At 38.3% G+C, this 72,089-nt stretch overlaps 3 protein-coding genes across 3 annotated transcripts; 2 read left to right on the top strand and 1 right to left on the bottom strand.

Annotated features, from left to right (window-relative positions):
* The first annotated feature begins 10,519 nt into the window (after positions 1 to 10,519).
* LOC149622114 (zinc finger BED domain-containing protein 4-like) lies at positions 10,520 to 12,967 on the top strand. The gene is made up of 3 exons (XM_089853549.1): positions 10,520 to 10,625; positions 10,793 to 12,405; positions 12,956 to 12,967. Exons 1-3 carry the CDS (start codon positions 10,520 to 10,522, stop codon positions 12,965 to 12,967), a joined length of 1,731 nt encoding a protein of 576 aa, XP_089709675.1.
* A 1,464-nt stretch (positions 12,968 to 14,431) lies between these two features.
* Positions 14,432 to 19,496, bottom strand: LOC149622115 (uncharacterized). Its single transcript, XM_089853550.1, has 2 exons — positions 18,340 to 19,496; positions 14,432 to 18,212 (listed from the first exon to the last, which is right to left on the bottom strand). The coding sequence occupies exons 1-2, from the start codon at positions 19,494 to 19,496 to the stop codon at positions 14,432 to 14,434; spliced, it is 4,938 nt and encodes a 1,645-aa protein (XP_089709676.1).
* A 15,569-nt stretch (positions 19,497 to 35,065) lies between these two features.
* Positions 35,066 to 38,547, top strand: LOC149622116 (uncharacterized). The gene is made up of 9 exons (XM_089853551.1): positions 35,066 to 35,082; positions 35,179 to 35,263; positions 35,349 to 35,693; positions 35,908 to 36,274; positions 36,318 to 36,638; positions 36,710 to 37,225; positions 37,308 to 37,429; positions 37,510 to 37,902; positions 38,395 to 38,547. Exons 1-9 carry the CDS (start codon positions 35,066 to 35,068, stop codon positions 38,545 to 38,547), a joined length of 2,319 nt encoding a protein of 772 aa, XP_089709677.1.
* The last annotated feature ends 33,542 nt before the right edge of the window (positions 38,548 to 72,089 follow it).

Here is a 72,089-nt window from a genome sequence, read left to right on the forward strand (position 1 = left end):
ATAGTTCGCAAAAACCCTTAAAAGTGCATTGAATCTGTAATTTGTCATATGTTCTGCGATACCCTATCTTACTATTAAATTCATGAAGTTGTAATTTCAAAACATTTTAAGAATATTGGTAAATCACTAAAGACTAATTCATAAGTTAGCAATATAAGAAACAGGCTTTATATGTTATCATTATGGGAAATAATAAAACTATTTTAACTTACTTTTTAAAACGGTTTTATCGATGTTTTCGTCTTTTAGGGATGCAAAATTCACTCAATCGGAAAGTCCACAATGGTATCAAACTCACGAGCTTCATTGTTAGTCTCGATGTTCGGTTTTCAGTTCGCTAGAACCCTATTTGCTGGAAGTCGGCCTTTAAGGAAGCTCCTAGAATCTTGCTTTCGGATGCTACCGAAATCGCCCAATGTATAGACTAATATCGGTAGAGAGGGGAATATACTGTGTATCCCCAGCGTTGTGGGAAGCTTTGAAATGGAGAAAAATATTCGCCCCCGGAAGCGGGGTAAGTATACATAGTTTACAGACTAAGAGGATTCATACCAAATGGTATGAATCCTCCTAGTCTTTAAAATATGTATAAGTGTTATGACGTTACCATATGTATGTAGTAGTGTAAGCGTTAAGTGTAGCAACGTCAAACCCTTCTATATGACAAGGGGGAAATGAGTAAAAAGGGATTGAGAATGGTTCCAAACCTCTTTAATAAAACTATCAGTATTAAGATTCGCCATTCTTAGGAATTTGTTCTAGTAACTGACTCGATTAGGAACTAAGTTCATAAAAAAATGGCGGAAAACGGACGTCCTCTTCCGAACAATCGTGGTCAAAAATGACGTCACCACTCAAGCTTATTTCTGATTGGTTCGTGCAGAGCCTTAACCTTGAACGCGGCCGAAAAAATAGAAAGCTAATTTCGCTAGACTCAACGCAATTTCTGTCCATCGTTACCATGTTTTTTTCGGTTGTGGCTTGACATCGGGCGAAAAGTCGTGATTTACGCCAAATAGGAAGCTAACAGTTCTTACTCTGAAACGTCACACCCTTCTATCTCATACTGGAGTTTCATCCCCCCTAACGGTTGGAAACAGTATTCTACCCGCAAAAATGCCAACCAGAGAGGGGCTGCGTGACGTCAGACTATATAAAAAAAATCTCTTCCCCCCAGGCAGTTGTTAGCTCCCTATGAAAACCACGCTTTAAACTGGGAACGTTGCCAAGTCTTCTGAACTTCTGAAGATCATCACATCCCATGCTATTTAGTTATAACTTATTTCTAGAAACTTATTCCTTTTGCTTTGTCCAGCAAAAAGAGAGATTGGCATTAGATTCAATTCCACAAAATAATAAGTAATCGGTTATTTCTTAACAATATTCTGGATATTAATACTATTTAGCGCGAGGGGTCCGTCATTGCCAAAAAATCCCGTACACTCGTGGAAAAATCCAAAAACAAATACAAAAAGGATTTTGCATTTTTTGAAAAATCCGATGATCTTTCAATAGTTTCAAAATATATAAAATTATGTAAAAAATCCAAAAATCCACCGAAAATCCAAAAAAAATCAAAAAATACCGAGTGTGTTCGTATTTTTTTAAAAATCCAAAATTTTGTGAAAATCCACAAAAAATCCTAAGTTTTGTGATAATCCACCAAAAAAATCCGAAATTTTGTGAAAATCCACCAAAAAGTCCAAAATTTTCAAATTCACAAATCCAGGAAGACGATACAAATTACAGTGAAAAATACAAAATCCTTAAAAATTACGAAATCCCAAAACAAATAACGATATTCCTAAAACAAATTAAGAAATCCCGAAAAAATACAAAATCCCGAGAAAAAAATACAAAATCCCGAAAAAAAATACGAAATCCCAAGAAAAAATTCAAAAACACAACGGTTTTTTTGAAAATCCTACTGGATTTTGGACTTTTATAAAAAATCAACAAATCCATTTAAAATAAAAAAATACGTAAAAATCCATAAAAATTCGAGGCATTTAAAAATCTCGTACGTTTTTTTTCGAATGACGGACCCCTCGATTTAGTGTACAACTTCTATGGATAATTGTCTATTAAGTTTTCTGATTGTAAAGAACCTATTGCCTTGTCCAATTTTGAAATAAAATATTTAGCCTTGGGCTCGGAACAATTTGATCGAATGTTTTTTCTAGCCAGCTCATGCGAAATTTGAAGTTCAGTTATATAGTGATGCATAAAATACATTTATACCTGCAAATTCTGTAAAATATATGAAATAACATGGAAAATGGATTGATAACTAGTGTTTGAAATGTCTTTACAAGAACGCATATTTGACCTGAGAAAGGTCAAAGTTAGACTGCAGTGTCTCCATCCCGGGTTACCCCGTCCCCCGCTATTCCCTATTCTTGCAGCTATATTGGTAAGCATGTAACGACTTGGAGCAAAAGTATAAGATCATGAAAACCTAAGATTGTATCTGTTGGGATTTCTCAGAACTGTTTAACATAATTCCTATTTCTTGTAAAAAATCAATAACTGTACAGCCGAATCTGGTCAAACTTAAACCTAGGTAAAACTTTAGAGTCCTACTGCAAAAAACAGTCTTTTCATGGTTGAAAAGTAAAATATTTGTCACGTTGTGGGGTCAAGCCCCTCCTAAAGAAACGAAATAAAGAAAGAGTTAGAAATTGAGCAGCGAGGCTAGCGTCGCGAGAGAGAGAGGACGCGAAGGTGATTGCAGCCCAGATCACTTCCTAGAACTAAGGCTGAATAGAAGTAGTCTCCTAATGACCTTGGTTGTTGCTCAGCAACCAGAACCACGATGAGTCCCTTTGCCCACATCTTTTCTTATACAAAGAAATTCACGGTTATCACAGTTAAACCATCTATTGTAAGTTTTCGCGCCAAACTCTAGCTAAAAATATTAGTAAAACGACTTAAGCCCTCAACACACGGGTCGATTTTTCGTCGCGAATTGAGAGGGAAAAAGAGTTGGTGAAACTAGATCTCACCCTCAACTGGCAGCGAAAAATCGGTCTGTGTGTTGAGAGCTTTATTGATAGATAGGAGTCCAGACCGCTTCACAATACATAGTTTACAAAGATTAAGGAGAATTCATACCATTCACACAAGGACGCCTGGTTAAAGACTCATCCAGTCAGTCAGGCATCCTTGTGTAACTCGTGTTACCTGAACTTGTAAATGGTATGAATCCTCCTAGTCTGTAAACTATGGTTTGGCTAAAAATTCTCATTTGAATCGCGTTTGTCAAAGGTAATTTTGTATAGGAACTTGGAAGAAACACATGGGTTTATGAAGAAAAAATAATATTTTAAATTTTATTTAAAAAAATAAAGAGAGTAAAGTAAGAGACCTTTCGGCCTCGAAAAACCTTTTTACATGGGGCCAGTCATTAAGCGTAATCGTTGTATACAGCTGTACTAAAGTGATTACCCAGAATCTCTAAAAGCCCTGCCCTTGACATTGCTAAAATAATTGTGCGCAACCCGTAATCGGTGTTTACGTAATCTGAGAGTCATTATCCCTTTGCCTTTGGGACCGTCCATAAACCACGTCAGTGACGTCACTCAAAAAAGAGCATTTTCTGACCCCCCTCCCGATCAAGATTTCTCAGAACACTCAACTAAAAACCATGTCAATTTTTTTTAACCCCACCCCCTTCCCTAGCACTATGATTTGTCTTAATTCAATCGGAAGGGGGATCAGATTCATCCTCGCTTATGCTAATGGCAAAGAAACCAACTGTCAAGGGGACGCCTCCATGGTGGCCATTTTCCCCTCACTCCAGTAGACACCGCTAGAGCTCACTACATGTGGGAGGTTAGCCAACTCGGGCATGCCTCTAGCGGTATCTACTGGCGTGAGAAGAAATTGTCCATCATGGAGTCATCCCCCTGAAAGCTTTTTTCTCTGCATGCTAAATTTGAAATGGTCTATAACATAACCACATGTACATAAAATGCATGCACGCATTAGTATTAAAGTGGTTAACCAGCCGTTTGGACACGGACGATCTTTTTCACAGTAAAAAAGCGAGAGACCGGGCAGCCCTTTTAATATTGCTAAATTAATAAGGATGAACTGATACGCCATCCGCAATGTATTCCTCGAATTCATTTTTTTAAATTTATACTATCATAACTATTAAAATATTTCATCGGTTATATTAAATTAAATTAGATTAAATTTTTTTATTTTAATAAGAATAATGAAAAAGTTTAATTTTATTAATTTCCATAGATAGGTACACGTCATTTAGCAGCGCCATTACGCTACTTATCACATATATAAATACTTTAATATAAACATCTAAACAAAGTAAAAAGACATCTTTAAGATGTCTTTCTGAATTGAATTTCTAGATATCCTGTATGTTTGCTCCCATAGACGTCCTTTACGGCCAGGGTTTAAAACCAAGAAATTAGTATTATTCTGGATGTCTGTAGAACTTCCATCAAAAAAGTACTTTTGGGAGAAACGGAGCAGTGATACTTGGATTAAGATCGTCTTTCTGAAAGATGTCTAACGAAATTGGACTTTTGGATCAGACATAAGATGGATATTTGGATTTATGTGGGACGTTTCATAGACCTAGTGCGTTTCCTGGGTATACAGTTACAGAAACATATATTGCACGTCGCGCTCAAGAATGGTCTAAGAAGCGTTCGAAAATCTATGCAACTTTGGTTTTATTCTATCAGAGGTGGTCCCGACTCGGACGCATTTTCAACTATTTCAGTTTTCAATGTAAATTGAACTTTTGCAAAACATTTAAATGTTATATAAAATTAAGAGGGTATGCAATATTGCACGTCGCACTCAAGAATGGTACAAGAAGCAATTTGGCTTATATATCGCCAAACGAAGTCAACGGTTTCTGGGCGAAACCGCTGCAAACGCCCCCTCGAAAAAGAAGAAACCATGAAAGAGAAAAGAAGGGGGGTAAAGGAAAAGAGAACGAAGGGTTCCATTTCGACCCGGTATAACGAATTTTGTTCAGTATATTTTTTTTTTTCAAAAAGCAATTCTTGCCGTTTTGCCAATCCTTCTGGATGAATTTACGCGGGCACAGGGATGAACGGTGTAGTCCTTCAGCATTACACGCGGTGCATTTGTAATGAAGGGGGGTCGCGGTATCACGGGAAATTCCTGGGAAGTGACTGGGTATAATCTTACGAGGTCGCCTTGGGAAATATTTTCCCAAGTGACTGGGTACAGTTCAATATTTCTGGGCGGAGCGCGTTGGTATGGTTGCTCTTGTAGAAAGAGCTTGGCATATTCATCTAATTCGTATAATTTTTCTTGGACGATGGTAATTTGTCCGTAGTCTAAGAAAATTGTTTCCAATTGGGAGACGGTGGGTCGAGGATGAACGATGCGGGGAACCGGAACAATGGCGGCGGCTTCGGGTTCGGCTGGGAGTTCGACTGGAACTTCTCGCCTGGCGACTGTTGATTCGGCTGGCTGTTCCCCTGCAACGTTTTCCTGGGCGACGGCTGGGTTTGTAGGGGTTTCCAAGGGGATTTCTTCTTGTATGACGGCTGTGGCGGCAGGGAGTTCTGGGGATTTTCCTCTTCGGCGGTGGCGAGGTTGGTCGGACGTTCTCTATGGACCTGTTCAGCGGCAACTGCGGTGTTGGCAGGACGTTCTAAGATTTCTTCAGCGGCGATGGTTGGGAGTTCCCGAGGGAGGTTTCCCGTTGCGGCGGCTTCGATGGTATTGGCAATTCGAATTTCAGTGGGGATTTTATTCATTTCTTCTTCAGGAAATTCCGCTACGGCGGCTCTTGCTCTCGTGTCTGGTCTATCCTCAGGGTCCGGGTGAAGTACCAAGACATCCTGAGGGTGAGGTTGGGGATTTCCAGCTGGGTTGTCGTTTGAATTGTCCCGGTGAAAAGTAATTGCGGCTGGCAAAGTTACTATCTCGAAATCGCCCAATAGGGGGTCCAGTAGGAAGTCTTCTGGAGCTGTTGTTTCCCTTCCCCCTCTGGTGAGTTGGGGTCCCGTGGCCCAGTATAGGGGTTTTTTCTGATTGGTTCTAAAATATACTATCATTAGAAACAAAAACATAAATAACAAATTCCCATAGGGATGAAGTTATGACTGTGTAAGGGTTGTGTGATATTAGACGGCCGTTAGCACGGTACGTCGTGGATGAGCCAACCGGACTCTTTCCCAAGGAGGTTTTGCTATAGGTACTCGTTTGAAGTTGAAGTCTTCTGGTACTAAATCGATGATTCCTTTTTCTTGTAAATAGTGGGATATCTCGTTTCGCGAGCGTAGCATGCAGCTATTTGGTCCTGGGGGATAGTAGTATACGTCCATATCTACCTTGCCAGGCTGGAAAGTGTGGCAGTAGAAAACTCGCGAACCCAGCCCTTCTTGAATGGTTTCTCGTAATTCGTCGGAATTTGTTCCTGCAAGGCTTCCAACTAGAGAATGTGATTTTGTTGGCGGTTTTTTTAAATTGTGGATTGCTTTGAAATACAATGGATGTTTCATTTGAAGTATAATTTTGGTAAAGTGAACTTTGTTTTTCACATTGGTCTACAAGAAATGCATAAATACGTGCTTTTTTGGTCGTTTTCTGTGAAATTCACACAATTCCAATGGTACCACAAATCGCATTCTTCACATTGCACCATGTTAATTTTCGTTGATACGGTAGGGCATTTTCCGCACTTCCATTCCGCTTTCTTACTTTTCAATACTTCACGTATTGCAAGCCAGCCATCCGGCGAAACGAATTCTTTGACGAACTCTACCGCTCTGTCTTTGATGTTTATTACGTCGTCGTCAACATTTTAAGGTATCATCTCTATGCCTTCTTCGTCTATTTGACGTGTCCTATTAATAGTTTCTTCAACCTTTTCTTTATTCACGAAGAACTCGAGGAACGGCTGAATCTGTTTCTTTTTTTCCTTTCCGAAAGATCTTGACAACTTAGAAATAGGTTTTGAACGGCAAGGCACATCTGCAGCATTTGAATCTGCAGAAAGAATGTTCAGATTCCGAATTTTTCCTGGTGTTGGCTCCGTTGTTAGGTTGTGACAAATAAAATACAAGTGAGGCCTTTTCATTTAAATCTGGTTTCGCGTATCGTATATTGTTTATCTTTCTTTTCTTCACTGTTAAAGAGAACCGTTTTTGTTTCTCTGCCAACTTATTATGGGGGACATTCTGCATTTTATTACGTTCTTCCCCAGAACTGTTTGTCATTTGTTTATCCGCTTGATTATTTTTTTTGGTTTTGGCAGTTTGAATTTCTAAGAGTGACTTAGATGACCTGGTCTGTTTGGTGACTAGGTCTAAAATTTCACTGTTTTCGCATTTTTTAATGGCACCAATCAATGACATGACTTCTGAAATAAGAGCTTCTTTTTTCAACTCGAGATTTTCTTTTCCATTTGATTCTGTCAAAATCTTCATCAGGAAAGTTTTGTCTGTAGGAACGCTTATTTCATCAATGTCTTCAGTTGGACCTTTTTCATTGTTCACATAATTTGACCCTTTTTCTGAGACTGCATTTCCGTAACTATAAACTTTAGGAGTGGAGTCTTTATCTTCAATGGTGTTTTATTAAGGTACCGAATACATAGGTGAATGTGCTTACATATCACTGTGTGTATTAATCGATCCGGACAAGAACACGTAAATTGGTGAATACACGTGTTGCACGCAACACATGGAGTTGCATTCTTCACACATTTCTTGCTGCTTAGTAACTATGTACTTCAGATCGTCATTAGCGTCCGTTTCATTGTCTTTCAAGGTGGCTTCGCTCGCGATGGACCAAGTGTATTGTGAGATTGGTTCGACGAGAGACAAAGGCAAATCCATGGCGTGTTTGTGTCTTTTGAAGTTCGCCGTGGACTTCCACGTTATTTTCCCCTTTTCAATTTTTATAAGGCGTTGTACTGATTAGTCACGGTCATAATTAAATAACGTGGATAGGCACTTGTCAACTCGATTGTTCTGCTTAACTTCCAAGTAATTATACTTTAGAACTTTGTGGAAAGCTTCCAAGAACATATTTGAGTTGATCTCGCTTCCTTTGCGATAGCAAGCAGCCCATTGTTCTTTACAAGAAACCCATTCGTTTTAGAAATAATTTCCAAACTCAACAGCTTTTTCCGTTTTCTTCCATTTCTTTAAGCATGAGCTCAAATTTTTTCGGATGCAACTCGTCTATATGTATGGCTATTCCTTTAAATATGTAAGAAGCCACTTCCTTGTCCCCAATTACAGATATTTTTTGATACACGTGCCATTTGCAAAGCAAATTTTTTTGGTTCCCCTCCATTTACTAATATATACGTCTTTGCCGTACAGTTCTAATTCATTTTTTACTTCTCCAAGGTAATCCCCTGTTGGGAGTATAGGGACGCCATCTGGGGAAAGATAGATCAGGCTGTCCGTATCTATATAGAAACAGAGATCACCTACCATCTCAAGATGTTTTAAGAGATGTAAGCGTGCCATAGTTGTTGTGTAACAGTCTATGAAGACTTTTGGGCTATCTCGTTTTCCGTAATTTCGGTTGATTTGACTAAGATGGTATTGTAGTTTAAATTCAAGAGACTTTTCACTAGTGATGCCGCGAATATTGATTTTGCCGAACACCGAATACCGAATATTCGGCCATGCTCTCGGCCGAAGCATCGAATATTCGGCCACCGAATATTCGGGCGTGAGATATGTGCAACTCGCGCGAAACCGGTTATGAGCTGTAACCCGTTCCGCGAAATACGTACATCCCCCGCACGGACCGCAATGGGACAGGTCAAGGCACCCTAGATAAAATAACGGCTGGAGCGCGCTTATTATTTTCAACCCAAAAGTGAAATTTTTGTTTGCCAATTTTCGCCAGTAGAGGTGCCCGTTTTCAATTGTATTTTCGCGCCAAAACGGGAATTTAAACGGGAGTCAGACCAACATGGTGGGCTGAAACGAGCAAACGAGGCCAGGATTTTCGAGGTAAGTTTTATTATTATTAATAAATTATACAAAACAACTATAAATATTTCTTTAGTTTTATGAGATACACTCACATTTCATATATACTAAAAACAATTTATAAGAAATAAAACTTTTTAACATAACTATAGTTTATTTAGGAAAGCATGCTGTTGTCAGGGCTAAAAGTAATTTGTTAACCGAAGATAGCCTTTTCTATTATTAATTACTACTAATTATATTGTTTTTCGATGTAGATATCGAATCACAAAACATAGTAAAGTTCCTATATCACACTTCAGAATGGTTATGTGCATTGTGCCAATTGTAAACAAAAGGAATACAACGGAAAGAAACACCTTCTAGACGAGCAGCATGCAATTAGCGTTCATTCTTTTCCTAAAGATGAGACTAGGAAGGCTAAATGGATAAGTGAAATATTTGGTGAAGACATAAGTCAATATCAAAAGTGGATAGAGTCTGAAGGTGTTGCTAAAGTTTGCAGTAAACACTTTAAGAAATCAGATTTTAGTATTTCTACTAAACACAAGCGATTTGTTACGTCTCGGCAATTCCAACAACAACTAGGACTAGCAGCGACAATTTAAAAACACTATTTTTCAAGAACATGAAAACAATGCCGAATTTCAAGAAGCAACTGCTGTGTTATTTCAAGAAGGAAAATCTGTGATATCCCAAGATATAACTTATCTAAAAGCAAAAAGAAAAGTATAAAATGATCTCTTGTGTTAAAATGTATAAAATGATCTCATGTTTTAAAATGTATAAAATGATCTCATGTTTTAAAATGTATAAAATGATCTCATGTTTTAAAATGTTTAAAATGATTTCGTGTTAAAATGTATAAAATTATCCCATGCGTTAAAACTGAAAGCATAAAATTATCTCATGTGTTAAAACTGAAAGCATAAAATTATCTCATGTGTTAAAACTGAAAGCATTAAATTGCCTCATGGGTTAAAAAATATATAAAGTTATTGATTATTATCACCTTTGAGCTGTTCGCTACTTGCTATGTTTCTACTGCTTCAAAAGTTCGCGCCTTTAAATTGATGATTTGTAACGCCATCTAGGTATGAGATGGCCCTTTTCTATACAAGCTCCTGCCGCCCCTTACCAGAGCAGCGTGCACCAGCCGTTATTTTATCTAGGGTGCCTTGGACAGGTCCGAATGGTGAGGTGAATAGGCAGACGGCTACGCGAAATGTAGGGTCACGTTTGGAAAACTCTCCTCTCCTCTCGGCACTAGCTGTAACGCGATTAATGCTCTGCCCAATATTGGCGCGCAAGCAGAGAGAGGGATACACTGTTTAGATTTAAATCCGCTCTCTACCGCCTCTGCTACAGCGCGCCTGCGCGGAAGCTTTCAACGTTGGTGATAAAATCGGGAAGGAGGGTATGAAAAGGGGGAAGTTACGATTTTTCAACGCGCTCTCTTTAACACTATAGGACCCGTCTATAGCGTCTTTAGGTTTTTGGTTCATAATTCATTTGCGAGTAGATCGTGTCACTAGTATATGCTTTACAAAATGTCATCGGCAAACAAAAAATCGCCTGTTTGGAAATATTATGAGATTTGCAATGAAGATAATAAGTTGGCTGTGTGTTTGCTGTGTAACAACAAGATCTCACGAGGTGGAGAAGGGAAGAAAGCAAATAAGGAAAAGCTTAAAACAATATTTTTATAATTTTCAAAATCTAATGTTCTTGAAATTCAATTAAGTTAGAAAGTTTTTAATTATTTATCATATTGTGTCTAATTTGTGAGCAAAGTCAGTTTAATTATTATTTTTTGCTTATAGCTACAACTTCTCTAAAGAACCACCTTAAAACCAAACATGCTGAGCAGTACGCTACATTTACTGCTGCTCCCTCGGCAAGTGGCAGTAACCTTGAGTCTACTGATTGCAAGAAACTGGTAGCGCCTGGTACATCGAAAAAACAACAGTTAACTCTAAAGGAAACTACTGAAAAGAATTTGTTGTGGGATATCAATGACCCGAAATCAATAAAATATCATTATTTAATCGGTGAAATGATTGCCATAGACAACGAACCGTTATCGCTTGTTGAACGAGTCGGCTTTAAAAGACTTATGGAAAAGGCAGTGCCTCAATACAAAATACCTGGTCGCACTTATATGACCGAGCATGTTATTCCCGATATATATCACAGAATTTACCCAAAAATTGAAGCTAGCATTTCGCGATCAACAGCAGTATCAGTGACATCTGATATGTGGACATGTCAACAAAACAACGAGTCTTTCTTGAGTTTCACTGCGCATTGGATATCTCCAGACTTTATTCTTGAACATGGCGTTTTGGCGATGAAGCCGTTTGCTGGCTCGCATACTGGTAACAATATTGCTGTAGAGCTGAATGCTATTGCAGAAAGATGGAATATTCCTCAGAGGAAGATCCATTTACTTGTCCATGATAGTGGAGCCAATATGATAAAAGGTGTTAGAGTTGCAGAATATGATTCTGCCAAATATTTTATTCATTCGCTGCAACGAGCTGTCGAGGAATCGATGAAGTCTCAGACGGAAGTTCTGGAAATGGTAGCCGCTGCGAGACGAATTGTTACCCATTTTAACCACTCTGGTGTAGCTCAACATAAGCTGAAATCCATTCGCGAAGAACTTAAATTGCCAAACCACAAACTAGTACAAGATGTTAGCACACGCTGGAATTCTACGTATTATTTAATGGTGCGATTATTGGAGCAAAAACGAGCTGTCTCTTTGTACATAACAGATCACGATTCTTTAAACTCTCAGTGGGATTTAATGGGGCAATGCATAAATCTCCTCAAACCATTTGAAGAGATTACTAAAATAACCAGCTCAGGACTTTTCTGCATCTCTGAAGTCATTCCACATGTAACATTGCTGAAATACCTGGGAAAGGAAGACACTGCAGACAGAACACCAAAATTATTGAAAATAAGATCTTCATTTATATCTGAGCTTGAAAAACGGTTTAAGTTTGATGAGAATGACAAATATCTAGTTGCCACTTTTCTAGACCCGCGATTCAAAACTAATTTCCTGGGATTAGTTCAAACGGAACGAGCAAAACAAAAAAATTTTTTACAAGCTCTGAAAAATAGTTGTGACGAATCTAGCGGTACCGAATTTACCGATGATGATTCTTCTCCCCGTCGTAAGAAAAGAAACACCAACGAAAATGCTTCAAATTCAGTTTATGCAACTATTGAAAATGAAATACATGACAGTTTCTGGAACTGTTTTGAGGAAATCGCTACAGAGAACACGCAAAATGATGTTATTGATAAAAGCAAAAGCACAATTGCGAATGAGATTGATTTTTATCTCAAAACGGTTCGCTTGCATCGGGCGGCAGACCCTTACAAATGGTGGTCAGCAAACGCAAAACAGTATCCGAGCTTGGTAAAATTCGCGAAGATATATCTCTCGTCTCCTGGTAGTAGTGTATATAGTGAAAGACTATTTTCAGAAGCAGGTACTATCTATGAGGATAAGCGCAATCGTTTGCTATCAACAAATGCTGAAAAACTTGTCTTTATTCATCACAACTTACCACTGTTAGATTATAAATATTGAAATAAAAATTGTTATTGAAGAAAATAATTTTTGAGTAATTTTTCCGTTTTTTTCCTTCATGATTGGAGATTCGGTATTCGGCCGAATATTACGAAATATTCGGCCGAATACCGAATACGAAAAAAAATGGCCGAATAGGCCGAATACCGAATAGTAAACGAATATTCGTGGCATCACTACTTTTCACCTCTTTTTCAGGGTTCAGAAGTAATTCGTATGGAGACTTGGCGTCCTTTATTATGTCTGGTGAGGCGTGTCTAGTGTTTTGTCCAAACTTCCCTCAAAACGAGTTAAGCATAAGCTTACTCAGGCATCACAACCCCTCGTTCTTTTCAATTTATCTATATCCAGATCTATACCTTTAACTTCTTTATAGGTACTGACATAGTTTTCTTTGTCCTCTTGTGTGACGCAATCGGCAGGAAAACCGCTAGCCAGAGTTTTATATTCCAGAAAGGCGTTTACATAGTCTTTAAAAGACCGCCTTGTTTAGTCTCGGTGTTGTATTGTGTTATTTTGTAGGACCAGGCCTCGTATATGCGTGTTATTTTGTACCTTCGCTCTACGGCGTATCTCAGTTCGTCAGTAACCCAGGTACCCTGCAGTTCTCTCTGATCAGGTGTGTGGGTGCAGTCACCTTGAAATTGAGTTTTGCAACAGGTGTAGCATAGAGGTATTATTATTATTGTTGTTGAGGAGGGTACGCGCCCTAGCACCGATGCCAAAGGCATATTGTACAACCTCATATTCAGGCCTTGAATAGGCCCGTAGCTGCAGCGTAGCGAAGAATTCGCTCCACCGTAATAGAGGAGACCCTCGAGGGTTCCAAAGTATGTGAATAAAAATATTCTAGTCTAACCGAGGCGAAGCAGTCGCACTCGCAAAGTAAGTGAGCGGATGTTTCTTCCTTCTCCTGACACGACCTACAGAGAGGGTCGTCGGCAAAACCCATCAGATGGAGGTGCCTATTAAGCCGACAGTGCCCGGTCAAAAGACCGGTGGCCAGCCTAATATCCCATCTGCTGAGCGACATTAGGTCTTTGGCACGAGACCTGCAGGGATGTTGATTTTGATCCAAAACGGCTCTGGGAGAGACTTAACTGTCCAGATAGGAGCGGACTGAAACACTCCTATCTCTTTTATTGTTTTACTTAAAAAACACTTGACCCGATACGTGGGGTTACGTGGTTAAAGTTAGTGTAAATGAATACTACTGATTTTAATAAACACAGAATTATTCTTTATTTATTCTTTCTTATATTCCGATACCCTGGTTGCAACAGGGACTAAATTTCTCTAACCTTTTTTACCCTAGTTCTATAGGGGCTTAACCTTTTTATGGGACCTCGGTCACCTTTTCTACTTGGCATCTAGTGCTCAACTGGTTATTTTCCTTTTAAAACTTTCTCTTTCTGATTTTATTTTTCTACTCGCTCGTTTTTCCCTTTTTTGGGGTGAACACGTGTTTTTCTTTTTTTTTCTGTTTGCTATTGGGCTTATCTATGACGTACCTGGTTTTCTAGTTTTGGGGAATTTTCTCGACCATCGTGGTACCTTTTTTTTTTTTTTTTGAACTAGAGGGCGTGGGCCATTTTCACCTTTACCTTTCTAACCTTTCAAAACATCTGATTTTTTACAAGTTTACAATAACAAAAAAAAAAAGGGAATGATAAAAGAAAAAAAATACACTAAAATGGTAAACATGGAGAAAATAGCAAAGTATGCGCGCATTGAATATTTTACAAAATTTACATAATTAAAATTAAAATAATTAAAAGTAGTATGCTTAAATTTAATGTTCATTAATGGAGTTTTAACAACCTCCCACGCGTTGAACCTAGAGGTTCAACACTTATAGTTCGAGATGGTATAAAAATTGAATGGGACGTCTTAAACGCGTCCCATCGGAAAGGCGTAACATACAGGATCTTACGATACCGTCTCTGCCTTTCATTGTTTCTTCTATCACGGCAATTTTCCACATTAAACGCGGTTTTCTGTTTTCTTCAATTAGCACAACATCATTAGCTTTGAGCTCCTTGGACTGAACCCAGCTGGGTCGGTGATGCGCGGAACGCAATTCTAACAAATAGTCATTCTTCCAGCGTAACCAGAATTTGTCTAGTAATGACTGTCTATACTTTAATCGCTTGGTTAACTTGACTCGTTGTGCAGAAATTTGTTCATTATCCGAATACACTCGCGAAGGTAGCGCGGTTAAACGTTGTCCCACCAAAAAATGGGCTGGAGTCAGCGGAGCTGGTTCTCCGGCTTCTTGTGACACAAAACTTATTGGTCGGGAATTAACCGTGGCTTCTACCTCTATCAAGAGGGTTTCTAACTCTTCATAAGTGAGACGGGCTTGGCCTAGGGTTTTCTTCAGAGCTGCTTTTACGGATCTAACCATCCGCTCCCAAAACCCGCCCCACCATGCTGCTCGGTCCGCGATATACCTCCACGAAAATTTTAAGGAGCAACAAAATTTCGCGACTTCTGGGTGACGCAAGTTGTTTAACAACGTATTTAAGTCTAATTCTGCTCTTTTGAAAGTTTTTGCATTGTCACTGTAGATTATTTTCACAATTCCGCGACGCGCTATGAACCGACGGAAAGACAATAAAAATTTATCAGTTGATAAATCCGAGACCAGTTCTAGGTGGACCGCTCTGGTCACGGCACATGTGAATAGCGCTATGTAACACTTTCCCCCTGGCTTCGTGTACAGGGGTCCCGCGAAATCTATTCCGCAGACAGAGAAAGGCGGGGAAGGATTTATCCTTGCATCGGGCAAGGGGGCCATCGGGGCCGATGAAGCTCGCGCACTAAACATTTTACACCTTGGGCAACTATGAATTATTTTCTTTAATTGTGGTCGCACCTTTGGAATCCAATACTGTTCGCGTAGCTCCGTGAGCGTTTCGTTTACTCCCGCGTGTTTTAGTCTTATATGATTTGATTCCATTAAGAGCTCTGTTAATCTGTGTTTTGCTGCCAATATCCAGGGATGCCGTACCCTGTAGCTAAGGTTAGCCGCATCTATTCTTCCGCCAACACACATAAGACCATTTTCATCCAACAGGGGGCTTAGCGAAATTAAGCTTGATTGCTTGGGAAATTCTTCCTTTGTTTCTAAACAATGAACTTCTTCTGGGTAGCTTTCTCTTTGGGCTATTTTAACCCAATATTTTTCGGCATTTATAATTTCTTCTGTCGATAGTGGACCTTTTAATTTGTTCTTTGATCTCAAATTAGTTACGAATCTCTGTACCCACGCGGTGATTCTCCAAACCAAGCTCGTGGAACTATATTTCTCTAAGTTTAACAAGGGTTCTACCGAGGTTTTGCCCGTGGCCATAACCAAAATCGCATATCCATTTTTGGAGCGTAATTCCTTCTCAATTTCCCGTTTATCTACTTCTAATTCTTTTAAATTAATTTGTTCTGGGATCGTGGGGGTTCTAAGCCAAGGAGGCCCGTGCCACCAAATTTCACTATTTTTTAATTCTAAAAGTGTTTTACCCCTAGTGGGCAAGTCTGCCGGGTTCTCTTTCCCAGAAATGTGTTGCCAAGATGCTTGATTTACTAAATTTTGGACGTCTCTTACTCTATTGGAAACAAACGGTTTACATTTTGCAGCCGATCCACGTAACCAGTGTAAAACTATGGTGGAGTCCGTCCACAAATGGACTGATTCTATTGTATATCCCAACGTTTCTCTCAAACTCGTTATGAGTCTGGCTCCCAACAATGCACCCATTAATTCTAAGCGGGGTAGGGATAATTCCCCCAAAGGGGCTACTTTTGTTTTTGATGCTACTAGTGTCGTGGTTACTATTCCGTTAGGGTACTCGCTTCTTAGGTAAACCACTGCCGCGTACGCGCGCTTACTCGCATCTGTGAAGCCATGTAATTCTATTTTAGGTTCTTGATTTTGAGGTTCATTGTCAAAATAATACCTTGGTATTTCGATTTCTTGTAAGTGAGGGAGTTCCTCACACCATTGTTTAAACCTTGACAATAAACAGGCCTCATCATCGTCTGTTAATTCCCCATCCCAGGGGAGTTTTCTTTCCCACAACTCTTGCAGTAACATTTTTGCCCTTATGGTGAATGGTGAGACCAAGCCCAAAGGGTCAAATATTTTAGCTACAGCTTTTAGGGCCCAACGCTTGGTATTTTTCTTGTTAACTAGAAATTGTAGGAGGTCTGTTACATCAAAGGTAAATACGTCTCTAACTTCATCCCATGTTAAACCTAGTACTTTTAGGGGTACAGCACTTGGGATCTCAATATTTTCTTTCTCAGCTGTTTTAAGTTCGCTCCACCTATTTCTTACTTCTCTAGAGTTACTTCTCCACTTTCTTAAATTCATGCTAGCTAGACTTAATATTTTAACAGAATCCTCGATGATCTTATTAGCTTCCTCTGAACTTTTAGCTCCTCCCAACAAATCATCTACATACAAATTTTCTCCTAATTCTTTTACTGCTTCTGGGTATTCTAATTCAAATTTCTTCACGTGGTTCTTAATTGTAGCCGCTAACAAATAGGGGCTGGAGGTGCAACCAAACGGTACCCTAGCAAATCTATAAGTCACTAAATTTTCGAGCTCGGGACTCAAACCTTTCCCTACCCATAAAAACCTGAGGGAATCACGGTCTTCTTCTTTTATTCCTATTTGATGGAACGCCTTTTCTACGTCACCCGTAAATGCCACTCGACTCCCATTGTTAAAGTTAATACCTTTCTCAAATGACTTTAAACATTCGTCCCTTTCTTGTGCTTTTGTATTTACATTATCTTCTATACCCATTGATTCTAAATTCCAAAACTTTTCAACTTGAGCTGACAACATATCTTCTTGGGGGCTTATAGCTACGTGCATTACCGCTACCATGTTTACTCCTACTGGGCTTCCTGACGTGTCTGACTTTTCAGAGGTACCCATAACAGTCCAACCCAACTTTGTATTTAGGGCCATTAAACGATCTCCTAATCTTTCCATTTCCCCTGTGGCTACCATCCAAAAATAATTTGCTCCAATCAAAATATCTAGCTGGGTGGCGTTGGCGCCTTTTTGATACTCTACTCTATCGGCTAATTCTAAATTTCTCAGGTCCATTTCCTTCCTAACTTCTTCCCCTGGTACAGAAAATCTAGCTCCGCAGATTTCAGGAGTCTCCAGCGCTATTACCTCTACTTTCTCGCCAGTCTTAACATTGTTTAAAACCAGTCTCACTTTCTTTCTTTCTACGTGAATAGGCTGCGTATGACTAAAGGGGAAAACATCAATTCCTTCGGTTCCAAGAACCTCCAGATTTAATTCTCGCGACAATTTTTCTTTAATAAAACTTCTATGGCTAGCGCCATCTAAGACACATCTAACCCTTGTTTTGCTCCCTAATTCATCTGATAGGTCCGCGGGGACCGTTTGCAAAAGAACTACGCCTCCTTCTGAATCATGCGCCACTGTGGCTACAGTCACGGCTGTCGCGTTACCCTGATTTTGGTTATTTTGGTTGGGGGTAGTATTATTACGGGGGGCTTCGCCTTGGTTTGAAGAGCTACTTTGTGTTGGTCTAACCCTTCTATCATTTTGAGATCTATCTGAACATAGAATTTGATGATGTCTTCTATTACAATTGCGACAATTTTGTATTCTGCCATAACAGACATTGGTTCTGTGTCCTGGCTTCAGGCACAAGAAACATAAACGCCCCTGTGTAGCTATCTCTCTTTTCTCTTCGGTCGGCAATTCACATTGATAAAATGGGTGGTTCTGGCTCTTGCAAAACTGGGTTCTGATTATTAAACTGGATGCCCGTGTTTAGTGCGGCGGCCGACGGATATGCGGGTCTTTGAGGTGTGACCTTATTGTTTGGAACAGTTTTGAAGCCTGCTGTTTTATCCTGAGATCTAGCGCTACCCTGATGTTTGATTTGTTGCTCTCTACCTGTTCTGTGTACAACTAACGCTCTTTCTCTACTCCTTATTTCATTGTTCAGAAATGTCATTAATTCGTCAATTTTGTAAAGCTCATCTTCTGTTTTGTTTTTACCGAACTCATGCAATAATTCTAACGGAATTAATCCTGCCATTACGTGAGCCAACATTTCTCCGTATTTTTCAATGGGGTGTCCTAATGAGTCTAAACTTCTCATTTCCATTTGACACGTGTCATGTAAATTTCTCAGGGCAATTATATCAGAAGCCTTCTCTACGGGGCTCATATGAAAACAATTATTTAAATGTTCACCGATCAATAGATCTTTTCTGCCAAAGCGGTCCTTGAGTACTCTAATGGCTTCGTCATAATTTGCGTCGTTATTCGACAGATTTTTTATGGACTGAGCGGCTAATCCGGTTAAATAGGATTTTAAATATTGGAACTTAGCTGTTTTTTCCATGTCTTGATTGTGTATTGCTCCTTCAAACTGACCCCAGAAGTTGATCCATTCTGATATGGTGCCGTCGTATTTCTTAATTTCCAGCTTAGGTAGCCGTATATTCTTTGCGGCGTTGACCGTTCCAACGGCCGAGCCGCTTTGCTGGATCTCCGTAGAGTTGACGCTGGCTGTGCTTCCTCTTGGTGCCGACGCGTAAGGCGTGCCGTTCTTCTGGTCCTCTATCCATCTCGTAGCTCGAGACCTCCATTTTATTAACTTTTCGTTGTACTCTTCAATTACGATTAATTCGTCGTCCTGCTCCTGGTCGGTCGTCAGCAACCTCAGAATTTGGTTATCCAACTGTTCAAGTTTTACTTCCTTGGCGTTAAGTTGCGCGATATAATCACCAAGAGTTTCCCCGCACACTATTGTAGCTTGTGTTAATTCCGTTTCAATGTTATTAGTTAGTCGAGTCACTGCTCCTCTCGCGGATGCTTGCTGTCTTTTGAGAGTTTTTAACGAGTCTGCCATTTTTTTTTTCGGACTGTTTTACCGCATTATCTCGCGTTTATTTTGCTTTTAAAGTTCAACTTACACTAGTTAACTACGTCCCGGGTTTCGGCACCAAAATTATGTTGATTTTGATCCAAAACGGCTCTGGGAGAGACTTAACTGTCCAGATAGGAGCGGACTGAAACACTCCTATCTCTTTTATTGTTTTACTTAAAAAACACTTGACCCGATACGTGGGGTTACGTGGTTAAAGTTAGCGTAAATGAATACTACTGATTTTAATAAACACAGAATTATTCTTTATTTATTCTTTCTTATATTCCGATACCCTGGTTGCAACAGGGACTAAATTTCTCTAACCTTTTTTACCCTAGTTCTATAGGGGCTTAACCTTTTTATGGGACCTCGGTCACCTTTTCTACTTGGCATCTAGTGCTCAACTGGTTATTTTCCTTTTAAAACTTTCTCTTTCTGATTTTATTTTTCTACTCGCTCGTTTTTCCCTTTTTTGGGGTGAACACGTGTTTTTCTTTTTTTTTTGTTTGCTATTGGGCTTATCTATGACGTACCTGGTTTTCTAGTTTTGGGGAATTTTCTCGACCATCGTGGTACCTTTTTTTTTTTTTTGAACTAGAGGGCGTGGGCCATTTTCACCTTTACCTTTCTAACCTTTCAAAACATCTGATTTTTTACAAGTTTACAATAACAAAAAAAAAGGGAATGATAAAAGAAAAAAAATACACTAAAATGGTAAACATGGAGAAAATAGCAAAGTATGCGCGCATTGAATATTTTACAAAATTTACATAATTAAAATTAAAATAATTAAAAGTAGTATGCTTAAATTTAATGTTCATTAATGGAGTTTTAACAAGGGACCATTGACAAAAAGTTTAGTCTGTCTCTGGCCCTCCATGTTATGCCTGAGCTGGTTTTGTATGACAGTCAACCTGTCATGCAGACACCGTTTGACGTGCCTGTAGGGGATGGGGACGGCCGGCTCCGGCCCCAAGAGCTTGGCCTCCGGACCCCTTTTCGCAAATCTATCGGCTTGCTCATTGCCATGATATCCGCTATGCCCTGGCACCCAGTACAACAGAACCCTGTTGCAGGATGCCAGTCGCGCTAGCAGATCAAGGCAGCTGTGCACCAGTTGAGAGGTAATCTCACACTGGTTCAGCGCATTCAAGGCGGCCTGACTGTCAGAGTAAATTCTCACAGTCCGTCCGGTATACCCTTTGTTAATACAGTAATTTGCGCAATAACAGATCGCGGCAATTTCCGCCTGGAACACACTAGCAAAGGTGCCCAGGCATGCAGAAAAACCGACCCTTGTGGTTTGGCAGTAATAGCCGGCGCCAGCGCCGGAGTCAGTCTTAGAACCATCGGTGAACCAAATAGTTTCACCTCCAGTGCCAAGAGGCAGCAGGTTAGTCCACTCGGCCCGACTGGGAAAGTGGATGCTGAATGGCTTAGTGAAGTCAAAACTGGTAACGGTTTTGTCAGAGCACATCGTAAGCGACGGCTCGAGTGCGGCGTACTCCCGAAAGAGCTTCGTATGACTGTAATCCCAGAGTCTTGGGACCCAACAGCCATTAATGTGGAGCCTGTAGGCCCCCAGGACAGCCTCCTCCTCAATAAAAAGATGAAGAGGAAGCATGTCAAGGAGTACCTCCAGGGAAGCAGTTGGGGTTGATCTCATGGCCCCCGTAACACCGATGCAGGCAAGCCTTTGAAGCTTGCGCAGGGCAGCCTGCACCGTTTTAAGCCGGACCCTTGTCCACCAGACAAGTGCCCCGTAGGATAATATGGGTCTGATGATCCCAGTATAGAGCCAGTGTACAGCCTTGGCGTTAAGGCCCCAAGTCTGGCCGACAGAGCTCCTGGTCCTCCAGAAAAGCATTTTGGCCTTCTTGATGCACCGATCAAGATGCGGCTTCCATGTGAGTCTACAATCAAAATTCACCCCCAGGTATTTCACCTCGGTGGACTTTGTCAGGACCTGGCCAAAGAAAGAGATATCATTGAACAGATCCTTAGTGTTCTTCCTCGTAAATGGAACAAGGACAGTTTTGTTTGGATTAACAGTGAGGTTGACCGCCTGACACCATTCCTCCACGTTAGAGAGAGCAGATCTCATAAGTGCGGTGACAGTATCCGGGAACTTCCCGGTAAAGACTATCGCCACATCGTCCGCATACCCGAAACAGTGACAGCCCCCAGAACCCCTGAGCCTCTCCAAGAGTTCGTCCCCCACCAGGCACCACAACAGGGGGGAGAGCACTCCACCCTGAGGGCAGCCCCTACTGGTAGTCACCCCTAGAGAGTCCCCAAGGAGAGACGCCGTCACCTCTCGGTCGGTCAGCATGGACTTGATCCAGCGGCCAAGAGTGTCGCTGATGCCAAATCTCTTGACAGCTTCAGTAATAACCGAGCTAGAGACCTTATCAAAGGCCCCCTCGATATCGAGGAAAATGGCCAGTGAAAATTCCTGAAACTCGAATGCCCTATCCAGGCAATTCGTAAGGCCGTGAAGGGCCGTCTCAGTTGATTAACCTTTTTGGTAAGCAAATTGTGAAAAAGAGAGAGGAGTTACCGAAAGTACCTCGTCTCTAATGTACCTGTCCACCAGCTTCTCCAGGATTTTGAGGAAGAAGGAGGTCAGGCATATGGGCCTAAATGGCTTCGCCTCGAGATAGGAAACCTTCCCGGGCTTGGGAATAAAGATGACCCTAGAGCGCTTCCAGTCACGAGGTATGTGGCCGAGAGCAATGCAAAGTCTATAGGTTTTGCATAACGGAGAGGTGATGTGGTCTAAGCCCTCCTGCAAAAGCCGAGGGAAGACCCCATCGGGTCCCGGAGACTTGTAGGGCTCAAAACAGTTGACAGCCCATCGAAGCTTTGGAATCGTAACAACCTGCCTGGCTGCAAGCCAGTCCTCCCTCTTCGCCCTGTGCAGGACAGGGTATCGAGAGTCAGGGTTTGTTGAATTGATTGAAGTGGAGTCAGGAAAGTGGACCTCCAGCATATGCTTGAAAGTCTCAGCCCCAGACTTAGTGTACACACCCTCCTGCAACTTAATAGTATTATGTCGGTGTGTGTTGTAGTGCGCTAGGATCTTCATGACCCTAGCCGTGGCAGGGACATTGGAGACTTGCTCACAGAAGGTCCGCCAAGAGTCCTTCTTAGCAGCTCTAATGGCCCTGTTGTAGGTATTAAGGGACTGCCTGTATCCAGTCCAGTCTCCCGTGCGCTTGGCTTTGTTAAAGAGCCTGCGCGTGTATTTCCGGAGCCGGCTGAGATCCGCATTCCACCAAGGAACAAGCCTCGAGCGGTTAACGGTCTTGAGTGGGCAGTTCCGGTGAAACGACTCAATGATAGAGCACTGTAAGTCACCAGCAGCCCTATCAAGATCGTTAGGTGAAGTAAGTTTAGGGGTGTGACCATCTCCGTAGCGTAGGATTAGGTCTTCCTTATAGCCGACCCAATTGGTTCGTTTTGGATTGCGTATCTCCGTCCCCACCGGGACAGAGGTAGTCGCGACAGTAAAGCAGATGTGCCTATGATCCGACAGAGACGGCTCATTAGACACATGCCAGTTAGACACGGAAGACACGAGGTTTTCCGTGGCTAGCGTGAGGTCAATGACCTCCCTTCTATTAGAAGTAACAAAAGTAGGTTCATTGTTCTGATTAAGAATATGGAGTTTACAACCAACTAAATATTCTAGTAAATCATCACCTCTCCTGTTGCAGTCAGAACTGCCCCACGTGATGTGATGAGCATTGGCGTCGCAGCCAATGATTAGTTTGTACCCTCTCTTTTCACATTGATCGACCAAATTGATCGCCTCAATTGTCGGGAGAGAGTCCGCGTCGTGGGCAAAGTAAGCAGAGGCAGCCGTGATAGTCAACTTGGCATGCCCAGTGGCAAGGACTAGCTTCACGGCCGCCGTGTCCTGGGACGTGTACAGCGGTAGAGAGATACAGCAAAGATCCCTCCGAACCAGAATACACGCCCTAGGTCTAGCAGCAGTATGGTCATAAAATAGTGACCCTGCCGCGTCTAGACCTAAGATTTGGCCATGGCAAATCCACGGTTCTTGTATGAGGGCCAGATCAAGACCCTCTATAGCAAACCTCCTGCAGAGTACCGCAGAGGCCGCCTTACTATGGTGCAGATTGATTTGAATCGCACGTAGCGTCCCCATGGTCCTTAAGAGAGGGGTTCAGAAGGGACCTAGCTACACCTCATCAGTCCCGAGAGGGCTAGTGGCACCTCCCCCCCTGACAGGCAAGCTCCCAGTCCCAAGATCCTCCCCCTCACCAGGACCACTGGAACGCTCATCGGTTGAACCCCGAAGGGTCCCATCCGATTCTTCAAGTAGGGTGGACTCATCCATGGAAGAACAAGCTTCCGAATGAGCCACCCCCTCCCCCTCTGTGCCTAGAGCGACACCAGCGAGCTCCACAGCGAGATCCCCCATCTCGCTAGTCCCACCCCCTGCCGTAGCCTCGGCTGCAGTGGCTTTGGTGGTTTCCGTGTGCTGTAGGAGTTTGAAGGAACCCTTGTCCACTCCAGTGAAGCCCACGTAGCCAGCATTCTTAATGGCTTCCAGCGAGGAGCCATCAATGGACAGTACCCAGTATCGCACTGCCCTGTCCACGTATGTCCGAATGCATTTCCAGTATTCGGTAGCAAAGCCATCGTTAAGGGCCTTGAGACGCCGGAACAGCACCGCCGGCTCTTTAGTGATCTGGTCTCTGGTGCGGAACATTACCTTAAACGGCTTAGGGAGTTCGCTAGCTCTCATTACTGAGAGCACCGCATCCCCCACCACCGAGTAGGCTAAATTATCCTTCAGCCATTGACCAGTGAACGTATCCTCGCAGGAGTATACCAGGGCCCCGGCCGTCAGGCTAAAATTCGCAAGGCGCGGTAGATGGCTCCCCGAAGGTATCCCATCCAGCGCCCTTAGAATCGCCTTCTGGATTGGGCCCACGTCTTCCTCCGTAATGACCGCCTTCGGATAGCCATTTTTAACAATGGCCATCTTTTCGGCGCTGGCGGCGTCTCTAAAGGACTTAGCCTTTTTCGACGCCGCCTGCGAGGTACTGGGCGAGGGAGTCGAGTCCTCCGTTCTAGGCCTCTTCAACTGGGTGTCACGTGTCGCCGCACCCCCAGCGGGGGTGGAGACCGTTCCAGACCCCGATTTGGCCTTTTCCTTTGCGATCTGTCGTTTGAGACGACGTCGCGCGGTACGTTTCGAAGCCTTACCAGTCACACGCACCGATAAATCGGCACGAGTATCGCTGGATAAAGGCCCTAGCGTAGTGGTATCAGTATGGGTTCTGCATTGAGCAGACCCCTGCACCGTAGGTTTGTTAGTGTTAGAGTTTGTTTTAATAGAGGTTTCCATAAGAATCCCACGAGTAAGGGGGCAAGTAAAAAGGTCACCACCCGGTAGTCCCCCACCCGGGTGGAAGGCTAGATACAACGGGGTGTCGCCTGGTGCCCCGAGGGGATCGTTAGCGATACCGTAGTTTTACTTCCCCAGTACCATGCAGCCCTCGGCACGATGCCTCAACACCTTGGCTTGGGAAGGACGCGTATCCGCTTAGCCCACACAACGTAGTGGTTACCAGCTCTCACCACCGAGGAGGTGTGATACTTCGCATTGATGAGGACCCAAGCTAGCGTGTGTAAAGTTAAAAACGCGAGCGGGAAGCCAAAGCAAGGGGGGAAGAGAACACCACATCTAGCTTGCGTCCCCAACTTCGAGAGCCTAGCATGGAGGTAAGGTGAGCTTACCATTTATCCTAGCAGGTAAAACCGGATGTATAAGGTTTTGAGCCGGAAGTAAGTCGCATTTGAGGAGTCCATCGTAAGAGAAGATATCGGGGAAATTGTCTAAAATAATTTGAGGATGGCCAATAGGAACTTTTCCAGTTTTGTTGACGAATGGGTATAAACTCGTGAAATTGACGTAGTGCATTTTTTCTCTCCCTGTTGTTTTATAGTACAGCTTGTTAGCGCAGCACCGACCTCCGAAGAAAGCATCTCGGGGGTTTAGTCTTTTGGATGTTTTAATACGAACATCGCTATGTTTTAAAAAGTCGATTATATTGGTGTTATTTGCCTTGTCTTGTTGCCAGTCGCATTCCCATTTGACATTCACTTTGTAGTGGAGGGCTTCTAGTTTGGAGATTTTCTTCTCGGTTTTTGCGTACTTCGTATTTAGAGTCTGTGTGGGGTCGCCATGTAAAATCATGACTGGGAAGTGAACTTTACAACCGTGATAATAACAGCCCATGTATTCGAACACTTTGTTGTTTGTGGGCAATAACCATCTACCATTAGGGTTTGGATTTTAACCTCCTTACGTCTAAAAGAAGATTGAATAGGAATATTTCTCTCGTGGGACGTCCATTCTAACCATTCAATAGCACCGAAAGATTGATTTTCGCCAAATCTGTAGTAGTTTGATGGGATGATGCTAATGGTGTGGGATTTGAGATAATTTTTTCAATAGACATAGGAGCAGACACCAGGCAGGGTGCCTGATCTGCAATTAAATGGGTCTACGCTCGTAACTTTAAGTAGGAGGGACCGAAAAGTTAAACATCCGAAAAATAGGAGTAGAGTGTCGTTTTCGCAATAATAAATATAAAGTTCATTTAAAAAGTTAAAGCCTTTAACCTTACAGACTTCTGAAGTGTGCCATTTCATGGAGGTTTTTCCTGGTAAAGTACTGACAGCCATATGCTTATGCAGGTTGTAGAGTGTTCTCCAATACGTAGTTAGTCTCCTCCTGTCTGTCAAAATCAAACTCGTGATCCACTACGTTGAAAAGGAAATGAGGAAAATACCCTTTAGCAGCATTAGAGAGGACGAAAGTAGCTGGAAACTTAGATAAAGCGACGGGGATAAAATTGTATGAGTCAAGGAATAATAGATTTGATAGTTTCATTTCTAAAATTCGAGTTCCGTTAATTTTCAAAGATTCAGGTACAAATTTTTCGTCTCGGTTAATTATTTCCCTAACTAATAGCAGGTTGTCATAATTGCTGCCAAAATGCGATAATACGATGACTTTCTTCACGTCGAATAAGCTGACTAAGTAGTCTAGGAACGCAGCTATTGGTTTCCCACCACTGAAACGTTGTTTGCGAGTTCCAAATTGATTACATTTAATACAATTACAATCGAGTGATGTTTCGTCTACACAATCTTCGCAGACAGAGATGCTAACGCACAAGACAGCTTGATGTTCGTAGGCACCCAACATTTCCTGACATATTTTCGTCTGTATGCATTCAACGTCAAAGAAAATGTACATTAGTTCGGCTAATTTACGGCGTGGTTTTTTTGATGGGATAACGCTGGGTGTTTTATCCTTGATCACATGAATGTAACATAAATGATCGCTGAGTTGATGTTTCCCGCAAACATGATAGTACATTTCCACACAGGGGTGTCTAGTAGTACGTTTTCCGAAATCAATTGTTTTAAAACAGTTTTTACAATGGTAAAGCCGCTCACAAAGGGCTTTTTTGTTACCAGCTGGAACAAAGTGACTGTTATAGCAATCGTCACCCCTGAATTTTCGTAGGCAGGAACCGCATTTTTTTTCACGTCCATGACAGACAGTCGGACGCATACATTTAAAGCAAAAGTCGTTGCATTTATGAGACTGAATACGCCTGTAAGAGGTCTGACACTCCTCGCAAAAGTACTTGTGAATAAACAATGGTTTTAAATTTGTTATGACGTTATAGTGATTATTGTCATTAAGTAGAAAGAGGCGTGGTCTGGTAACTTTAAATTTCTGGAATGAGTCGGGGGTCCCACATTCGCCTAAGGCGACTCCTGCATTTTGACACAGTTCTAAAGCGGCTGTTTTTTGGAATGTACCCCGGGGGTAGTGCTAAAAATTATGAACTGTTTCTTCTTTTATGGCATCTGATTGCGATATCTTTCACGCAAAATCGTCAACAGTTCATTAAATCTGATCCGATAAGGTGATAATTTCCATCCGACCTAGCGCTATCTGAACGATTTCTATTCTTATATCTGTTCAGATAACTGATAGCTGAAGTCAACCAAAGATATTTCATCTGTTCGGATCAAAAATCAGATAACTGTGTTCGGTTTAAAGCACTACCCGGGGGCCTATTCGTGATATGGTCACGTAACTGTTTTTCAACTCTTTGTTGTTTTTGTCGTTGATGCAGACATTGTGTGCGATAGCTACTCAAAGAGCTCGGGCCAGGCATAGATTATCAGTGGATGGAATTCTTAGAATCCCCCGTCGATCCTTTGAGAAAATACTAAAGGGTTTAAGTTGACGACGCTTAGACCTGCCATACCCTTCAGGAATTCTCACTATTTGAAATATTATTTTTACAGGTCCTACAAAAAATGCTCAATTTTATCATGATAAAGCAATTCGGCTAGTTGGTCAAATAGAATAGTGGGGTCAACTGGGTCTAGTCTTTTAAAGGATAATTCTAATTCAGACCTGCAATTTATACCTAAGCTTCTTAATGTTATTTGTACGTAATCTGTTGCTCTGTTCTAATTTAATACGTGATCCGTAATAGTACATATACTATCTACGGTGTCGTCAGTGATGTTTAGTACTAATTCTCTACCATACGTATTAAAACTGTTCATAAAATTTCTCTTTTTTCTCTAAAATCTCGCAATATGGGACGTCCTCAATAGGTGAAGGTGGGCAGCCGCCACCCCACTTCAGCGTCGAACATGGCATTGGCTTCTTCCGAGTCCACAAGAGAGTCCTGTTCGCTGGGTAGGTAGTCGGAGAAGTTCTGAGACAGGTACTCAAAAGGGTCGTTGCCGTTTTGTTGACAATCGTGGTCCAAAAATGTCGCCATTTCTATATCGTATTGAGGGTTGTTGAAATCGGCGATTAAGGTTTCTTCATGGCTAGTGGGTATTAGTTCATTCCGGCGTCTTTCTATGCGATCAGCGTAGGAAATATTTAGAGGGCTAGGTATTATGTTACTCATTCGTTTATTGTATGGCAGTCCTCCGGTGATGTAGGGACGGTTCTCATGTACGCGATAATATCCAGGAAAGTTTCGATTATATTTAAAACACCATTTGCAATAAAGCTGGGTAAAGTTGATGGTACATTAGCAGGGTCGATGTGTAAATAGGCACATAGGAAAAAATAAATCTTGTATACTGAAGTTAGGGGCCAAGGTCTATTTACAGCTAATTCATCTAAATTCCAGCAAAGCGATTCAGGATCCATCATGATGTTATGAGATCTAAAGTTCGAATGCGATATTCTGTTGTTTTCTTTCGTTATTTTATAGTAAATTTCTCGAGGCTTATTAGCAGGAGGGTAAAGGGGAGTGGAGGGTTACCAAAGCTTCAATTGGCCAGGGGTACGTTGACCTTTCGGACGTGTTTAAACACGTCTAAAATTGTTTGTAAATCAACAATAGGTGACATAAGATTGACATCCAAGAGAGGTGGCAGATGGTAACAAAAGGATGCGTCATCAATAGATTTTTTAATTTAACAAAGGGATTTTAACAAAAGAACTGATGCGTCATTCCATTAGCGGGGTTTTTACGACATTATATGAAGACTTATTTTTTAGAAAGTATTTCTTCAATCAATCAAATATTGACAGGTTAGGAATGTCTCTATTAATAGATAAATAGGTCAAGTTTAATATTGTATAACTTATTTACTCGTAAGTTGTTATGGAGTCAAGTACACAAAGGATGTCAGTTTTGCGGGACTCCCTCGATAGAATTGCCACCTTTTTGCGCACCTCACTCTTTTAGGAGCTCCACTTTCTTTTAAAACACTATCCCAGAAAACGCAAGCTCAATAGGTGATCACAGTTTATTTGCTGATAGAAATATAATGAGGCATCGACATTCATACGATCAAAATTTGCAAGGAATATTCATTCGTTTGTCCACCTCAAGCAATTTACTGTTTGCTTTATTTTCCTGCGTTTTACCTCTGAGGCATACTGCTGAAAAATTAAGAAAAACGGTTAATCCATTATTCGCGCCAAATATCAATAAAATTTAGCTTTCTTTGTCCAATACTGATTATAACTTATGAAAAATTGGTAGTCATTGCTCTTAGATATTAAATACGCGAATTCATAACAGGGGTAACTGTTTTATAGAGTATTACATTAAATAATTATACACGGGCGCGAGTAAAATAAGCTCCGATTGGCGGTCCGTTCCCTTTTGCGTTTGGTTCTCTTATAGCATTAATAAAACGCCTCACCGGTTTTTTGAGTTGAAAATAAACATGTCTACAAAATTTTAAAATTAGTTTATTTATTCACGACTTTGAAAACATCTTCCTCGTTTACTTCAAATTCGACAAAACTGTTTTTAATTATTTCGTCATCATTTGCTTTCTCTTTTCTACGACATTGACATTAGCGGACTGCTCAACCAATTTCAATAAATCCTCATGTTCATGCCGAGTTATTTTATGATCAATGAGAACTTTAAATGTATCTGAAAGACTAAATAAAAATATTGAGAAACATACATTCAATTTCATAACACTTCAAACAGACGAAATGGTCTGAGAATTTTATAATATCTCCAATAAAGTTATTCCTCTCTTAAAAAAAACGTTACGTTTATTTAAGAAATACAGTAATTCTGATGAATTTTGAGTCTGATATTGTGCAAATAAGGAAAATGTTACCCATAAGATAAGAAATCCATTTAATGGCCAAAAAATTAATATAAAGATTATTACGTACTTTTCAAAGAACGGCGATAACTCCTTTTCGTCAGCGCTGTCAATGTCCGACGACAGGCGGTGACAAAACCTTCCTTAAAGACCTAATTGTTTAAAAAATCCATTATCATGCAATTTATAAACACTGTAAGTATTATATAACTACTCATGAGTGTGTAGATCAGGGAGCACGAATAAGGATAGTCGGAGTAATCAAATTCTCCGTCAGCCCCTTTCAAAATCGGTACCAGTGCAGTGGCTCTCTATATGAGCGCCGCACATGCCCGATCGGTGCAAGAGAGGGGGAAAATCAGAGAAGTTTGTTTTATTCGTGCTCACTGTGCAAATTAAGCCAGGGTTTACTAGACAGTGTAGCTAACGTTTACAGTGCATTGGACCAGTGCTCTATAGAAGGAAGTTACACATACGTGTGACCAAAGAGAGGAAATTAAGAAAGGCTTTTGTAGTTTTCGCTTTTCTGTTTTATTCACCAAATATATTTTTTCTCATAGCCGGTTTACCACATTTCAACCTAAGACCATTAAACACAGATGGACTGGAATGAAGATAGGGCGGGTGGTTCCTTGTGGGAAGCGTCTCTCTAGCGCCACGCCGCGACCAATATTGAAACTATATCCAATCAGACAAACAACAGGCGCGTGAAATGGGAGACGACATTAGGCCCGTTAAAGCTCGAAAGTCTATGTTAGCTTAGAACGTAACCTAAGTTAGAGAAAGTGTTTAGTTGAATGTAAGTTACTTTCAATTATATTTTTTATTTAAATTGGTTTAAGAATTACTATACAGGCCTTAATCCATAGCTCACTTTTAGAAAGTTGATATTTGGGGTTTGGTATTGTGTAGAAAGTAATGCCTTTCATATGGGATTTATCAGAATAACGTTGATCATTTTTACAAACTCCGAAAGCGCACCTTTTGCTTGGCATCTTAAACACCCAAACTTGAAACTAATCCTTTAAATTACTTATAAGATAACGAACATAAAAGGCGAAAATAACCGAAAAAGCGGAGAGGAAAAACCTAACCGTGCCTAGACCGTACAATCATAAAAATTAAACAGAGCATAATAAAGGTCACAAAGATGCCTTGAAATGTTTCGGGAGTCTCCCGCTAGGGGCGATGATACGCGCTGAAATTTCAAGATAGGGGTTTTAGCTTATCATTCTAGTCCATCTGTGTTTAATGGTCTTAGTTTCAACCAATGAGAGGGCAGAGAACGATTTGCGGCCACACCGGAAGCTTAGAGTTACACTTTCAAAGAAAACTGAGCCAAGCCTCCACTCCCCTTCTTTATAACCTCTTTGATGTAACCAGCTGGTTAAGTTTTCTAGTGATAAAGAATTATAAATCTTTACATTCTTGTTGTTCAACACATTTAGAAAACTCAACCGTTCCTTTAACCGTTTTTGGAGTGTGCTACGAATTCAAGTGGTATAGAAACGGGCAGACATGATAATTAGAATTCGTTTAGAATTATTGTCGCAAGCATTACTGTACAAGTAATTATATCATAAGGTTATAAGTTATTTTCCATAAGTATGACACTACCTATGCTTCCCAATGCTAGAGACTTACTGAACGAAGCGAAAATTGACTACATGTGGTTTTGAAGTCCATTTTAGTAGTAGGAAAACCCCAATTCAAAAACAGGGGGTGCCGAGGGGTACAGGGGGTGTGGTGAATCCATCGTTTTCAATGGCGTCTTCTTATTTTTAAATCAATAAGTTACACTTATCTGTCTTAAAAATATCTAGGTATATTTGTTCGAATTTCTTGAATGTGACGCTGGAACCGTTATCTTAAATAGTAACCCTACACCTGCTTCAAATAACGTATCATTAACGTAAGCCAAAACAGAGGCGTTGAATACACTGTTTTTGACCTAAAATATATTATTGGAATACACTATGTTAGGCTTAACAACGAAGTAGGCGGGAAATATGAACGGAAAAAAAGAGTGTACGGTTTTCGGATACGACGGTGTACGAGATTTCTCAAGAGGACAGGGTGAACCATGACTTTCGTAACCTGCAATGGTTTACAATGCAAATAAAGTGTAAATAAGAATATATTATCTCCGATATTGGAGTTGAAAATTGAACTTTTCGCCAACCCTTGTCTTACTCGGGGCTTTCTACGTCACGTTGACCTTCGACAACGTGGTGCTGAAGGGGGAAATTATATATGTTAGCTTTAAGATTAAGCGTCATATTGTCTTTCGTTAACGTGTTTGAGGGTGCCATGGGGTGTCGAGAGGTACTGTGGGGTGTCTAGGGGATGGTAAGGGGTACTAGGGGTGTCTCGAGGGGATGTAAATGATGCGGGATACAAAGGTTATTTTTAAAGAGTATAAAAGAAGTTGATACAGATAAATGACCATTAAAAGGCTAACGGGTCTTTCTTCGAGAAGTTACTCCTACAACAGGACATCTATCATTCATGTAAGTATATCTAAATTTTTTTGGTTTTTTTTAAATTAATCATATATATTGTAACCACACTTGCGAGATTACTAAACTCGCCCCACGTGGCCATAAAAGCCTTGGCTACTACTAAGAATAAACTACTCTGGTTCCTTAGGTTCAATCATACTTTTATTAACTAACTAAATCATAAATAAATGCCGACTTGCATTATACAATTAGAGAACTAAACATAATTACTATTAATGGATGATGAAGTCCAATACCAGGGCAAGACGCCCTATGCTCGAGCATACTACTACATCCTAGTAGTGGGGAATGACTTACTTAATGTCATAAGCAGACGATGCTTATATAGTACGGGGAAAGGTCAGAGGTAACGCTGTGTGTTAATCCTCTATGTAACCGTACACCCCTGGAGAAGAAACCCAGGAGGTCCCTTGATTATTACGGGAGGTTACAATATGATAGATCTAAAGTGATCTGCATCATTTAAAAAGATGAATTTAAGTTTGATAACCCCTTCACTGGGCTCGTGGCTGGTGTTACCGGATGTGGGAAGAGTGTGTTTGTTGCAAAATTAATTGAGCATAGGAATATTTGTATTTCACCCGTTCCTGAAAGAATAATTTGGTGTTACACTAAATATCAAGCGAAACTTTTTGATACTATCTTAAGTCACACACCAATTGTGGAGTTTCACGAGGGATTATTAGATGTTTACGTTTTAGACAGTAATACGAGGAATTTTGTTATATTAGATGATCTTTTATGAAAAATTGCTAATAACAAAGATGTGAAAAATCTTTTCATAACGGGTTCCCATCGTAGAAATACCTCAGTTTCAATATTAATGCAGAACCTTTATTACCAGGGGGAAAGAAATCCGTACACTAAACTTAAATGCGCATTACTTAGTTAAATTCAAAACACCTCGTGACCCGTCGGCCATTATTCATCTAGCGAAGCAAATTTACCCAACAAACACCAAATACGACGTAGACGCTTTTAAGCAAGCTACGTCCGAAAGTTTCGGATATCTCTTTGTAGATCTCAAGGCAGGTACTGCTGACAATCATAGATTGCGTTCCGGAATACTACCAGGAGAGCAAGCTGCGCTGTATATTCCAAAATGACTGCCATCAACGAAGTAAACTTTTTCAGGGTAGACAGTGAATGGGTGATTAAGGAAATGTCTGTACTTTGAGGAAACATCAGACTATGAAGTTTGGATTTTTAAGTCACCGTTTCCCTTTTCGCAACTCTCACGTAGTGATAAAAGACAATGTGCGCTGTTAACCCGCAACATTTGTCACTTACGATTTGAAGAGGGTGACCACGATTATAATTCTCTGCCTAAAGTAGTCCAAGACGTCCATGAAAGAGCCAGTACCTTTGTGACTAAAGGACTCGAGAAAGCACAAGTGTTATCACGATTGTTGGGAACCGAGGTAGTGAATGCCGAGGACCAAGGTTGTCCTCGTCTCCCGACTGTAGTGTGTAAATACCCCAGAGCGTGTACTTTTCACCGGGTTGAGAATAATTGTACGCTGGTCAAGGCATTTCGCTTAGCAGCATGGCTCCGTCGGAAAGATTACACAACCATTTAGATTTTCGAAATACCTTCACGAGGAGATTAAAATGAGAAGAATTCACTAAAAGTCTTATCAGTTTGGTATTTCCTTGACCCTTGTCTAGGATTTGAATTCTTACACATATAATGTAAATAAAGTGTTTGAAAAACCACTAGAACTAGAAATGATAAGATAAATTGGAAGTGGTGTTTGTAGTTCCCACGTGAAAGATATTTCTAAATCGCATCTAATGTAAATAAAGTGTTTGAATAAACCATAAATGGAACTAGTACTGATAAGATAAATTGGTAGTGGTGTTTGTAATTCCCACGTGGAAGATATTTCGAATTCGCATCTAAAGTAAATAAAGGGCAAGAACGAACTTGTTCTTGTGAAACTCAAAGGCTTTTATCGTAAAACTGAAAAATTCTAACTGATAACATCATTCTACTGCGTCTTCAGCTCTCTTTCACACATCAAACTTAAAACTAGAGAACTAAAGTCTAGAACCTTCAATTGTACTAAAGGACTCTAATATTTTCCTCCGCGGTCTAACCCGGTTTCTCCTTTCCATCAAAACTTGCAGAGGTTAACGGTAATAGTTAGTATAGGGCGCTGTCGGTTAGCTGTGGCATAGGGGCTAGCCACCACCCCTCTATGCATTGTAAAGGCGTTAGATAAGTGGGAATATGTCGCAAGATGACTAGGTCCAATTAGCTAGCAGAACTTTTTTTTAATGTAAGTACACATTTTCTTTTAATTATTATTCCGTAAACCCTCGCTCCTTCTTAATTGGTTTTATTCCAGAAATATGGATGGCAACAAAAAGTAAGTTTAAATATTATTACTATTATGTAACGGTCGTAAATGTGATTTATTTAAAGCGTAGCTTATTATTATTATTAATATTATTATTATTATTAGATTAGGTAAGGTTTGGTGTAGAATGGCGGTGAGGGTTCAGAATTCCATGTGTCTTATTCAAAGCGTAGCTATTATTAATATTAGGGTAGGCTAGGTTAGGTTTGGTGAAGGAAGGTAGGCAGGTTGAAGTAAACCTTTTATTTAGTGTTTCTTATAAATTGTCTTTACAGAATAAATATGTTATTTTCGCGGACTTCGAAACTATACTCCCCAAAGTTTCAACCTGCTTTCCCGACTCGAGCCTTTCGTCCACCACCACATTGTCTTACCACGTGTCTTGTGGGTTTAGTTACAGTATTGTGGGTCCAGATAATGTTCCATCTCAACCCGTAACGTACCTAGGGAAAGATGCTACAAGCAGGTTCCTCGAGAATTTATTAGTTGAACAGGATATTTTATTGGATAAAATGAGGGATAATGTCCCAATGAACCTATCACCAGCGGAAGATGAGGCATTTTTATCATCGAGGACATGTTACGTATGTGATCGATGTTTCACTAAAAAGGATTACAAGGTACGTGACCATGATCACACCAATGGACGTTTCCATGGAGCAGCTCACAATTCGTGTAATCTCAAGCTAAAGCCGCCAAAGTTTATTCCAGTATTCCTACATAACCTTTCTCGGTAAATACTTTTTAAATTTCTTGTGATAGATCTGGGGATGATTTAATTATATTTCCAGTTATGGCTCACACTTAATTATGGAGAAAATCGGACTTGTCAAGGACCAGGAAATTAAATGCATTCCTAGTAACTCTGAAACTTACATTTCATTCTCTCTTGGACACCTTTGGTTCCTGGATTCGATAAGGTTTATGCCAGCTTCTTTGGAAGTCCTTGCTGCAAATTTCGCCAAATGTGGTGTTGATAAATTCCCTTGCATGAACCGAATATATAAACCGGACGAAGTTCAACTTTTACTGCGAAAACAAGTTTATGCATACGACTACATGGACAGTGAGTCCCGCTTTGAAGAAACTACGATTCCGCCCAAAGAGGCTTTTTTCAATACGTTAACTGACGAGCACATATCCGATGAGGACTATAATCATGCTCAGACAGTATGGACGAAATTTAACATAAAGAATTTGGGTATGTTTTTTATTTTTTTAACTGAAATATTGTTTCTATTCAGGCGAATATCACAACTTGTACGTGCAATCGGATGTCTTACTCTTGGCGGATATTTTCCAAAGCTTTCGGTCGATGTGCTTGAATGACTACAAACTTGATTGCACTCACGCTTTTACCGGTCCAGGATTTGCCTGGGAAAGTGCTTTGTCAATGACAAAGGTCAAACTGGAACTTCTGCGGGACATCGATATGCACTTGTTCATTGAAAAAGGAATCAGGGGCGGAGTGGCAATGATTAGTCACAGGTTTGAGCAAGCGAACAACAACTATCTTCCAGAAACCTATGATCCCACTAAACCAAGCAGCTACTTCACGTACTTGGGTAAGTTTTCTTAAATTAATACCAGGTTAACTGCGATACAATTTTATTTATTAACCGGTGATATTTATTAGATTGTAATAACCTCTATGGCACCGTGATGTGCAACTACTTACCCATAAGTGGATTCAAATGGCTTCACCCATGTCCCGATTTTACCAACGAAATTATTCTAACCCATCCTGATGACAATGAAACCGGCTACATTCTCGAAGTGGATTTGGAGTATCCCGACAAACTGCACGACGATCACAACTGTTATCCCTCAGCCCCAGAGAAGAGAATTGTCACCATTGACGAACTGTTCGACTACAGCAGGGAAGAACTTCGAGAATTAGGACTCAAAGAAAAGGATAGCTTCCCAAAGCTAGTTCCATCCTCTTACAAAAAAGAGAAATATGTACTTCACTACAGAAATCTGAAGTACTACGTTTCCAAGGGACTAATCCTTAGCAAGATCCACCGGATATTAACGTTTCAACCAGAGGCGTGGTTGAAGCCCTTTATTGAATTCAACACGCAAAAAAGGAAGATGCCAGTCAATGATTTCGAAAAGGATTTTTTCAAGCTCGAAAATAACGCTGTATACGGTACGTAATGACCATATTCATAACCTAACCCTAACCTATCCTAACATAACTTAATAATCACTAAGAACCATTTCTATTATAGGTAAAACAATGGAGAATCTGAGGAACAGGATCACCTTCAACCTAGTTCAGACCACGGAACGTTCTATAAAGAAAGCCAGCTCTCCAACCTTCAAGCGATTCACTATCTTCAAAAATGACCTTGTGGGTATTCACCAACTAAAAAGTGCCTCACGCTTAACAGACCTATCTACACCGGGTTTACGATTCTGGACCTCTCCAAGTTACTCATGTTTCGCTTTCATTACGATGTCATCCGATCGCAGTACGGGAACGACGCCAAACTTCTGACGTATCTAATCCAGACGGACAATCTCTACAAAGATTTCACCGCGAAAAGTGAAGTGTATGATTTTTCGGGTTATCCCAAAGATCACGTTTTTTTCAGTGACAAAAACAAGAAAGTGTTAGGCAAGTTTAAGGACGAATTAGATGGAACTCCGATCCAAGAATTTTGTGGCCTAAGACCGAAGATGCAATCCATGATATCAACCAAGAGTGAAAAGAAAACCGCTAAAGGTATTTGTCGTAGAGTAGTTAAGAAGAAAGTGCGCCTTGAACAGTATCGCGAATGTTTACTGAAGAAACAACTCACCGTGGAAGAAATGAAACGTATAGTGAGTAACCGACATGAACTCACAACTATAAGACAGACAAAACTATGTCTTAATCTATGTGACGACAAGAGATATATTATCGACGGAATATCTACTCTTGCACATGGACACTACAAAATTTCAATGTAATAATTATTTCAATGCAATAAATATTTCTTCGTATATGTTAAATTTTCGTTCCATGGTTGATCTAAACTTCGTTGTTTTCTTTTATAAAAGGACTGCTACTTCATGGATTTTTAAAAAATTTATTTATTACTTTAAAATAATGGGAGCTTTCGGACCATGGTCCTTCTTCAGCCGATACAATTTCTAATTTAATTTCCTATCTCTTTTATTAATTACATTTTTACACCATAATGTACCCTAGTTTTTTCTCTGATTTATTTTTTAATTTTTTATTTTTATTTTTTATTTAATTTTGAATCCCCTCACCCGTTTATGTTTACATTTCCCTTATCTAAATTTAACTCCCCTCTATCCCTAATATAGATTGCTTCTTTGAAATTTCTCTTAGCATTACATATAAAAAAAGAAAATAATCATAAAATTAACTGGACCTCAACAAAGGTTTATGTCAAGAAACCGGATGGTACAAGAGAAATTTCAAAGAAGCAATCTATATTAGGGATAGAGGGGAGTTAAATTTAGATAAGGGAAATGTAAACATAAACGGGTGAGGGGATTCAAAATTAAATAAAAAATAAAAAATAAAAATTAAAAAATAAATCAAAGAAAAAACTAGGGTACATTATGGTGTAAAAATGTAATTAATAAAAGAGATAGGAAATTAAATTAGAAATTGTATCGGCTGAAGAAGGACCACGGTCCGAAAGCTCCCATTATTTTAAAGTAATAAATAAATTTTTTAAAAATCCATGAAGTAGCAGTCCTTTTATGAAAGAAAACAACGAAGTAAATATTTCTTCTCTTATTTATTATTAACTTAATATATTATTATAATCCAATATATGTTTCTTATTTAAATCAAGCCTACATGTGCCTAATTTGGGGGGGAAGGGGAGCTGCCCGCGTCCGGCGCGTCGCGTTATAAATTTAATCGCGCGCGTTAAAAAAAAGATAAAATTAAAAAGAATTTATTGAAAATCTCTTATACATAAACTCAGTTATCATTTTATCATTGAACTTCTTATCTTTCCCAAATTTAGAACAAATATCATACAATTTAATACCTCTACATCTATACAGAGAAAAATATAAACAAAATCCACCACACGTATTAGTGAAATTTCCTTGAAGTTGTTTAGAATTAAAAGTTACAGTTACACTATTTCTTTCTACAAAATCGGTTGACTTGAAACATGTCCGGTGGATTTCCAAAACTATCAAAGAACTCAGTATTTTTGTCACTAGAAAAGTAAATAACCGTCCAATGCTCTCCGTTGGTATTTGACATTCCAGTATTTACGATATACAAGGACGGAAAAGTTTTCACAATTTTCGGTAGCTTATCCGCGGCGAAAACTCCACGAATCAAATCCTTGGTGAATTTATCCTTCTGTACAATTTTTGTTATTTGCAGAGTGTCCATTAATTGTAATCGTAAATAACAGTCCTATTCTTATCAATCTCAACCAAATTCTGAAACTCAGAGTAATACAGCACCGTGATAGTCTTGTGCAAGTTTTTGGCGAATTTTAATTCCAAACGTAAATTACCATTCCTTATCAACTGAAATTGAGAGGTTGGGATTTAAATCAAAAGCGAATATACAATTTCCGTCAGGGAATTTGTCCCGCGAAATAAAGTTCCCCTTATCTAATAACCATTGAGATGTTTGCGTAAAGAGATAAGTATTTGATCTCATATACTGTCCATTTTTAAAGTTTGGGGTCAAGTTATTACCAAGCGACGAGTCAACCTCAAACCCAAAAATGTCTACAGTATCATTTTTTTAAACTCAAATCTTGAACACTCTGGAATATAAGTTCGTTTAAAGAGTAAGTAAAGACATTTTCCTGGAAAGGTTAATTTCTTCATTTTTGGTAAATATGAAGTGAAAAATGTTCATTTCTAAAGTTTTATAAAATTCTGACGAGCGGTTATTGAATTATAATGAAAACAAAACGAGATTTAGAAAAGGCACCTTTTGTAAACATTGAACACGTGCAATATAGATCTGACGTCAAGAGAGGTGGCTCCGTTATTGGCTGGTATAATGCATTGGTTTGTTATGGGAAGGCGTGTCAAATTCAGTCCCTCTAAGATAATATTTCTGACTGGATACTACCAAATACTACCGCGGCTAGTGAAAAACTCCCAGACCGCTTCGGTTTCCTACTAAACCTCAAAGGAGACTGGCTGCACTGGCAGTCTAGCACTATCAGTAGGAGGCGAGATACTAACTGGTGGGAAAATATGGAAAGAAAAGTACCAGTTTTACTACTATCAGAGCGATCTAAATCCCTAAGCTATGACGTCAGACAGCAGAGACAAATTCAATTCTACGTATCTGGCGGCAATTTTAGCACCTCTTTTCTTATCAATATTTGAAGTTAATTTTTAAATATTTAGAGGTGGATTATGGGTGAAAATTTATTTTATTCTGAATGAGGACGTTGAAATCTATAGAAATGTCTGATTACTATAGAAATTTAAGAAATAGTCAAAATGTCTTTACTTACTCTAATGGAAAATGAATTACATTCTGTGCGAATAATCGGTATTTCATAATTGCCAGTTCGAGACATTTAGCATGAGCGATTAACACTTCTGACGGCAATTTTACTCTACGGACATACAGGGAAGCTAACTCGTAAACCACTTTCCATTTAACCGTACCCGTAGTTTGCAAGCAAAACTCGTTTGGGCTTTTAACAAGTTTGAATTTGAGATCCGTCAAATTTGGGAGGTATCGAGGTTGTTGGCAAAGATCCAAATGTACAGTTCCCAACATATCAATAGTCCCATTTAAAGCAAAGGCGGCCCTTTTCTTAAATCCGTCGTTGGTGTCCGCGTCGTCGAATTTTCCCGCCGTTTCTTTGTAAAGCAAAGAACTAGATAGATTACTAGTTTTGGCCGGTCCGCCGTATGTTATCGCCGTTTGAAACATAGCCTTGTATGGGTAGTTTTGCGGTGAAGGCGTCAACGATCTCTCTTGCGCTGAAAGGTGTACTTCGCTGAAAAGACTATGTAGGAAATTATTTACGGATGCCACTTTGTCCGTGGCAACTGGCAGTGTAGTTCCATCCGCAGGGTTAACGATCCTAGCTTGAACATGAAGTAAAGTCTTGGACAAGTCCAAATATGCGTCGGAACTAACCGCCATATTAAATGTGATCGTTGAATTTTCGTAAATGTTGGAGACGGCATTGTATTCAAACCATTCGCCACTCAGAATACTGCTATTGGTTAGTGGGACGTCGAAAACCTCGACTTCCGAACTGATGGCCCCGTGTGAACTGGGGTGGATACGTGCCATTATATTTTATGAAAAAATATCAGGATGTTTTAAGGACAATGCTTTCCTCTTTCTCGTCACGACTGAACTGATGAGTGATCATCATCAAAATAAAGGTTGATGGAACACCACATGACTTGGCAATTTGTAATAAGTGTAAAGGCACTTCGAGCAGTCATTTTCGAAGATGGTGCCCAAACTATCAGTAGAACGTCTTCAATATTCAAGTACGATGTTAAGACGGTCTTCAACATAATAATTACCAATTTTGCTAATTTTTGAACCATATACTGTATCTAAATGGCCTTGATGGCGGCCATTTTCCAACATGGCGGCCAAACTATCTGACTAATGGCTTCAATATTTTACTATGAGATTCACACAGCTCTGATTATAATACCTATTAATTTTCATAATTTTCCCACATCATGGTGAAATATACTGTACCTAGCATTCACGGCGGCCATTTTCCAATATGGCGACCAAACTATTGAACATTAGAGATGTAAAATTTTGCCATGATGTTCATTTGGTTGTAATCATAATGTGTACCAATTTTCATAATTGTTGATGAAGAACGTGGAATACATTGTAGCTATAATTCACGGCGGCCATTTTACAAGATGGTGGCGAAAGCTCTTGCTCTACAGCAGGGGACTTTTAGTATTATTTTTGTTTGGTCAAAAACAACACATGTACCAGTTTTCATCTTTATGTTCAAATGTTCTAGGTCAAGCCCTTTTTTGGCCTATATGTCCTGGCCTATCTTAGCGGCCTCCAATTTCCCAAAAGGACCAAAACCGTTCTCCAACCACGTTTTACTTTTACATTATGAGGTGAATTAACCATAAAATCCTGTAAACCGGCTAAAACATTTGTGACTAATTAACAATTTAAATGTGACTAATTATCAATTTAAATGTGACTAATTAACAATTTCAATGTGACTAGTTAACATTTTAAATGTGACTAGTTAACATTTTAAATGTGACTAAATAACATTTAAATGTGACTAATTGGCAGTTTAAATTGACAGTAAGTAATTAAAAAACATTTCAGTAGTAGCAACTTTTTATTTTCACACTGTTTTTTATTAAAAGCATTTTATGTTAAAATACTTCTCATTAGTTGGGAAGAATTTACTACATACTGATGTATATCGGTAAATGGTACGTTGTTAAGTAGTTCTCTTTCAACCAAAATCAACATCAAAGCTTCAAGATTTTCTTGTCCTAGGGACGATCTCAGTCTGTTTTTTATAATTTTCAATTTTGAAAATGCTCTTTGGCAGCTAACTTGGCTAAATGACAATGTTATTGAATATTCGTAAGCCAGATATAGATTAGTGTAAGCTGCGGAATGTAGATTAAATTTATGAAGAAGCTGAAAGCAACAAATCATGCTCTTCATCCGCATTAACTGGGAACAATTCTTGGTCAGGAGATTTTATAGGCACTGGTCCAAAACTCAATTTTCTCTGTTTAGGATCAGAAGCTGCAGTTTTTAAACCTTCTACATTCTTAGCCCTAGCTTTTTCTGCGCTTCCCTTATATACTCTTTTCTTTGGTGTTTTTTGATTTTTCAGGGCTCGACATTTCGATAAGTTTGGAAAATTTAAAAGTACAAAATAACGCTATTACGCTAACCAATAAATGTCTGCATTATTATGGCTTTGAAAACGAAAACCGAAAGTAAAAATATTTTTGCTTCTCAACTCAGTGACTCATGTCACGTGCACTAGCCACTTTCTTCCCCCTTTCCCATAAAGCCTTTCATAATGTTTTGAAACTTTTCTCTCTGTGGCGTGGGCCGTGGGAACCAATTTTTTACGATTGTAAATTTGTAAAGAGCGGTCGTAAAGCCTAGGCTGCTAATATCATATAGAAAGAAATACAAGTCCAATGGCTTGCTTTGCCTTGCAAGTTCATAACCTTCTTCTTGAGGCTTCTTCCCCAAATTTCCTACCTTTTGTTTTCAAACTGTTTTTGAATTGATTCAGAATAAAAATTACCAAACAATTAGTACTAAGACATTTAGATCAACGCCACGGCCAGTCGGCGTGGCCGACCGACCGGCCCCCAAACCCTTATTTTGCCTCCGGCCCCGTGGGATATTGCCCACCAGCCCCCGTGGCCAGTCCGCCCCTGCCATGAATGATAGTGTTCCAACGCTGAATAAAAACTTGAATTGTTGCAAAACTTTCCATCTGGCTCTCGCGTACCTACTTCTGGGTTTTTTTGGGCTCCGTCTGGTGTTTACTCAGACTCTTAAAAAATAAATGAAATAATAATAAAACTTTGGTTTAAATTAAACAAGTAGACCATTCCATCTTTGATTCCATTAAATAATTGCAGAGCGTCGAATTTTTTGACGTTATTTTTTATCAGAATTTCATTGATAAACATAAGTTTATAAGATATATTCCATAAGTATGACACTACCAATACTTTGTAATGCTAGAGACTTAATGAGAGCTAGTTCGAGATCGACGCGAGAACTGACTACACTCGGTTTTGCAGTCTTCCTATTTAGTCTGTACTAAGCCTTTGACAGCTCTTCACCAGGCGTCGCTTTACGAGAATCTATGACGTTTCACCTACGTCACTTAATGACAAGCTCTCAGTAACCAATGACGTTGTTGGCTGCGGCGGCGTTCGGACCTGGGTGGTCTCTGGCGGCGATGGTGGTTTGGCCAAAAGACACCGTATTATTCCAAGAGGCTGCGCTGTTTCTGGCAGCGGCGCTGGACGGACCTGGGTGGTCTCTGGCGGCGGTGGTGGTGTGGCCAAAAGACACCGCATTATTTCAATCTTATTTTTTTGGATCTTCTGTAACCCTCAATAGAATAATTTAACGAAGGGAGATTCTCCCGAGGGCCATAAAAATGAATTAAAGATAACTTACAGTTTAATATCCAAAACTAGAAGACGAATCTTCTGAACTTTTATTGAAGTTATTAACAAAGGGATAAACCCGAATATATCCGTACACGTAACGGTTCTTTACTAACAAAATACCAAACAGTTCTCATTGAAAGACGACTGACTACTGCGTTTTTGATCGCAGTGATATCACTGAAGTAAAGTAGGGAGGAGGAACATGTAACATGGAGGCATATATACCCTGCCAGATCCAAGGAGTAGAAACTCCAAGGAATCTGGCAGCCATGTTACATCCCCCTCTTTAGGAACTATTTTTATTATAACAATTTTTATCGTCACAAAAAGGAAGAAAAGGTTACCCCGAGAAACCCTGAGTCTTTTTAGCAGGGGTAGAGTGTAAATATCACAAGGAAATTTTTTTCATGTTGAAGTATCTTCCTTTTTGAGTTCTTCCTCCTTTCGCTTTTGCTCTAATCGGGATAGCCGACGGGCTTCCCTTCTTTCCTGGACAATCGGACACAACATGGTGTCTTATTTTTCGGCAACGCCAACAAATTGAAGTGGACCAAATCAGAGGGTGCTTAGCCTCAGCGATTTTCGAGAGAATTAATATTTTAGGTAGATTGTTTTTAGGGGTCCACCCCATAGTTCCAAAACGCTCCCAATTATTTTCGTCATCATTATCGTCGTCGTCATTGTTATTAGCATCCAGGGGGATCCACTGGCGCGGCGTATTTTCTAATTTTGGGGCGAGGATCTCTGCCTTGAACATGTGAAACACAGTGACAGGCGCGTTAACGTCCGTCTGACGATGAGGATGTGGAAGGAAACGAGTTAATGACCAAGGGTCAGCTTCGCCCTGAATTAAAGAGGGAGGTGTCAAAGGGTGAAACCCTGGGGAATGGTCCAGGACGGACTGAGGAGCTGCAAATTGCTCGATTTCTTCTCTAGAGTCTTCCAATAAAAGTATATCATCTTGAAACGGGCAGGAACTAGCCATATGTCCCTTCGAGTAACACGATGAACAGGAATCGTTTGAGTTCATATACTTATTGGACATGTAGCAGTTTTTAGCCTCATGGTCAAAATCATCGCAATTGCGGAATTTATAAATCTTTTCTGGCTCCTTCGGACAATATCCCTCTACTATCATTACGGATTGCTCCGTTTTGCTCATTGATCTTTTTTGACTCTTTGTTCTCGTTTGCATTCCTTTAGGAAGGTCGAATTTCCAAGGTGGAATAGGGTTGTTAGAAGCCATCTGAAAGTATAAAATATTAGTATCGTCTCTTATTCGCTTGGGAGATAAACTCCCATGGGAAAACAGAGATTGGCTCTCGGGTGAAGGAAAAATGTTCTCTGGTTAGGTTTTTTATGTTATTGTACTGGAGGTAAACCTGGACCCCGCAAGGAGACCTTAATCTTTTATTGTCTGGAGGTCGGTAATAGATGTCAACTTCATTACCTCCTGGCATAACCGTTGCCCTTATGCACACCTCTTGTCGCCATCCCAGTGGAAAAGGTTCTAAATAAATATCGGGTAAGGTAGCCCTATTTAATCGAGGAGTTCTTATGGACTCCGATAACGTGGTCGATGAACTTTCAGACGCACGCAGCGATTGGGATTGCGATTGAGAAATCTGTTCAGAAGTCAAAATCTCCCCCGAAAAGCCAGAAGAAGATGATTGGAGTTGTTCTGGTTCTGCGACTGTTTTTTGCAGAAATTTGCTCAGGCGTTAGAATCTCTTCCGTTAAACTCGAAGTCGATTTGTGTAGCTTAGTTTCCGCGACTGATTTTTCATGATCAGACGGGGAAGTCTCCCCTGCCACAGAAGGCGGACTGTCATTAGATAGATGCTTGAGCTGGAAAGCTCGCATATCGTGGTAGGTACGAAGTAGGAGAGGAGGGCTTCAAATAGGGCCATGCCCGGTTCACTATCAGAGTTCGTTGGTTGATGGGAATCATCTGGAATTGCAGGAGGGATTTGTTGATCTGCTGCTTGATCATCCAGAGTAGTTGATGTCAAAGTATGAGGGACATCTGGAATAGCAGGAATGATCGGTTGATCTACATCCTCACCGTCCTGAGGAGGTGACGGAGAAGTAGATGATCATGAATCAGATGAAGTTGTTGAGGAAAGCGCCGTAGGAGGGTGGTCCATGGTACCACCGTTCGTTGCGGGACTTGGCTCAGGATCATCTGCAACTTTTGATTGTGAAGTGGGGGCATTTGCGGCATTGTCGAAGACAGCTACATTTGTGCAGTAGAGTTTTAGATGTTCAAGGTTAACTTTCCCTACATTCTGCCCTGAGTTAGCATCTTCTAACTCGTAGACAACGGGAAAATGTTTTGCAACTATTTTAAAGGGACCTGCCCATTTAGGACTGAGTTTTCTCATAATCTGACCTTCGTACTTGACAAAGGATGTGTTTCCATCCATACAAATGTTCCTACCTCAAATTCTAGAGGGTCATGACGGAGGTCATAGTATTTCTTTTGGTGAGCCTTAGCTAATTTAGATAATTCATTACTCAATTCTAATTGTTCCTTAAGAACTTTTAAAGCCTTAGTACGACCAGGGTCATCAGGGTCCTGAATGGGTTCTTCAATTTCTAGATCCCAAGGGAGACGTGGCTCCCGCCCTAAATTCAAAAAGAAAGGGGATTCTTTCGTTGTTTCATGGGGTGCAGAATTTATAGCAAATTGAAGAAGGTCTAGGGATGCATCCCATCTGTCATGGTGATTCCCTACATAGAATGATATAAGTTCGCCTATTATTCTATTTACTTGTTCGGTGGGATTTCCCTTAGGTATGTAAGGGGTGGTAGACTTTGGGTTAATTCTAAAAGCTCTGCACGTTTGCAGCCAAAGTGTCGAAGTAAATTGTACCCCTCTATCACTAAGAATAGCTTTAGGAGCTCCCCACCTAGAAAAAATAGACTTAAAAGCTTGAACACAAGTCTTAGCTGTAATAGTCTAAGTGGCATCATCTCCACGAATTTTGTCAAGTAATCGACAAAGACTATAAGGTATTTATAGTGGTGTCTACTTTGGGGAAAAGGTCCCATTATGTCGACACTAATTTGGTCCCAAGGACTTGTTATTCCGGGGGTTGCATTAACCCTGGCTTTTTTCTATTCCTAGCCCTAATTGTTGGCATATGGTACATCCTCCAACATACCAACATAGTCCTGGACATCACTAACTATGGTTGGCCACCAATATCTAAAAGTCACTTAACTTAGGGTCTTATCTTTGCCCTGTGAGCTGCTAAAGGGTGGTCATGTAATAACCGCATGGCTTCTAGCCTTAAGCGGGGTGGTAAATAAATTTTTTCGCGAAAATTCCTGTAAGGTCTGCTATATAGAAGGTTATTTTTTAGTTCGAACAATTTATGCCTAACTAGGTTAGGTCCTAGCAATATTTAATAAAATAATTCCAAAAACGCTTGAATATAATTTATTTTCTTGGTGCCCATGTAGGTATTTTATGAGATAATACAATTATTATTTTTGTAAAACTGTTGAAAACCATTTCAAAGTATCCCCAGAAGACGCAACTTAAAGGGAGGGTGAAGCAGAAAATCAAGCGATTTTTTATAGAATCACCTACTAATTATAAGACCAGTCTGCATAGTAAAACATTCAGGAAAAACTTTCGAATGATATTAAAATTCAAATTAGGTTCAGATTTTAAGGATAATTTTGAAGAAGGTCCTCCGGCCAATCGCGTAACGCTCTGCCTTTTTATTAACAAAATTCTCGTGGCACGTTCCGTGTTTAATGAAATTTGACACGAGATTTGATAAAATTCGCGCGCGAGACATGGAGCATGCCACGATAATTTTGTTAATAAAAAGGCAAGGCGTTATGCGATTGGTCGGAAGACCTTTAAAATTATCCTTAAAATCTGAACCTAATTTGAATTTTAAAATCATTCGGTAGTGTTTCCTGAATGTTAGAAGAATCGTTAAAAAATCACTTGATTTTCTACTTCACCCTCCCTTTAAGAAATACATTAAGACTTTCTCGAAAAACTTGCAAGTAATAAATCTATATTAAATTGAACTTACCCCATTTTTCCAGGCACTGTAGAATGTAGATGGAACACTGGCGATAAAATGAAATAGATAGAGATGTAACTTCTCTCTGGTATATTTAGCTCTAGTTAGTCTAATATTGAATTTGAAATGAATATCGATTCAGAAATTTTAGGCTATTTATAGCTTTCAGCCTGGGACCCAGGGGCTACAAGGAATGCCTCCCCCCTCTTTCTCCTTAAACTGTCGTGTCAAGCCCTCTGTTTGCCAAGTTAGTCAAGTACTGCTAACAACCAGGAGGAATCACAGAATCTATTAAATAGAGTAATTTCGGTAGAGAGGCGGTGCGACTGCTTATTGCCAGCTTCGGGGACAAATTTGTAAAAGATATACTATTTGCCCATGCTGGGGGGATAAGACTGAGGCAAGAGATAGAAGGGTTTGACGTTGCCATCATAGATATATCAAAACTCCCTTTTAACATATCTATGGTTGCCATGTACAAGAAAGAAATAACTATCCCTTTCAAAGAAACAAAGGGGGTAGGCAACCCTCAGTATTGGGGCTGGGCCACCTTTCCTAGATAAACAGAATTCTGGGTTTTACAGTTTCGAGGCCTTGTTTATAACTTATCACGAGGATAAGTGATCTCAGGCGCACCTATCTCGCTCAAACGTAGAGGAACCAGGCGTCACGCGAGGTGTGCACTGTGCAGCATAATCAATGACTAGGAACAAAAGTTATTCAATGAATGTAACTCTTTTCAAAACAAACACTGAATAAAATTAGGCTCCAGCCATTAGTATTTCTCCAACAGTTCAACTTCGTAACAATCATCTATCTGCGAAGGAGAGAAGAGTTGTGTTATTGATAAATTATCCTAAAAATCGTGGTTAGTGGAATAACATACATTAGTGGATGGCTGGGGCGAGTTCTTTTATGACTACTCCTTGCCAATTATAACCCGAAAAGTATAATTAAATCTGTAACGTCCGAAACACTGTTATTGACACAAATTTTTGGGTTTTCTATTTTAGTTAATTTTTTTTATGTTTTTGATTTTTGTTAATTTTTTTGGGTTTTAGATTTTTGTTAATTTAAATGGGTTTTTGATTTTTGTTAATTTCTTTGGGTTTTAATTTTTGTTATTTTTTGGTATTTTTGATTTTTGAAATGAACCTTTTCAGCACTAACCCTTCCCTCCCATTAATCTTACTTCGGCCACAAACAAAAGGACCGTTTCAGCACTAAACCTTCCCTCCCATTAAGCTCTAAAACCCACTTTATACAATGAAAAATCTCCTGAACTCCATTACGTTAACTCTGCAGCAGAGACATCGAGGCTCACTGATAGCAAGTTCAATTAGTCTGTTGGCACACCTTTGACAGCACGAAGCATGATTGCATGGAAGTGCAATCATGTTTATATTGAATTCGTCGCACATTTCGCAAACTATATCTACGGATTCTTGTTCCAAAGGATCATTTACAGGAGCAATAGGAACGATAGGAACAGGAGCGACCGGAACAGGAACGACGGGAACAGGAACAACAGGAAGTGGAGCAACAGGAACAACAGGAAGTGGAGCAACAGGAACAACAGGAAGTGGAGCAACAGGAGCAACCGGAACCAGAGCAGCCGGAGCAGGCGCTACCAGTTGATGTCGATACCTGAATGAGTGCAGTGATTTCCTCACGGCACGGTACAAAATAGTAGCGTTGCGATACCTTGGTAAATATGAAAAGGTTGGAGAAAAATTATTCATCTAGGCCTAATTTTATTCTTGGTTGCTGTTGGAGCACAAGGAGAAACGCAATATACCCTAAAAAGATACTACCTTCGACGGCTTTTTTCGTCATCAAATAAAAATTCGGGAGTTTTATCCGGCTCTTCGATGAGTCTTCTTTTTAGTCCTGTCAGAAACTTCAAATTTTCCAGCTCCACTACATCTGATCCATGATTATGATTTTTCTTCAAAACTAAAACCCCTAGTTCGGCGGTTGCTGTCGCACGGCAATTCTCGACCCCACCTGGAACCTCAACTTTTCTCCAACACTTTAAACTTAACTTACCTTGTTCTGGTGAAGATAAACCTCTATTTTTAATGTAGCCAAAGTTATTAGCCACATACACGTGTGACCCAACTTTCCTTCCGTCTATAATTTCCATCTCCATGATTTAGATTGTAAATGACACTCTCTGTTCAAGCTACAGTTTCGAAAAGAACGATAAGGTCGAAATGGTCTCTTTTCCGAAGTACGCTTGGGAATAACCTCTGCAAAAACAGGGAGGAAAAAAAGAGAAAGAAGAGTCAGTACGGGAGGGGGGAGGTAAAATAAACTCGTTTTATGGATATTCTGATCTTTTCAAGTTTCCTTCTATACCTCCTCCCTGATGAAAGGAACCATGACTATTCATGATATATTTGTTAGCATAAGTTTATAATATATGTTATTTATTCTAAACTTCCCTAGTAGCACACTCCTGTCGGTTAGGTGTGGGCAATTAACCGGGCGTGTTGGGATAATGCCGGTGCTGGCATTGTGCTGGCAAATTATCGCGACCCATCATAAATGCAAATTTTGCCAGTACAAACCCGTCACATTCCCGGCAACTATATTTTTTAACCTTTTTTATAACCCGGGGCACTTATTGTCTGGTAAGTTCTGTTCTCTGTGAGTATTGCACATGAAATAATTACGAATTTCTGATCCAGTGTTAACGGGTTAAAGACACTTCCATATCGTATAAGGACGTCAAATATAATTTACTGCAATAGTCGATGCATCATGGAAAAATTACAGAATTGGCACACATTCCTGAAGAGAAAAGGCCTTTCAGATTATACACTCCCTCCAATGCGGCTTCTATTTGAAAGTTATTTGTTTTAAAAATCTGACAATTTCCCGTCGAGAAAGGGAAATCGTTTGGGAAATGGCAATGAACATGCTACACATCCAGTGACTCTGCCCGAAGTTTGGTTTTCCACCAAGACTTACTAAACGGAATCGTTTGGGAAATGTCAACGAAAGTGTTTTTTTGGAGCAGATTTGCATTTCAGTTTTTGCACACGACCTTCTTCAATGTATGTGAAGAACAAGAAACTATGTTATTTGCGTAATTTGAACTCTCCGGCTAGTCAAGTGCTTCAAAATTGTAAACACATTGACTAAAACGCAATTTGTCCATTTTTATTCCATTAACACTCGATCAAAAATCCTCAATTATTACAAACTCTTGACATATACAAAACATACCAACAGTGTTAAAAATAACCGGTTCTTCCTGTTGAATTATCGTAAAATTTCAACAAGTAATATCCAATACCAGATATTACTGTTTGATTAACAGGATATTTACTATAAGCAACCGTAAAAATGTAATAATTTTAGTAACTGTACATTTAGCAGTAAATGTTCAATAAATAACAAGAAAGTTACTGTTATCTTATTATAACGTACCATCAACAATAAAGTAATAGTAAAAATACTGTCTATTACAAATACTGTAAAATCAACACTAAGTAATAGTAGAAATATTGTCGTTAAGAAATATCGTAACATTAACAATAAATTATCAGTGATCAACTGTGAGGATGCTGTAAGGCGAGGGGCTAGCCACTTACGAAATATGGTGTGCAAGCCTTAAGAAATATATTTCAATATTTCGAGAAATATCGTAATATTGAGAAATATTGGAAATATAGGGAAATATCTGAAATAATCGGAAATATTGGGAAATAATGAGAAATATGGGAAATAATGAGAAATATGGGAAATAATGAGAAATATGGGAAATATAGGGAAATAATGAGAAATATCGGAAATATAGGGAAATATCGGAAATATAGGGAAATATCGGAAATATAGGGAAATATCGGAAATATAGGGAAATATCGGAAATATAGGGAAATAATGAGAAATATCGGAAATAATGAGAAATATCGGAAATAATGAGAAATATCGGAAATAATGAGAAATATCGGAAATAATGAGAAATATGGGAAATAATGAGAAATATCGGAAATAATGAGAAATATCGGAAATAATGAGAAATATCGGAAATAATGAGAAATATCGGAAATAATGAGAAATATCGGAAATAATGAGAAATATCGGAAATAATGAGAAATATCGGAAATAATGAGAAATATCGGAAATAATGAGAAATATCATTGGAAATTCGGGGAAATATGGCGAAATCATGGTAAAGCAGAGATTTGTATTTTCCTCAGCATTTTCTGAGGGATGCGAGCTCGAGGGGGCCGTCATTACTCATGAGAGCGTACGAGATTTGAAATCTTTCTCGATTTTGATTATTTCAAAGATTTAATAATGATTTGACTGATTTGCTGATTTGGAGCCGATTTGAATGATTTGGGAGTGATTTTCACGATTTTACGATGATTTCGATTTGATTTATGTGATTTGAAAGATTTGGAAATGATTTGAAAGATTTGTAGGATTTGTATGACTGGTGACTTAACGAGGACTTGAATGATTTGGTAGTGATTTAAATGATTTGCTAGTGATTTGAATGATTTGCTAGTGATTCGAATGATTTGCTAGTGATTCGAATGATTTGCTAGTGATTCGAATGATTTGCTAGTGATTTGAATGATTTGCTAGTGATTCGAGTGATTTGGCGTTGATTTCATAGTGATTTTAATGATTTGATTGATTTGATGATTTCTTGATTTGACTGCTTTGTATAGTGATTTCACTGATTTACGATTGATTTCACTGAGCTACTCTTAAAAGGTTCGTTAGATCGTGATTCAGAAAATTCGCTGGTTATGCCTAAGGGGGTCTCGATCCGTCTTCGGTTTGAGAAAAGTTTTGGGCGGCCTTGAAGCGTCGTCTGCTTTATGTAACGTGTGACGTCACAAGTTGAGATATTATCCTAAGTTGCAGCGGGAATCTTTTACATTTAAAATTCAGATTGTTTCTAATTAGTTTTCTTAAATACTATTATATGTTTTGGATTTAATATGGAAGCATAACAAATAAAAAATACCATAAGTTTATAAGATATGTTCCACAAGTATGACACTTCCTACACTACGTAATGCTAGGGAATTACTGAGAGCTATTTCGAGAACGATGCAAGAACTGACTACACTCGGTTCTACAGTTCATTTTACTAAGACTTTGACAGAGCTTCACCAGGCGTCACTTTACGAAAATATATGACGTTTCACCTACGTTACTTCGTGACAAACTCTAAATTACCAGTGACAAACTTATGGAACATATCTTATGAAACAAATGAAATCTTTAAACAATGGAACTAAAAAAAATTTTTGAACTGAATTGATATTAATACTTGAAACTTTTATAATCAGAAAATCAGGTATCTTTGAATTCAAAAGAAGTCTTTTAAAAACGATTCCAACTTCATTTAACCGAATAGGTTGTTGATTATCGTTATGATGATGGTTGAGAGAATTAGAAATATCAAAAATGCTATTAAATAATAGAATTAATCAGAAATATTAGAAATACGAAGGAATATTAGAAATACTGAGAAATATTTGAAATACGATGGAATAATGGAAATATTGGAAACTTAAAGGAAATATCGTGAAAATATTGGAAATTTTAGGAGAAATATCAGGAAATAAAGAAATACAAAAATAATAGAAATAAATCGGAAATATTTGGAAATAAGAAATCTGGTGTACATTTTTTGGGGAAGTGAGTAGCCCCTTGCTGTAAGGTTAGGATTTACATATCAACAACGGTATTCTTTGCATTGGGTTTTGTACTTCCCCAAATGAAATAAATTCAAATAATTTCACCTTTTTTCTCTGTTAGGATATTATTTATTTATTATTACAATTTACGACAATAGACAACAACTAAGCGTAACAAATCGGATTAACCAGCAATCGTCCACGTAATTCAGTGATGCCAGATTGAGGGAAATTTCCCATATCTAGGGAAATTTACTTTAGTGGTATTGGATTTATTTCCTATAAATTAATTGAAAAAAAAATTACTTATCTCAGATTTTTCAACAATTTCATTTTCCTACAACATTTTATTTAGAAATTAATTTTTACCTCTCCGAGTGACGAGGACGTCACGGAGAGGTATTATACTGAACGTATCTGTGTGTCCGTCTGTCTGTCACCGCGTTAGCAGTTGGCAAATCGGAGCAAACGTGTTCGCAATTTCCGGACCGCATTCGCAGTACACAGAAATTCGGAAAACATTACTTCATCGCTATATTTATCTTACTTAACTTCAATCATTAACTAGCCGTTATAACTTCATCTGATGGGCTAACCGCGAACTCTTTCACCCAAAACCAATCGGTATTTATTGGATTCTAACAACAACACCATGTACTAGTCTTTCGTCTATACCACATAGACACCAATCTGCAACATAAGCTTCAACTGCATCTACGTCGTTAGGTTTAAGATGTACGCGGCGAGCGGCTAGGGTTACGAGAATCGCCTAGCCTCCTAATGGCAGGGCTTCCACCATAGGATCACGCATATGCTCATTATCTTATACCTCACTGTGAATCGATCACCTTATATACCCTAAATTCACGAAAATTCTGAAAAAGGTGTTCGCTAGAAGTCAAACGTTATCAATAGCTATGTTTAAAATAATAATGAAGTTTCTTGCATCGACTTAACTATAATTAATCTAAAATACAGACGATTAAAATAATTAATATAAGATATATTAATTTAATTATTTAAGATAAACTTCTTTCTTCGGAACGACAAGATTGAAAGTTTATATAGAACGAGTAATGAAGATTGCATCTGAATCGAAACACTATACGCGTATCAAAGTTAATATAAAGCGAGTACGACTACATTTCTATATACCGTAATCGTAAATTTTAACTTTCATACTTTCAATGGATGTTAACGCTTATTATTTTAGTAACTGTTGTTCTGAGTGGATCCATGAATTAAGAATTTCTTGGGCTAAAGCAAATTAGCCTTCATTCATGTTCTCCTTGCGGAGGTCTTAACGGTTCAGAGTGAGCCGAAAGTTAAATACACATTTAAATGATATATATTTAAACCTTTAATAGAATTAAGGACGATATATAGTAAAGGATTAGACACCTTAACCTTTACAAATGAACTAGGCAAGATCTTGCCAAATTTGTGCTATTTATTTCCTGTTATCTCATTGGCTGATTGAGCTTTATTTGAAAAGTATAATCCGTTTTAGGAAATTTTAGCTCTCGACTCGGAGAGGTTCATTTTGGTTTCCCAACTTATTTTGAGGGATATTGTTACCATCTATTTAAACTTCAAAATTACAATTGAAAGCCTTGAAAATAAACCGTAAAAACACATAAAATTTGCTGAAGTCACGATGGGCTGCCGTCGTTTAATTTTAAAATAATGGGATGTTACCAGTAGTTACTACGGTTAACTGTAATTTTATTTGAAAAACTAGTAGGAAGGAAGGCAGAATTTCACGTTGGAACAACAGTAACATTGCAGTAAAACTAACTTTACTTCACTTCTGCATGGAGCAAGTTCTTAATTGCAAGATTTACGTGTAAAATAAGGTTGTGCTTTTTTACCGTCATTTTATTTTAAAATAATAGTAGAAATCAGGTACAATTTACTGTTGACACCACAGTAACGTTTCTGTTAAACTAACTATACTATACTTGGACATATATCAGGTTTTTAAAAGCAAGTTTCACGATACAATTAATGTTGATGTTAACGGTAAAGAAAACCTGTAATTTAACGGTAACTTTCCTTGTAATTTTCTGCCAGTAAAATTGCCGTAATTTCAACAGTTATTTTTTACAGTGTAATGGGAATTCGCGACGGAGAATAAAAATATATAACCTGCTTTGAGACCTAACTAAACTAATAAGTCTATAATATATAGCGTCGATTTTGACAGAATAACAGGAAAATTTGTGAACTCACGACGAAGACAATAGCTATAACTAGCTTTTAGACCAAACTACATTTCTAAATGGATAGGAAGCTCTGAATCTAATTGGGTTTAGCAAGTTTTTGAGCTAAACACCAATAACATAGGTCATTATTACCAAACATATATTAAAATTGACATTCTTTGCGGATTTTTAAGCAGAGCTTTGATCTAAAGCTGCTCTATTCTAATTAGATACGTATTGGTTTCAACATTCTCAACTCTTTCTGGTTCAAGTATTATAAAAACGAAGGATGAAAAATACGTTGTCTCTTGCAATCATTAAATTTCAATTGGATTCATTAATAAATGATATAGATGTTAAAAAATAAAGTGTCTTTAAGTTTTTAACTTCTATCTAAATACACAAGTGTGTTCACTTTTTCTTGTACGCTACAAACTTATAAAGATCGTTTTTGTTTGAAAACATTATTGCTTTAAATTTTAATGTCACATTGGCCTACCGTTACTCTCCTTTTTCTTTGCTTTTGCTAAGTGCAGATTTTTAAATTTTAACACCGTCTCAACAATCTTAATTAAAATTAAGCTTCTCAACAAACTTAATTAAAATTAAGCTTCTCAACAAACTTAATTAAAATTAAGCTTCTCAACAAACTTAATTAAATTAAGCTTCTCAACAAACTTAATTAAAACGTAACAAACGAATATTTCATTTTAAAACGGTTGCGACAAAATGGGTAAAATGGAGAAAAATTCCTATGTTATTTCTATGGGTAAATTTGAACTTTTTCACCAAAAACACTGACTAATTTTATGGAAATGAAAACCATCCTTAGCAACTGTATTTTTTATAAAATAAACTAATGCGTGGATCTTTTTGAAATTTTACCCACATATTGAGGGCCCGAATTGTAGCTCTATGGAATTTTTTCAAAACAGTTGAAAGAATACAAAAAAAAGTTAATCCAAACAAAAAACCCTCCTTATACATTAATTATGGTATTGTTGTTTTCGTGCGTAGTGAATTTAACCGTTGTTTTTAAAGCGAGTCTTAAATGCAAAATGCTTATATATGAAAAAAGCAAGCTTTAAAGAATAACTGATCTGTTATTAAGGGAGTTTAACATAACTTTGTACTAAGGTAGTTTAATACAATTTTGTTTAAAGGGAGCTTAACACTACCATGTTTTAATGGACTTTAACTTAGCTATGCGTTTTAAGGGAGTTTAACGCAACTTCGTTTTACGGAAGTTTAACATAAATTTGTTTTAAGAGATTTTAACATAACCTTGATTTAAGAAAGTTTAATATAAATATGTTCAATCACGTGATAATATTTTAGTGTTCTGGAACTTAAGAATTTTTTGTATTAAAGGGAGACTCAGCTGAAAATCTTAGTGCCGTGTTTTATTTTTTCCTGGTTCGTTTCAATTAAATCTCAAATTTTTCTGATTTTTCAAACAAATTTTTCAATGAAAATTAAATTTTTAAAATTTGTTAGGCTTAGCAATGGATCTCGAATTTAGCGCACTTTCCTAACAGGCAATAAAAACCTCTTTAGGGATAGAGCCAAATCGGCCAATCCCGTAAGGGTTAGAAAATATTAAGTCGTATGTTGTCTGCTTTCAAACAGGGAAAGCTGAGTTCCCAATGGCAGGGCCGGAAACAGGGCCGTCGAGAGACTTTGCGGGCCCCGGGAAAGGTTATCGGTCGGGCCCTTAAAAAAATTCACCAAGGCATTGGGAGGGTAACTATCTGAGTGTGCAGTGGTGCGTCTGCCAAATAAAGCACTCCAATCACTCTTTTATCGTAGCAACTTTGGGTTTTTTAAGCGCCGGTATGTTCATTTTGGTTAAAGGTAAAAGTCTAAGATTTCATTAACTGATATTACTTACTGTTCCAACCTTTATCGCCAAATAACAAGTTTGTACCTAATATACTTTAAAAAATACCTAAAGTCAAAATTTCTTTATTTCTTTCACTGATCGATCATGAAAAATCTAAGGCAACTCGAGAGGAGTTACAAACCTAAAATTTGGGATTTTTTCTATTACAGGAAAAATTAAAAATACTGAAATTTTTTCAAATGGTTTTTTATTTCTCACTTTAAAAACTAACTTTAAAAAGAAGTGAGATCCTAACAAAAACACTGTTGTGCAAAGGTTAATTTTGAAACTGCTTCACCGTGTAAGTTCTGACATCCCATGGACAGCCAAGTTTCATATAAATATTTATAATTTATACACTTAATATACACACAGCCAAATTTTATATAAAATTTGGCTATAAATGGGATCTCAGAATATTTTACAGTGTAGCAGATGGAAAGCGAACCTGGTCATATTTTTACATGTTACTTTTTTAGTACGGATAATTAGTTTAGAAGTTCATTTAACTTATTATATAAAAAAAACTTGGTTTGCCCAAGCCTTAGAAACAAAACGATAAGAGTTTTTACAGTTGTCTGAAGCGCGGATATTATTTTTTTTCTATTGAATTTTAAAGACTATCCGTATTTTACTACTCTTTAGAATTTAATTCAATCACCTGATTTTACTGCTAATGGATTAGTTTCCTATAAATTAATTGAAATAAAAAATTACTTATCTCAGATTTTTCAAGAACAATTCCATTTTCCTGAAACATTTTATCATGAATTTTTTTCTTTTCAATGGAGAACGTACATTAATTTTCAAATAATACTCTCATTAATAATGTATTATATGCGGTCTTTTCGAATAAAAAAGGGGGCTGTTATCACCTTTCTTATATTTGATAAAGGGGTTCGTTTCTTCTTTAAGCACAGTCACAATTATTGAACTCTGTATATCAGTACTTGTGGGGAAGATTTTAGAAGTGTTGGTTGATTTGCTGTTTAGTTGACAACATTAAGAAAACTTGATGTGTTTAAAACCTATTGAAAGGAAAATTCTCGGAAATTAAAAAAGAAAGAGTAAATTTGATTAAATTTACACGATATCCCTCAAAATAATAAATGCATGATAAAATGTTTCAGGAAAATGGAATTCTTCTTGAAAAATCTGAGATAAGTAATTTTTTATTTCAATTAATTTATAGGAAACTATTCCATTAGCAGTAAAATCAGGTGATTGAATTAAATTCTAAAGAGTTGTAAAATACGGATAGTCTTTAAAATTCAATAGAAAAAAAATTATATCCGCGCTTCAGACAACTGGAAAAACTCATCTCGTTTTGTTTTTAAGGCTTGGGCAAACCAAGTTTTTTTTATATAATATCTGTTCCTTCAGCCTTAATCTGTATTAATCTGTTATAAAAATAATAATATGCTTGTCAAACGTCATTAATTCGATGTTCCAGTAATATGTTCGTGAGCATATTGGCTCACTCCAAGTGCCTCTCATTATTTTATGGGAAAGATTAAAATTTTAAATCATTTGGCAGGGGAGTGGTAAATTAATTCACAATTGGTAGGTGGGTGGTAAATTAATTCACAATTGGTAGGTGGGTGGTAACTTATTTCATATAAAAAGGCGGTTGGTGACTCAATTAAGTTTAGTTGACCTTTTTGTATAGATTTTAAAAAAAAGTTATTTCTTAACCACGCGTCAGTACGCGCACATTTCATTGAAAGTTTGTTATTTACGAATTTTCCCTTGTATATACTAAGATTCTTCGTCAAAAATAGTCAACGAGCCTTCCAAGACTCGAACCTGCAATGTTTTGTCTCGAATGCAAACGCGTTATCCATTACGCCACAAGCCCATACTTCGTAACAAAAAATTATCCAAACATTGTATTTATAGGACTATTTCATTTATGTTGAACAAAAGATCTGTAAAATTAAACACCGAACTTGCCAAGACTCGAACCTGCAATCTTCTGCTCCATGGGCAGACGCGTTATCCTATGCACCACAAACCCGATGGAGGCTGAACAAAATGCTATGCAAACAGTGTAATATATGTAACGGTTTCACCATGATTTATAAATTAATTAAAATAAAATACTTAGACTTAATTGTTCTTACTCAAACTTCAGAAGTTCAACATTCAATAGTTGCTTGATAATTCAAAAGTGTTTCGAACCTTAACTTCGCAGTAGTTTCTGAGTTATTCGATGGAGTGGACCACCAAAAATTCCATGCTTTTTCTATGGGACGCTAAGCCTAAAATCTGTGAATTATTTCTTTAACATTACCGGAGGGTGTGGGTTCTTATCTAGAAGGGCCTACCGGCCCTCTAGAATTATATTATACTCTTTAGGCTTCTCCAACTTTAACTCACAAAATATCAAGTTACAACTAAGCAACATATTTATTAGGAACTGCGATACGCTGTCTGTACTACTTGTTGTGTTGTTAAGTTATTAGACTACTTTGCCTAAACCCATAACCATCAACTTTGAAGTTAGAAAGCTTTGGTATATGACTTGCTTGCTTATGATCTATTTATTAAAATTTATGATTACCCTAATATCCACAGCAAAGGAAGAGTTGTAAAAAAGTTGAAAGTTTTCCGTGGCCTATAGGGTGATTCCCGCGAGAAATAAAACTTAAACCTCCGTCTATAATTTACTATCAGTGATCCATATTTAGTAAGAAAAGGGGAGAATTAGGGACTGAGAGCAGTTTAAGAGAAGGCTCAAGTTATGAAACTACCACTCTTCTATCTTTTTTGCCTTTTGCTGTTTAGGCTCTAGTTGAAGATAATATTTAAGTATTATATTTAAATTTGCACAACCATTATCCACTAGAATAAGCAAAGATTGAGGTTCAGCCGGGCCCCGGGAAAAAGGACCGAATTGCCCCCTCTCTCGACGGCCCTGGTCGGAAATAAGAAAAATGTCTTATAGGACATATGTCCAGTGATTCCACCATTGACTGGAAAATTTATAGAACATTGTCAACTGGAATGCGCAAAAATAGTGTCCCATCTTCATAATAAAACTATCAAAACTTCAGAAAATGTATTGGTCATTCCCTGTTTTTTCCCCATTGACTGATTTCCATGTGTACAATACATATCCTTATTGGATTTAAAATGTCGTCTACTTTAATGTATATTTGCTAAGCTTTGAGTACTGCTTTAATTATACATCAATTTTATCTTCTGCAATTGCTCATCTAAAAACAAAACAAAAAATAATTCAATTTCTAGCTAAAAAAGATTGTAAATAGTCCTCTTGACTCGGAGAGGTAATATTTTGGTTTTCTCGACTTTTTATTAATTAATTAGAATCTCTAGCACTTAGAAAGCATATATAGGAGTAGTTATTTGGCCGTGTCTACTTTCGTTTTCTGTTACGTCAGCACTTTCTTGAGGTCGCTCACAGGAAGTGTTCGAGTAAACACAATATTTTTCGAAAGAGTAGATCGCATTAAGACAAAGCTTTGGTGACATAGCTCCTTTAACTACTATAATAAATCTCTTCCATTTATATCAATATCAATTGATTTAGGACAAAGATAAAAACTATAAGCTTGAATCTTTCCTTTAACTCGTGATATTGTAATAATGACAACCGTTTGCATTATCTTTTAGTATTCAAGTAAAGTTAATAGTTGAATATTTTTGAGTACATGAAAAAAGAACCGTTGTTTGAGAAAATGGAAGATAATGCATATAGTGAAAATATAACTTTAGTTTTTAATAACACGCAAGAGTTAAGGGAAAAGTTTAATCAAAGCCGGCTTTCATCTCAACTACATAACCGATTTCATTTGGAAAATTTTTGAGCGAAATCTGGTAGGTAGCGCATGTCTCTTCTGTATTTTTTTTTCATAGACTACATTCTAGCTGGTTTTTCGTCGCCTTAAAAACAAAAGTATTATCATGGAGTCCACAACTTTAATGATAGCCGTATTGCCAATCGTAAGTACTTGCGTAATTTTTCGAGTTATCTGTAAATCCAGCACAGTTGAGATTAGAGTATTCTAATTAAAAATTAAAAATAACACTAAAAGTATATATATTAAAATAAAAAGTCTCAACCTAGCAATCGAAAGGGTGCCAGGTCGCACTCTTTTCCCAATTTCGTACCCCAGTTTATGCTGCTCTAGTTCGAGTAGCGGAAAAATATGAGAGCTAGGCCTCTCGAAGTAGAACAGAGGTAGAAAATTTAGGAACAAGTCTGTGCTGCTTGGTCAGGTCCCTATGTTTTAATTCATATCATATTAGGAATTTATTCCTTTAGTTGGAACGGAAAATAGGCATATAGCCCATTCTGCGATGTGTGAAAAAAAGAGGGTAAGGGCCTAATTTTATTATACGCAAAGATCTATGGAAGTAAAGACGTTACTTCTTTTCTATTCATCAGATTGAGTTATAGGAACTCCTACAGTACTTTCCAAAAATACTGCTCCTCCTGCTTTTACATTTGACAAAAACAGGATTCCATAAAAAAATTGCTGCCTCTAACGACTCCAACAAGGTTTCGTCGTTGAATGATATTTTTTACCATCTAAAGGCTACTGATTTAACAGGGATATTTATTTATATACTAATTAGTTATTATAAACGCTTGTGAAAACTTTCATAGTTGTTAAGGCTTGTCTTCATGGAAGTTAACGAGATCTCAACGTTGCTTTTTATTGTAAAAGATCCGTTTTCATTAATATTATTGGCTTTAGTCTAAAAACAGTTTTATCGCTCCTCTATTAAGTCTATCATAAATAATTATTTTGTACGTGAAGCGAGATTTTTCTAACTGCCCCCAAAAGAAAGCAGTCACAGCCGCGTGGAAAAAAAAACAGTCAACACACACTCCTCTGCCGTCAGTTTAAAACTGCCCTCTGTAATACCGTTCCTGCTTTAGGAGGGAACAAGTTTGGAAACCAAAATAAACCTCTCCGAGTCCAGACGAATTTACTTTCCAATCACAGGTCCACCAGCCGGAAATGCATAGTTCAAATTGGCGAGATATTGGCAAGGTCATTTGTAAAGGTTAGTGCGATTAATAATTTCCTGCGTATCCTCAAAAATTCTAATGGGGACCTAATATCTATCTCTTAAATGTGTATTTAACTTTCGGCTCACTCTGAGCCGTTAAGACCTCCTATAAGAGGACACGAAACAAGGTCAATTCTGGTTATAATCTAGGGTATCTTATCTCATAGACCTAATCGTTTCAACACTTATGGAGAAGTATTAACATCCCTATTATCAAACAAAGCTAAAAGTTACGTTTACACTATATATAAATGTAGTAAAACTGAATTAAAAAGTAAACACCAAATTTGAAATGTTAATATCAAAAGATGTTCTTGGAATATTGAGATGAAACAGAGCTTTATAGCTACACAACTACTAAAAGAATCGTACAGCCGAAAAATATTTTAAGTATTTCCATTTAATATTCTGCAAAAAGAAAATGTTATCGTTTTATAAGAGATCTTTTCATCCTACTCGCTTTATATTAACTTTGATATGCGTGTAGTGTTTCGATTCAGATGCAATCTTCATTACTCGTTCTATATAAACTCTCACTTGTGTCATTACATAGAAAGAATCTTATCTTTTATAATTAAATAAATACAAGTCGAAATGCGTTCAGTGCGCAAACCACATGGATTGATTTTGTAAGTTTATTCGCACTGAACGTCTGGCAGCCCAGTTTGAGATTTTTTCCCAGGTTAAGTGGGGGATGAAAATCTTCGGAATAGTAGTACCATGGAAGAAAAGCATTTATTGTTCCCTCAGCATTGGGCTTGTGAACGCCTATTATAGAAGGAAGATTCTACAATCCCTCCCTGTCATATGTAAGAACGTCGTCTGCTACCATAAATTTAAATTGGAAATTTTGCTACACCTGTAACCAAAGCTTATGCAGAATTCATTCACCGTACCCAAACACCCTTCCATAAACGCCTGACAACGTTATGGCACATATGGTACAACTAAAAAATATAATTTATATTTAATTTTCGGCCCACTCAAAGCCGTTAGTTTCTCTTTACAGAGGGTATGAAACAATACATAATTCATAGTGTCTCTAATCTCTACGTTTCTATCCATTATGAACAGTGCCGAGAGAGTGATACATCAAAAAGTGCAATTCAAAGTGATTGCTCCATTGAACCCAACATTGTCAAATACAGCGTTCAGGCAGAAGGGTATAAATAAATGTAGTATAGCTACAAGTAGGGATGAACGCGCATTTCAAATATAATAACAAAAGACTTTCTTGGATAATCGAACTAAAACCGAGCTAAATAGCTTCTAAACAACTAAAATAATCGAATTGCCGAAAATATTATCCATATTTTATTTCATATACAGAGAAAAAGAAATTATTATGGTTCTGAGAGGAGCTTCTCATTTTGGTTGTTGTTTTGAAAAATATATCGAAATGCACGGGCCTTGATAGATATAGCAGGCAATGAATAAAATAAATCGCAATGCATGGGCCTTGATAGATAGAGGAGGCAATGTAGGAAATATAACGCAATGCACGGGCCTTGATAGATATAGGAGGCCATGATTTTATCGACTTCTGTACTTGAGAGGTTTATCTTTAATATTTAAATAAATATAATTATTTTTAATTATATTAATCTTCAATAATTAACATTAATAATAGTTAAATCGTTTAAAATAAAGTTATTCCTAATATCTTTTGAAACTTTGCTAATATTGACGTTTAAAGTGAAGGGTACCCCTCTTGCCCGCTTTCTTCAAATTTTGGATATACATACGATTCGTTTCCATTATAATAATAGATAAAAACGCATTCGCGTGAACCGATGGTGGAAGCCCTGCCATTGGGAGGCTAGACGTTTCTCGTAACCCTAGCCGATCGCCGCGTATATCTTGAAACCAATAATAGATAAAAACGCATTCGCGTGAACCGATGGTGGAAGCCCTGCCATTGGGAGGCTAGAAGTTTCTCGTAACCCTAGCGGATCGCCGCGTATATCTTAAAACGAAACGATAACGATGGAGAAGAACCCAGAATGGACTGACTGGCGTCCATGTGGAATGGACAAAGACCTGAAGATGGTGGTGCAGAGAAGCTGGTGTCAATGTGGAATTGACGAAGAACAGAAGATAGTGGTGCATAAAAGCTGGTGTCAAGGTGAAATAAACGAAGAACAGAAGATGGTGGTGCATAGAAGCTGGTGTCAAGGTGAAATTGGCGAAGAACAGAAGATGGTGGTGCTTGGAAGCCAGCAAGTACAGACTAGTGTCCATGTGAAGTGAACGAAAACCAAAACTGTTGGTGTGGGAACTCAAGTAGAATAGCCAGCGGAGACAAACACAATTTTCCAGATTTCTGTGAACTATCAATGCAGTCCGGAAGTTGGGAACACGTTTGCTACGATACGCAAACTGCGAACGCGGTCATGTGGGTGTGACAGACACACACACACAATCCATCAGCGCAATACGTAGGTGTGATTATATAGCTAAAAGCTAAATATGAAGGAGACTATTATCCCATAAAACAATTATACTATTTGTTCTTTTACTGTTATCCGATAAAACAATTATTCAATTCGTTCTTTTTCAACTTGAACCAATGTCAGTGGGTATTCTTTATCATCGCTAATGCTTAAACTATATACGTAAATTCTCATCGTCTTTGAAATGAACTTATATCTGAAGTGAACTTGAAACCAGACCAAATCAGTATATATAACAGAGGCTGATTAACGATATACTTAGCTGGCATCACCGGAAGCTGATAACTCCGTGCATTAGCAGTAGCACTAGGATTAACTCTAGAGAATGTGATCCTAAACCCAGCTAAAATATAAACGTCAAAAAACTAAGCATGGTCAAGAGGGTGCCAATAGCAATAGTAGGGTAACCCACGATGCCGTCAGCAACACCTGCAGTGGGCTATAGCCGAAGACGTCATAGAAGTAAAAAATCATCATAGACCAGCTCAGCAGTTCCGCATCATCTCTGTGACCTTGGACATCAAACATCCCTTCTATTTCGCAAAGTGATGAGAACAATATACATAAAGTGCTATAATTTCTGGCATTGGTCGTGTCGCGCATGTTTATTTTAGGGTTTATATTATTTAAACTAATCTATTGTAAATAATCAATTAATAAGTAATTATAAAATGTTATAGTTAATACCTTGTCTTGATTTAATCATTTGTAGTTACCTGTAATAGTGGTTAGTAGTAGATTTTGTTAACACTAGGCATATATAGGCCACTAATAGTAGAAAAGTGTAACAAACCTTTCGTTAATCTATATACACGTGGGATCGAAGTATTTCTTACGTAATTAAGCGGACTGGGGTCTTCTTTTTCTTACAAGGGTATTTCAAAAAGGGAATGTTTTTTCGATACGTAATTTGATAACGGCCCCAACATTCTTAAATGAGTAAATTTAAGATGTGTTTTATTGTTACCTTTTGAACTAGTGTAATATACGTATCATTTCTATCCCTACCATAATATTCTAAAATTAGTTAGATCCCATTTTATTCAGATACGTAATTTTCTTAGTTTTGTTTGATGAAAGACCAGCATGGCCTAGTATTTTTCTTCTCAAAACTAATGCATTCGATTTTTGTGTGATGACTTGAACGAGTGAATGGGTTCAGTCACCCAAACATATTTTCTTGCAAACTCTTCCTCCATTCTTTGCCTAAAACTTTCTTCCTCCATTTTTTGCCCAAAACTTTCTTTCTGGTATGAAAACGACGACGATTATCTTTAAAATGTGCAATAATTATTTCCGTTACTAGTGCTGCTGTCGCTAATGCCAGTCCTACAAAGTATAGCTTTGATGCTTCAAAAATTATTTGTATGCCAATGGACTCTAAGTGTCTGTTTGCTCTGGTTGCTCAAACACTTTACTTCGATTAAAATTATCTTTACGTAGTACACGGGTGTCCTGACTAGTTTCGTGGAAGAGAAGAGCTCTGAAATACAAAATTGTTTGCTTTTAGCTCAAGGAAACAGTATTTAGCTCCATTTGATCTTTACACGAAACTTGAAAAGCTAATATAAATTAAGACACATTCCGGCTGACTGCTTTTTACCCACATCGTATGATGTATATCTACTATGTAGGTATTAGTTTGACCTGCCTGTTGTTGTTGTTGGCATAGTGTCAAACTATTTACCGCCTTTGGCAGTATAAACATTTTCGCTCGTTTATTTTAAGATAAAGGGTATTAGTTTAAGCATTGCATTTAATTGTATTAGGAATTAATGATTTTGAATTGTGTTTTTCGTTTTCTCGAAGTATTTAAGGCGAGAGAGAAGATTATGGTTTTGTCTTAATTTAGATGGAAGGTGTAAAACTTCCTCTAAAATTTTTGTCAACTGCCGACAGCAAGGATTTTACGCTTTCAATTCCGCTCCCTTACTTCAACATACAAAGAAATAGATGGTAATTTTAATAGCAAAAGAAAGTATATACTGACGTTATTTTTAGAATGATCTTTCTCTTAAGGGAAGTGTTTATTACGATCCCAAAAGTTACGTGTATTTTTCCTGAACTCGAGACGAATTTTAATAGCAAAAGAAAGTATATACTAGCCTGTGTCCCCGAGATATTACAATTAAAAAATAAATATATTTATTGAAGTAAGGATTACGGGTAATCAATTTATAGGGTAATCATTTCAGCACAGTTAAAGATAACGTATATTGGACTGATCACTCAAATTTTCACTCTTTTCTGGGTTAGGTATACGTTACGGGTAATCGTTTTAGCCCAGTTAAAGTCGGCCCATCATGGGGCTCCTCCTCACGTTTTCAGTTTTATCGTTCTATTACAATTGCAATAGAAGTTAGGATTGCGGGTAATCATATTAGCACTTTTAATGGTAGCGCATCAAGGAGCTATTCACAAAACTTTTCTGTACACCTGTTAAGTACAGTAGGATGTGGGTACTATTAGGAGCCTAGCCCTTGGGCCATCTTGTTGTGATCTGAGATAGAAATTACCCCATTGAATAAGAAGGATTCATGTCGGAAATTATGAACCTTGTACAACGGTATATGCTAGAACTATTTGTTTTAAGTTTCATCATAAGTTTTCTATGTTAATGTCCCATGATCATTTTTTTTTCAGAACGATAATGGGAACCGACTGTTACTTGGTAAAAATCCCTACTGAAATTTCCGTAATTTTTAAAAATGGTAATTTTCCGGGTAAATTACAGAAAAATTACCGGTAAATTAGCTAGTAAAATTTCGGAAAAAGATTTTAGTAAGTAAGATTATATCGGTAATTTACGCGGTATTTGGTAAGTTACCGACTCGCATCTCTAAGGGGCCGTCCACACTGAGCTTCGCTTTACCACACGCCATTTCGCGTTGCTTCCGACAAGCGGGCCGCGATTCAGTGCAACGCGAACAATTTGCTTCGCTGTCCCGAATGAATGCAACCAATACAAAGCGCGATTGGTACGTCATAGCAAACATGGCGGATGATAACGCATGTAGGTTGGTAAAATTGGCTAGTGGAGCATTAATTTTAACTAGGAGACGACGTAGGAAATATAAACGGAGTATTTTGGTTTGAGATGTTTTCAGGATAGATTTATTGATGGAGATTTTCATAATTGGATCCCAAAAGTGCACTTGGCCTATGAAATCAAACATGATACTCTATTCCTGAAATATATGCGCCTGTATCCCATTCAATTCGAGTTATTGCCATTGGTCACTTCTCTTCTTGAAAAGTGCACCTCAAATTTCAGAGAGCCTTGGATTGTCTCTTTCCAGAGTAATTAAATATCCTTCAAAATCGGAAATCTCAAGACAGTTCGACATTTTAAATGCCTGAACTAGTCTACAGGTTGGCTTTCCTGTCTCGTTTAATATTCCTTTCCTCTGATTGGTTGTCACTTGGTGCTTGCTAACCGTGACGCAAAAGTTTTTCGCTACTAGTCTATTCCTTCGCGCCCTGCAGCGTTCGACGCGCAACGCGAAGAAAAATGTTTTTGCTGCCAATATGGATAGCGTTACGAACGCAAAACCGAGCAAAGCAATGCAAAGCGACGCGAAATAGCTCAGTGTGGACGGCCCTTTAGTGATATCCTCCTTCCGGGGGTAAATAATGCTCTCTCTTACAAAGTTGACCTCAACGTAGGGGTTACACAGTTCACGCCCCTCTCTACCGAAATTATTCTATAGAAAATTCCCCTCTTCGTGGGTTTATACTTATGCAGCTAAAAATAATTCGTGCTAGCGCCAGTCTGCCTAATTGCCTATCCGCCAATGATTTGCAAAGTCTAATCTTTTGTCAAAAAAAAATTATTTCAGGTTAACGAAATTTTGGGATATTTCGCACACCCCTTCAAGTATTTGGAAAAGTAAGCCTAACTGTGTTATATTTAACTACATTACTTAAATTAGCCTACAAGGTTTTTAACAACAATCATTGATTTAAATCTAAAATCTATGCCACTACACGACGCGCACGCTCAAAATGAAGCGTTATGGGGTTTCGAAAAGACAAAAAATTAGACATATAACCGCTAACGTAAACAAACAAATTAGAGAATTAGTAACCAGTTCAAATAATCAAGTTTTACCAAACCAACACGGAAAAGACAATTTTAAATCCATCAAATTTTGAGACCGTAGAAGAAAGCCTAGCTAGTTTTGAAACCCAATCCTTTATAACCAATCAATCGAAATTGTCTAATTCTGAGATTGAAATGGGCATAGATAATAATAATAATAATAATAATATAAGCTTTGTCTACGAAGGGATTTAGATGAGAATTCAGATACTCATTCCGACGGTAATCAGGATTATATAAGTAGTGAGAATGATGAAAATAATTTGGATATGGATTTTTCTTCTTCTGATTCAGAATCAAATGACAGTGAAGATTTAATTCCAGATTTACGCGACGCCCTAAAGCAATGGGCCCTAAAGTACAGAATCAGCCATGCCTCGTTAAATGACTTGCTAAAGATTTTAAAACCACACCACCCCTTTCTACCATTAGATTAACGCACAGTATTAGAACATACAGGAGGGCTGGCACTTGAAGTGGACAAATTAGACAATGGGCTATACTACCACATGGGCTTAGCAAACGGGCTTTTGGAAAAATTAAAAAACGGATTTTGGAGTGGTACGAGCAATGTAAATGTTCTAAATTTAATGTTCATTATTGATGGTATTCCAGTTTATAAGAGTACCTATTCAGATTTCTGGCCTATCTTAGCTAGATGCTGCGAGACAAAAGACTCGGGTCCGTTTGTTGTTGGTCTCTTTAGAGGTAATGGAAAACCAAAAACTATTGGGTTATATTTTAAAAAATTCGTTGCTGAATTGATTCCGCTATATCAGTCTGGGCTAAAATTTGGTGACAGGACATACAAAGTGGAAATTGGACCTTTAATATGTGATGCTCCAGCTAAAGCATACATAAAGTGTATTAAAAACCACAATGGGTATTTCGGTTGTGACCAGAGAGGTGAATATTTTGGACGGGTTGTTTTTAATTTGACAGATGCACGTTTAAGAACTGACACTAGTTTTCGAAATAAAACGCAAATTGATTATCACAACCTAGACGATTCACCTTTTCTGGATTTGCCAATTGATATGATAAAAATATTCCTATTGACTACATGCATTTAGTTTGTTTGGGATGTGTAAAGAGAATAGTAAAATATTTATCCAAAACTAAATCTCCAGTTAAGCAACCCCCGCATATTTTTCACGAAGTATCTTTGAAGTTGAAAACATTCGCTGAGTTTACCCCTGTTGAGTTTTCTAGAAAGCCGCGAGGACTAGATGAAGTTGACAAATGGAAAGCAACAGAGTTCAGGCAGTTCTTGTTGTATACATGAGTGTTTACATTTAGGGGCCTTCTACCAAACAATTTGGTCGATCATTTTCAGTTATTACATTGTGCCATTACAATCTTGTGCCAAAAAATCCTTCAAATGATATGATAGACTATGCTAGTTCACTTCTTGTTAACTTTGTTGAAGCTGCAGATCAATTTTATGGCAAAGAAATGCATGTTTATAATATTCACAATCTTGTTCACTTATCTGACCATGTCAAAAAATACGGAGGCTTGGACAATTTTTCTGCATTCCCATTTGAATCCTTTCTAGGTCATTTAAAAAAGTTGGTTAGGTCACCATATAAACCCCTTCAGCAGGTTGTATTGAGACTGCATGAACTAAAAGGCCTAAAAAAGCAACCATTAAGTGAGACGCAATTACTTAGATTGGAAACTCAGTTAGCGCATAATGAAGGTCCTATGATTAATAATGTTCAAGGATTGCAGTTCCGAAGATTACTATATAAGGGATTCGTTTATATAAATAGAGTTCCAGACAACTGTTTGTCTCTAAAAACAGGGGAAGTTATTCTTGTAGAGAATATTATTAAAATAAGGCAAAGCCAAGATGTCGTTCTTGTAGGGAAATGTTTTATTTATTCCGCTAATGCTTATACTTATCCTTGTCCCTCTACCAATCTTGGAATTAAACGAGTTTCAAGGCTATCAAAGTTGCAATCGTGGTCTATTTATTTGATTGACCGAAAGTGCTTTTACATGCCCATTTCTGAAAATCCTCTAACTGCCATTTCAGTTCCTCTCCTTCATTCAAATGACATATAAAATTATGTTTTCAGAATGGGAGTTAGTATACAGGGTGTTTCTGGAAAGTCTGGCACAAATTAACAGGCATGTTCCTTGGGTCAAAAGGAGTCCGAAAGGTCCTATGACGTTTTGGGGTAAAGCGCTTCGTTGCGACGTTATGGGCTCTCAAAAGTAGGCCGAAAAACAAGGAGATTTTGCAGAATTATAGCACTAGTATTGTGGTTTTGACCAAATTGTTTTCGATTATTGAGCATAAGGCAATGATCGAAATAAGTTCAAACCTAGTGGAAGATCGTGAACGTGTTAAACGGCCAAAAGCGTTAATCCCTTGGTTTTTATTAATGATTGTAATTAAAGGTAAGGAAAGTAGCTCAGATATCGGTTACTTGTTTGTTCAGATGTCCTGGTAACT

The sequence above is a fragment of the Phalangium opilio genome, unplaced genomic scaffold (assembly GCF_054372755.1).
Source record: "Phalangium opilio isolate 3A_F unplaced genomic scaffold, DU_Popi_V2 ptg000194l_1, whole genome shotgun sequence".
NCBI classification, from domain to species: domain Eukaryota; kingdom Metazoa; phylum Arthropoda; class Arachnida; order Opiliones; family Phalangiidae; genus Phalangium; species Phalangium opilio.

Bases quoted from the DNA above. Each gene is read 5' to 3' on its own strand.
- LOC149622114 (XM_089853549.1), top strand. From the start codon at position 10,520: ATGTCATCGGCAAACAAAAAATCGCCTGTTTGGAAATATTATGAGATT. The intron at 10,626-10,792 runs GTGGAGAAGGGA...TTTTGCTTATAG, and splicing joins TAACAACAAGATCTCACGAG to CTACAACTTCTCTAAAGAAC.
- LOC149622115 (XM_089853550.1), bottom strand. From the start codon at position 19,496: ATGGCAGACTCGTTAAAAACTCTCAAAAGACAGCAAGCATCCGCGAGA. The intron at 18,213-18,339 runs GTGAATTGCCGA...CAATTGTAATAG, and splicing joins GAACCACCCATTTTATCAAT to AAGACATCATCAAATTCTAT.
- LOC149622116 (XM_089853551.1), top strand. The intron at 35,694-35,907 runs GTACGTGACCAT...GGACTTGTCAAG, and splicing joins TCACTAAAAAGGATTACAAG to GACCAGGAAATTAAATGCAT. The intron at 37,226-37,307 runs GTACGTAATGAC...TTTCTATTATAG, and splicing joins CGAAAATAACGCTGTATACG to GTAAAACAATGGAGAATCTG.